Source organism: Mixophyes fleayi, chromosome 1 (assembly GCF_038048845.1).
Source record: "Mixophyes fleayi isolate aMixFle1 chromosome 1, aMixFle1.hap1, whole genome shotgun sequence".
In the NCBI taxonomy this organism is placed as follows: Eukaryota; Metazoa; Chordata; class Amphibia; order Anura; family Limnodynastidae; genus Mixophyes; species Mixophyes fleayi.
Genome location: NC_134402.1, coordinates 221709944 through 221782032, shown reverse-complemented (window position 1 = coordinate 221782032; position 72089 = coordinate 221709944). Strand labels below are relative to the sequence as shown.

Here is a 72089-nt window from a genome sequence, read left to right as displayed (position 1 = left end):
GATTGGCTGGGGGAGTAACAGGAAGAGGATGTGCAGGAAGGAGGAGAAAGAGAGAGCAGCATGGTAGAAGGATCAAGGGGGAGGATGTGCAGCCGAGCAGAGAGAAGATATGCTGCTGCCAGAACTGTGACATTGCCAGCAAAGCGGACGGAGAACAGCTGGGGACACGCAGCGGGTTGCCAAAGACAGTCTCCACTAACTGCAGAAACGTCTCAAGGTAAAACCCTAGCCTGCAGTGTACTGCACACACCCCAGTGTCAGAGGGAAGAGTGATGAGAGAATCTATCCAAAACTGACATTGCATTCTTGTACAAGGAAGGATTGTGAGGGCTTTTCCCCCAGATCATACCTTTGCACAGGCTGCAGGGAACAATTAAGACGGTCGTTTCTATATCCTGTGTGTGTGCTGATATCTGGACATTATACCCTGTTGCAGAGCACATGTGCTGTTAGAGATTCATTGACTGTTGAGAGCGCCATCTTGTGGCTGAAATGAGCAATAGCCCTGCTTTCTACTATAATACTTAACCCTTGATGGAAACCTCTGCAGGACATTGGAACACTACCAAATTCCTGTGCACAGGTCAGCCCAGGACTGAGTGGAAAATATGGTAACGTTACCGGGGATAATATTGGTGCACCAAATGTTTTAGATGATGTTAATGTTATGTGATTTACCTAAGAATTGATTTATTAATATTGAAGGTGTGACATTCAGTGTTAGTGGTACCGCTGCAATTCAAGTTAACTCAGCAGTAGATGCTAAAAGTGGGGCGCCTGACCCATAGGGAATAGCACGGTACCCCAAACACCTGAATAAGAAGTAGCCCTCTAGTGGGCGCGGTAGTGACTGTAAGAGTCTTAATGGGTTATTATTGATGGTTTTTGCATCATCACCAGTCAGATATTGTTAACGTGAAAGTAGTAACTGTGATTACCAGTGGGCCTTATTAGACAATGTGCATTGAAGATGTTATCGTTATTCTGCCTTATACTCACCAGGTGTATGTCATATGTTAAATGCTATTGTGCTCTATGCTGATCAGACGCATTATTTTGTCATTACTATTGAGCTGAAGGGGTCAGTGGCGCTGTGTCTTACCGAAACTATCCTTACCGCATTCTCAATAAACCTGAGTTGTTTGACCAATCCTTGTCCCTTTCATTGAAGTATTTATCTCCTGACCACCGGATATCCGAACAGAAAAGAACCTGACTCGTGTCTGGAGGACAAGGTAAGGGAAGGATTCCCATCAGTACTCGACCACCACAATAGTATCTCTAAGCGGTGCGATCGGACCGCATGGTTGAGTGTGTAACTGTGATTGTGACTTGGGAAGTTGTGGGAGGAAATACGCTGGCAAGGCTGGTATTAGTAAATACTTAGTGCTACCAATTGTAAAATACTCAGCAGGTGTGCTGGAAAGGCAGGGTATAGCAAAGTTGATACTTTTGTTCTCCCAGTTTCTGTGTTAGGGATCCTCGCATGGTACGCTGACAATCATGGGTGTTGTTCAGTTGTACACAGTTGAGAAGAAGTGAGTGGACGCAGCTTGTGTAATTCGTCCACGGCCAATAAAAATCTCTAGTGGTAGTTGTATGCTGCGAAGCATTGGAAAAGTCTGTTTCCACATGGGTGCTAAACAAACGCTAGAGATGGTCGATGAGGTGCTGCTTAAGGAAGGGCCGATTGGTTCGGCAATGTATATTATGTGTAGGAAATATGGTGCGTATGCAATGGCGTACTGCGACAAATGGGTCAAGATGACCAGGGAATGTGTGAGACCTTTTCCCAAGGTTGGCAGTTTAGATTCGGAGGTAATATAGTAACATAGTTGATGAGGTTGAAAAAAGACACCAGTCCATCAAGTTCAACCTATTTTGGATCTCCTGCGATCTTGCAATTATATTTGAAATTGATCCAGAGTAAGCAACCGCCAATCTGTTTCAATTGTGAAAATCCCCCCAGACCCAATATTGCAGTCCTATTTTTACCCTATATCCTCTAATATCCTTCATTTTAATTAACGGTCGTATCCCTGGATACACTTTTCCGCTGAAAATTTGTCTAACCCTTTCCTAAACATATCTATTGACTCTGCCATCACAACCTTCCCTGGCAATGACTTTCATATCTTGACTGCCCTTACAGTAAAGAACCCCTTCCTTTGCTGGTTGTGAAATTTCCTCTCCTCTAACCTTAGGGGGTGACCACTTGTCCTGTGTATAGATAGTCCTTGGGGTAAAAAATTCCCATGAAAGTTCTCTGTATTGATCCTTAATGTATTTGTACATATCTCCTCTTAGACGCCTCTTTTCTAAAATAAACATGACTAAACTGGCTAACCTTTCCTCATAACTTAATGACTCCATACCCTTTATCAATTTTGTCGCCCTTCTCTGAACCCATTCTAGTTCCAAATTATCTTTTTTATAGAGTGGTGCCCAGAACTGTACTGCATATTCAAGATGAGGTTTTACCAACAATTTATACAGTGGCAAAATTACACTGTCTTCCCTTGCATCTATGCCCCTTTTTATGCATGCCAATACTTTATTTGCCCTTGCAGCTGCTGCTTGACATTGAGCACTATTGCTAAGTCTACTGTCTATGAGCACTCCTAAATCCTTTTCCATCATAGATTCTCCTAAATTAATTCCATTTAATTTATAGATTGCATTCCTGTTTTTGATCCCTAAATGCATAACCTTACATTTATCTATGTTAAACCTCATATTCCATTTGGTTGCCCAATCCTCCAGTTTATTTAAGTCCTGTTAGAGCTAAAATGTGTTTGATTAAACTGATGAAAATGAGAATTAAAAACAACGACTGCTTAAAACTGTGGCAACAGGAAGGGAACACGTGGCTAGGTAGTGCGTGCATACTGGAAGGAAGTGTTGCAAAGTGAGGAGAAGGGCGCCCTTCGTGTTCCTGCCGCCATATGCGGTTGGGGGGAAAAGTACAGCCGATACAAAAAAATTTAAAAATTAAACAAGCAATTTATATCCTGTGTTAAGCCATTTTAACGGTAATGTTTCTGAAGAAGATGATGAACCCACCATCATTTCAGCCATTGAACATACTATTAACATGCAAGAGGCACCACACAGACAAGGAAAGGGAACGGTCCCACCAGCAGGGGCAGCGGCTGAAATTGGTGAGAGTAGTGGAGAAAGTAATAGGCATTCATTGTACCGAAACAGTAATTTCAGCAATTAATCCTGAATGTAGCAATTTGGTAGGTTTGCATCCTGTCCACACAATAGCAGTTCCCAATGGGAAAGCGGACAAAGATGGTGTAGTTCCTATAAAACATGTACAGATGCATTGTCCTTGGTCTAGATCTGAGCTACATTCAATTATGTCTGATTTCCCAGATCCAAGAAAAGAGTTGTCCAGATGTCAGAAATTCGTCAAAGATTTAGGTAATGCGCATGAGCCAACTAATAAAGATTGGCGAGTGGTGTTAAGGACCTGTCTTCCTCCCAATATTGATATACAAAAGTTTATTAAGGATTGTGTATTGGAGGAAGATAGATCCTTAATGGATGATGATAAGCAAGAAAATATTAAACAAATAATCTCACAGTTGGCTATATACTTTCCAGTCATAGTGAACTAGAGCAAAATTTTCACTATTAAACAAAAAGATAGTGAGACTGCAGCAGATTTTTTTGCCAGAGCTCTGTCAGCAATGACCCAGTACACAGGGATATCAGACATGAAGGATGATGTGCATCACAGGGAAGTAGCTGTTACGGTGCTAATGGATGGTCTCAAGGAACATTTGAAGACCAGGGTACAAACCTCTTTACATAACTTGAGAGGAATCACGGTAGATGCACTTAGAGAGTCTGCCGTGGAGCATGATAAAAACATATGAAAGAGACGAAAAGTGATAGGCTAATGATGGTAAGTATCCAGGCTTTAGAGGGACTACACACACAACCACAAACTTACAACACATACAGAAAACAATATACGACAGTGAGGTGTTATAATTGCAATAAAGAGGGACACATAAAGAAGTACTGTAGAGAGGGAAGTTACGGGCCACCTAAGATGGAATCACATAGAAACCCACAGAGAAGACATTCGCAAGTTTCAGAAAGTTCCCAACAGTTACCCGCACACGTCATAACAGCAAATGCTTTGTGGGAGAGTGATAGCCAGCACTAGGGATCAGGTCATACCAGTATTCTACAGCCAGTAAGGTTAACTGAGAATCTTAGGGAAGAACCTACAATGACAGTTGATATAACTGGTACAAAACACACCTTTCTTGTAGATACAGGGGCGGCCAGGTTAGTGATAACTTCTCCTTTAAATCTACAGGTCACTAACAAATCCGTTTCAGCTATGGGAGTAACGGAGAGAGTGCTACATTACCCTTTGACTAAACCCGCAGAGGTTACTATCGGGCCTCTGCACACCAAGCATTAATTTCTCTTGGCTGCAATGGCTCCTACTAACTTACTGGGCAGGGATTTGTTGTGCAAAATGGGATGTGTCATTTACTGTACCCCTGATGGTGTATTCCTAGACATACCAGGGAAGGTTGCACATGAGGTACAGAACATATTGAACAACCTACAAAGGTTAATGCTATACTCTGCCGTTCTAGAACAAAGTCCATCTCAGGTAAAGGGGATGTTATTGCAAATAACCCTATGGACCAAAGATGGACAGGACCCTGGATTAATGGTGAATGTAACTCATGTAATGGTTAGTCTGAAAATTGACAAGCAAGCTCCAAAAATCCCACAGTACCCATTAAAACTGGAGGTGGAATTAGGGGTGTATCCTGTAATTGAGAGGCTGCTGCAACAAGGGATCTTAATTCGTACATCCAGCACAGCAAATAGTTCCATTTTCCCAGTGAAGAAGAGTGGGGGGAGGGGCTATAGATTAATCCAGGACTTAAGGAGAGTTAACAAGGTTGTTGAGAGCCAATTCACCGTAGTGCCCAGGCTGCCAAGAGGAATTCAGGGCCTCGGTACAACAAATTCATGGGGCCCCCCTTATAGTCGAGCATGCAAAAAAAATTTGCCCGCCAAACTTTTTTTGGGGTGTGGTCATGCATTTGGGGGCGTGGCAAATGCGCCATTGGGGCGTGGCTAACATCAAAATCACTAGGCTCTCAATTCGCCGGAGCGTCACATATGTCCAAGCACTCCTGACTTTCAGGACATCAAGCACCACAGTGTAGTATAGAAACAATGTAGTGTGTACACAGAGAGTTCAGTCTTGGCCTGCACCTTACATTGGGCACAACATTCACCAAAAATTGGTATTGTTCCTACTAGAATCACAACATTTCACACACTGTGCTGCTCTCTCCTACCTGTTCTTCTCACTTTCTCCACCTGTGGCTTTTTCCACCTGTGGCTGCTGGTTTCTTCAGTTGCGGCTTGTGCGGATCCTGGAATGTTGAAGGACCTATTTGGAAAAAAATATGGCTACATTTAGAAAATTACAGCCAGCCCCGGCGTTAAATCAATAGCACCCACGATTAATAATTAGGCCTTCCTCCAGCCCCAACATTAAAATAATAGCTCCTCACTGACTGACGCGCGTGACTTGATGACATCACGCCCGGCAGTCAGTGTGAATGGAGAAGAGAGGAAGGAGGTACACGGCGCCGATCACGTGAGTATGATTTTTTTATTTTTTTTTCTCGTTCCAGCTCCCCCCACCGACGGACCCCCATGCCCCAGGGGATATTATGTGTGTGTGTGAGGGGCCAGTGTATGTATATTATGTGTGTGTGTGTGAGGGGCAAGTGTATGTACATTATGTGTGTGTGTGAGGGTCTGTTTGTGGGAGGGAAATAGGTTAATTTTTTAAATGGTAACACTATTAATTTAATGTTTGAGCTGGTTGGAGGGAAATAGGTCTATTTATTAAATGTGTATGCTATTAATTTAATGTTTTGGTTGGAGGGAGGCCTACTTATAAAATGTTGGTGCTATATTGATTTAACACTGGGTCTGGTTGGAGTTTACAAAATTTCATGTAGCCATTTTTTTTTCCAAATAGGGCCTCCAACATTCCAGGATCCAGACAAGCAGCAACTGATCTAAAGATACAGCAGCCACAGATGGTGAAAGTGAGGAGAACAGGTAGGAGAGAGCAGGACAGTCTGCCAACCATCCTGAATCTGGTGGAATTTATATTATAAGGAGGTCTGACATGTTTAAAAGTTGCACTATGGGATTCATGCAGAAGACTGACATATTACATTCCAGCACTTTTTCATGTTTCTGTAGGTAGAGGGCTGCAGTCAGTAACTATAGTGGAGGACAGTCTGTGACGTGGTAGTGATAGGAGACTGCTTGCTAACCCTGAACTGCAGCTTCTTGACATGTTAATTATGATTAATACCTAAATTTAGTTAAAGATAAGGTACAATTTGTGTGAATTGAAAGGCAGGCAGTGGTGGAAGTGGGGTGTATATGGTAGTATGCCATACCACTACTTCTCATACTGCCTTCATTGTAAAATAATAAAATTCCATCCACTTGTTTACATTCTCATTACATTTTTCATACCACCACTTCTAAATTTTCACTTCGACCACTGAGCTTAATATTCATCGTATGGATTATATGACCAGTATAATTCAGAATTCTGCTATTCTTCCATGGTCATTATTCTTTAACTGCTGGGACCACAGTGTTATGCAGTGTAATGATAAAGGAGGGCACAGTGTGATGAGAGGGACAGTAATGAGGGGCCACAGTGTGATGCAGTGTAATGATAAAGGAGGGCACAGTGTGATGAGAGGGACAGTAATGAGGGGCCGCATGGTGATGCAGGAGGAGCAGCGTGATGTGCGGTGGCACATAGCTTACCCTTCTACTTGACTATAGGAGTATATGCTATGCTAAAAAAATTATAGTGCTATGGATTGTTTCAGGGAGGGGGTGGCCCAAACCAATATCTTGCCTAGGGTCCCTTGAGGTCTAAATCCGTCTCTGGCTAAGATACTTGACAATAGACATAATCCAGGCAATACAGAACATGACCCTGCCACAGAACCAACAGCAAATCCGTATCTTCTTGGGGATGTGTGGATATTGGAGATCATGGATCCCAGGTTTTTCAATTCTGGCATTACCATTGCAGGAGTTAGTCTCATCCTCAAAACCTGAGCGTGTTACACAGAGGAGTCAGAGCAGGCATTCTTTAATCTTAAAGATAGTCTGTCCTTTGGGGTTGATACCCGCTCGACCTGAGGTCCCCTATACCATACTGCATGGTGTTCTCTGTTAGTTTTGTTTTTAACATTTTTGCTGGGTGTTCCTGTGACACAGCTCCCCCTCATGGAACCCACTTGATTGTCCATGTTGATACTTACCTAGTTACTCTGCATCATTCTCTTACCTGACCTGTTTTGGATGGGGGTTGTTACGCGGGACCACCCGACTACTTATTAATGTTACCTTTATCGCAGTGCCACTTGATACTAATTTATATTGTTTTATTATAAAATGTTTGCTTACATTGTTATGTTTTGCCCCACATTCCTACTTTCCGCTATACCTTTGCCCTCTCTCCCCTACGCCCACTACTCCTCCCAGGGGCGGGCTGGCCCGGGGGGCAGGGGGGCAGATGGCACCAGACAAGCTGCGGCGCCGCGCGGGTCTCCGTCCCTTCAAGTGTCAAGAAGAGATGATGACATCCTGCGCCGATGAACCAGGTGAGCGCCGGGGGGGGGGGGGGGGGATGTATGCAGCGTGTGTGTGTGTAACATATTCTGATAGATCTTGCCCAAAAGTAACTTATTTTTACCTGTATTCACTATCTATACTTTCACCTTCTAATATTATACTTCTATTCAGTTTACAGATATATCTTTATTACATACATACTCATATATGTATATGTGATGTATACATACATATACTGGCCCCCTCTCACATATACATACATACATACATACATACATACATACATATGTATGTATGTATGTGTATGTGTATGTGAGAGGGGGCCAGTATATGTATGTGTATGTGAGAGGGGGCCAGTATATGTATGTATGTATGTATGTATGTGTGTGTATGTGAGAGGGGGCCAGTATATGTATGTATGTGTGTGTATGTGAGAGGGGGCCAGTATATGTATGTATGTGTGTGTATATGTGAGAGGGGGCCAGTATATGTATGTATGTGTGTGTGTGTATGTGAGAGGGGGCCAGTATATGTATGTATGTATGTGTGTGTATGTGAGAGGGGGCCAGTGTATGCATGTATGTATGTGTATGTATGTGAGAGGGGGCCAGTATATGTATGTGTATGTGTATGTGAGAAGGGGCCAGTATATGTATGTATGTATGTATGTATGTATGTATGTATGTGTATGTGAGAGGGGGCCAGTATATGTATGTATGTATGTATGTATGTATGTATGTATGTATGTGTGTGTATGTGAGAGGGGGCCAGTATATGTATGTATGTATGTATGTATGTATATATGTATATGTGAGAGGGGGCCAGTATATGTATGTATGTATGTATGTATGTATGTATGTATGTATGTGTGTGTGTGTGTATGTATGTGAGAGGGGGCCAGAGTGTGTATGTATGTATGTATGTATGTATGTATGTATGTATGTATGTGTGTGTATGTGAGAGGGGGCCAGTATATGTATGTATGTATGTATGTATGTGTATGTGAGAAGTGGCCAGTATATGTATGTGTATGTGAGAGGGGGCCAGTATATGTATGTATGTATGTATGTATGTATGTATGTATGTGTATGTATGTGAGAGGGGGCCAGTGTATGTATGTGTATGTGAGAAGGGGCCAGTATATGTATGTATGTATGTATGTATGTATGTGTGTATGTATGTGAGAGGGGGCCAGTGTATGTATGTATGTATGTATGTATGTATGTATGTATGTATGTATGTATGTATGTGTATGTGAGAGGGGGCCAGTATATGTATGTATGTATGTATGTATGTATGTATGTGTGTGTATGTGAGAAGGGGCCAGTATATGTATGTGTATGTGAGAGGGGGCCAGTATATGTATGTATGTATGTGAGAGGGGGCCAGTGTATGTATGTGTATGTGAGAAGGGGCCAGTATATGTATGTATGTATGTATGTATGTATGTATGTGTGTGTATGTGAGAGGGGGCCAGTATATGTATGTATGTATGTATGTATGTATGTGAGAGGGGGCCAGTGTATGTATGTATGTATGTATGTATGTATGTATGTATGTGTATGTGAGAGGGGGCCAGTATATGTATGTATGTATGTATGTATGTATGTGTATGTGAGAAGGTGCCAGTATATGTATGTGTATGTGAGAGGGGGCCAGTGTATGTATGTATGTATGTATGTATGTATGTATGTGAGAGGGGGCCAGTGTATGTATGTGTATGTGAGAAGGGGCCAGTATATGTATGTATGTATGTATGTATGTATGTGTGTGTATGTGAGAGGGGGCCAGTATATGTATGTATGTGTATGTGAGAAGGGGCCAGTATATGTATGTGTGTATGTGAGAGGGGGCCAGTGTATGTATGTATGTATGTATGTATGTATGTGAGAGGGGGCCAGTATGTGTATGTGAGAAGGGGCCAGTATATGTATGTATGTATGTATGTATGTGTATGTGAGAAGGGGCCAGTATATGTATGTATGTATGTGTACGTATGTGAGAAGGGGCCAGTATTTGTATATATGTGTATATGAGAAGGGGCCAGTATATGTATATATGTGTGTGTGTGAGAGGGATGGGGGTCTTAATATAATGTTGGGGGTAGGCTATTAATTTAATCGAGGAGTGCAGGTGAGGGCTAATTATTGGGTGCAATTTTATTTGTGGGGTGATGATGGGGCTATTTAATTTAATAGTGGGTCCTATGAATTTAAGATGGAGTAATTGGACCTTTAATTTAATGCTGGTGTGTTTTGGGAGCTATTTATTGATTGTGGGCTGTTTGTGGAAAATTAGATCTATTTATTAATATGTGATCATGTTTTATTTAATGCCTGTGATTGTTGTGGGAAATGATAATATTTGTTAAATGTAAATGCTATTTAAATTATTGCTGGGGCTGTTTGGATGGAGGGAAATGGGTTTATATATTAAATGTGTTTGCTATCTAATGTCAGGGTTGGTTGGAAAGAAAGAGATCTATTTAGCAAATGTAAATATTATTATTTTAATGTTGTGGCTGGAGGGAGGCCTAATTATAAAACGTGGGTGCTATTGATTTAACACTGGGACTGGTTGGAGTTTTCTAAATGTAATGTACCCATTTTTTTCCAAATAGTGCCTCCAATATTTCAGGATCCAGACAACCAGCAAATGAGCTAAAGTAACCAGCAGCCACAAGTGGTGACAGTGAAAAGAACAGGTAGGAGAGAGCAGGACAGTCTGCCAACTGTCCTGAATCTGGTGGGGCAGTCCCAAATTTGGGTGACTGTTTTGCTTAGGACAGTTGGCAGGTCTGTCCTGCTTCACCGTGTACTGCTCGTGAAGGCAGAACTGTGTGCACCTAACAGTAGTGCACACAGTATTGCCTGTGTATTTGTCTAAATGGATAACCATTGTCGAAGTCAGCAAATTGGATAAAGTCATTTCAATTAAAGTCTAGCAAACTTGGTTGTCTTTGTCTGAAAAGATGCGTACGGTACGCTACGACGTACAAGGGCACGCTACGGCGTGAAAGGGCGTACGCATCCACTACACGTGGCAGCAACAGTAATCGGTCTTTTACCACATATTCGCACAAACACGCATACTTATAAAATAGTACACATTAATGGTAGTTGCAACACATAGTCAGTTATGTCGAAATATAGTAGTATTTATATGTTATATCAGAGTTACATGCATATTAGTGAAATACACGGAATGGGTTAAAGGAATAACATCATGAGTGGTATCATAATGAACCTTATTACATATCCTACTGTTTGGTTCACTCTGCGAGGGAATCGCAGAGTGCATACGCAAGTTATGAATGATAGGGAATTATGAACTACTTAAGACTAAGGAATCCTGGCGGGAAGAGCAGAGCATACCCCCTGCAGAGATGACCCCCTCCTTTGGATTCCTTAGGATGAACCAGCCAATGATTGACGACCCCTTGGACATTCCTGAGACCCGGACCAATAGATGCAAGCTATACCATCTTCATTGTATTACTGTATTTGATTGTGTATATAAGCAGCAGCTTGTGATCCAGAGTGCAGACATCTTGTCCCCAGACTTCAGGATTGAATGACTGCACTGGATCCAGAGCGCTTGCGATAAGTAACGGCTGTATTTACTATTACTTCGCTTGAGCATATATATATTCTATTATTTGCGTATAAATCTCTGTGCTTTGGAAACACAACTCGAGGTTCGACAATCGTTATTGGTTAGCGACAATACGCACATAACTATTTGGGGGCTCGTGAGCTTTGGAGGTTTCGTTGCCGATGATACGCAAGACCAACGGATTTCGGTTCCTCAACAAAGGGTGGAGATGCGTCATAAACTGGTAAGAACGCATGGTGTTCAAAACCTGAATTTTACTCTGTGTTGCGAAACCGAATGTCCGTTTTGCATTATCTAGGGCACGCTAACTAGAACCTAGGGACAAAAGAGAAAACTGTTTCTTTTTTCTGTCATTGTGCGTTTTAACTGTATTGCATTGCTTAGCGTATGTGTATTTCCTGCTGTGCGTACGCGAACTTCCGGTAGACTTGCCACGTGGTTAAACAATCGTTTTGATAGTTATTGTACATGTATAGTATAATTACTTGTGAAAGCCTCTGAGATATTATTACTGTTGTTGGGAACTTTTGATTTTCTGCGCAGAAAAGGTGTATAGTGTGTGATGTTGTAACGTAGATACACTGTTTTATTGTGGATTGTGCTCAGTTGCTGTCTGACGAGGCGGATTGCCCAACTGAAGGACGGTATACAGGGCAGGTATACCGAATGCGAAAACCGGGTTTTCGCAAAGCGCTACCAATAGATCGCAAGGTTTGCTAATAATTAGTATTGGTAGGCAGTGCGATCCGATCGCACAGTTAGTGCGAATTGGTGAAGCAGTTAGGAGGAATTATACTGGAAAGGCAGGTTGATTGTATTAACTTGCGCTCCCAGCGATAATAAACTCAGCAGATTTTTGTGGTTGAGCCAGGGTATCGAGGAGCTGATAGCCCTTGGGGCCCACAGTGATATTTCTGTATTAGGGATCCTCGCCAGGGGCGAGAAAAGCGAGTGAACGCGACTAAAGGAAATACGTTCACCGAGCATTATAGATCTCTAGCGGTTGGAGTTTAGCAACAGAGTTGAAATTATTAGGTGGAAAGAACAGAGCATTGCGGTGTGTCTGTAGTTCACATTTGGCCGGAAGGAACAGAGCATTGCGGTGTGTCTGTGTTCCGGGTAGAAGGTATATTGTTCAACATGGGTGCTAAGCATACGCTAGAGATGGTCAGTGTACTGCCTAAGGAAGGCCCTATTGGTTCAGCGAAGTTTCTCATGTGTAAGAAATATGGTGCATACGCAACTGTGTATTGTGACACGTGGGTCAAGATGACCAAAACTTGTGATAGGCCTTTCCCAACAATAGGAAGTTTTAATGCAGAGGTACTAAATACCATAAAAGATAAAGTATGGTTGATTACCTCAACGAAAGTGAGGAATAAACATAATGATTGTTTAAAATTGTGGCAAATGGAAAGTAACACGTGGCAGAGCAGCGAATGCAAACCGGAAGTAGGCGTGACGAAAAGCGCGCGCAAGGCGGATGTAACCGTTGCGAAGCGTGGCGAACTCAGCGCAAGCGCGCCCCCGCCACATTTTGTGGCGGGAGGGGTAAGTACAGCCGTTGTTAAAACTGAAAATAGAAAAATTGCTAAGTTGTATCCTGTTTTAAACCAGTTTAAATCAAGTGTATCTGAAAGTGAAGATGAACCCACTGTGATTTCGGCCATTGCCCATGCCGTTAGTGTACTAGAGGCTTAGCGCAAGTATAAGAAAATGGCTGAGATAGGTGAGAGTAGCGTGATCACTAGGAGTGAAAGCGTTCTAAATCTAGGACCAGTAAATCCTGTAGTGTCTCCTGAAGTCAGTGTACCAGAGGGTGCGTTCCCGGTCCGCACAATATCAGTTCCCAATGGGAAACCGGATAAGGATGGTGTAGTTCCTTTAAGAAATGTTACAATGCATTGTCCCTGGACTAGATCAGAATTACGTTCCATTATGACTGAATTCCCAGATCCTAGAAAAGAGTTGGCTAAATGTCAGAAATTTGTTAAAGACTTAGGGAATGCTCACGAACCAACCAGTAAGGATTGGCGGGTAGTGTTGAGGGCGTGTCTTCCTCCCAATACTAACATACAAAAATTTATTGAAGATTGTTTGTTGGAGGAAGATGACACCTTGACTGATGAGATTAACCAACGGAATATAGAACAAATTGTCAAACACTTAGCCATCTGTTTTCCAGTAGTAGTAAATTGGAGTAAGATTTTCACCATTAAACAAAAGGATAGTGAAACTGCCTCAGATTACTTTGCTAGAGCTATAATAGCGATCGCACGATTTACTGGGATATCCAACATAAGTGAGGACCCACACCACAGAGAGGTAGCTGTAGGGGTACTGATGGATGGCCTTAGAGAAAATTTAAAGACGAGAGTACAAACCACATTACCTAATTGGAGAGGCGTCACGGTAGACTCTCTTAGGGAGTCTGCTGTGGAGCATGACAAAAACCTTTTTAGAAAAAGGGAGGAGAAAAGTGATAGGTTAATGATGGTAAGTATACAGGCTCTAGAAGGGGTGCATACACGACCACCAGCATACAACCCATATAACAGGAAACCTAAAGTGATCAGGTGTTTCAACTGTAACAAGGAAGGACATTACGCTAGAGAGTGTAAAAAGGAAAGACTCAATACACAGAAAGGTGGGTCACATAGATATCCTCCAAGGAGGGATTCACATAGACTAGAAGACTCACATCTACCCGCGCATATTACGGCAGAAAATGCTGCGCGGGAAATCAATAGTCAGCGGTAGGGGTCAGGTCATACCTGTAGTCTACAGCCAGTGAGGTTAACTGAGAGTCAGAGTGAAGAACCAACAATGATAGTTGACATAGCTGGTAGGAAACAAAGTTTTCTTGTAGATACGGCCTGATCTGTGATAACCTCTCCTTTCAACCTACAGGTGACCAGTAAAACTATTCCAGCTATGGGGGTAACGGGAAAAGTGTTACATTATCCTCTAACTAAACCCGCCGAAGTTACTATCGGGCCTCTGCATACTAAGCATTCGTTTCTCTTGGCTGCAGCGGCTCCTACTAACTTGCTAGGGAGAGACTTGTTATGTAAAATGGGATGTGTCATATACTGTACTTCTGATGGTGTGTTCTTAGATATGCCGGAGAAGGTCGCACATGAGGTACAGGATATATTGGACACCCCTCAAAGGTTAATGTTACACTCTACTGTTATAGAACAAAGTCCATCTCAAGTAAAGGGGATGTTGCTGGGAATACCAGGTTCCCTATGGACCAGAGATGGACAGGACACTGGACTGATGGCAAACGTAGCCCCTGTCATGGTCAATCTAAAAAGTGGTAGGATAGCTCCAAAAATCCCACAGTATCCATTAAAACCGGAGGTAGAACTAGGGGTATATCCTGTTATTGAGAGGCTGTTACAACAAGGGATTTTAATTCGTACAGCCAGTACAGCAAATAGTCCCATTTTCCCTGTGAAGAAGAGTGGGGGGAGGGGCTATAGATTAGTCCAGGACTTAAGGGGAATTAACAAAGTTGTTGAGAGCCAATTCCCCGTAGTGCCGAATCCAGCTGTCATCCTCATGCAGATTCCACCGTCTGCCAGTCATTTTACTGTCATTGATCTATGTTCTGCTTTCTTTTCAGTCCCTCTTCACCCTGACTGCCATTCTCCTACAGGGGAGTGCAATACACATGGACCAGACTACCCCAGGGGTTCATTGACAGCCCCAGTATTTTCTCCCAAGCCTTACATGACTGTTTGCAATCCTTTCAACCCCACAATGGGTCTGTTCTAATTCAATATGTGGACGATTTGTTGTTGTGCTCTGATTCTTTTATGTCATGTTTGCATGATACTAAATTGTTGTTGCTTCATCTTTCACAAACAGGGCACAAGGTGGCAAAGGATAAATTACAGCCATGTCAGACTAAGGTCAAATACTTAGGACACTGCCTCACTAAGGGGCTAAGACACCTGACAACCGACAGAATGGAGGCCATACAACACATGACCCTGCCGCAGAGCCAGAAGCAGATTCGTACTTTCTTGGGGATGTGTGGATACTGTAGGTCCTGGATCCCAGGTTTTTCTATTCTGGCATTACCAGAGCCGTAACGACGGCGGTGCGGGCGGTGCGACCGCCCAGGGCGCGAGCCCAAGGGGGCGCAGCCGCCCGTTACCTGCCTATGTGCCCAGAAGAAACCACGCTCTAATCCAAGCAACAATTCATTCAGGGCATCAGAAGCAGTTCAGTGGAACGCATGTGCGTTCCACCGAAAGCAGGAAGTTCGGCATTTGGAACGCATTTGCGTTCCAAATGCCGAACTTCCTGTTTTCGGTGGAACGCACATGCGTTCCACTGCTTCTGATGCCCTGAATGAATTGTAACCTCCCGGATACACAACTTACTGACAATTCCCAGATACACAACTTACCAAAGTGTCCCCTGTATATCCTGCACGGTAAGGTTGTGACTTTTGTAGATCTTTGTTACAGATCAGTGATAGGAAACGGAGGGTAGTGGAGGGGGCTGTATGTGCCTGGGATCTCCCCTCCAGACAGGATTTAGTGAGAATAATATGAAGTTGCACTGACTTTCTTATAGAGAATTTATCTCTAATGCTTGCTACTGATAGTAAATGTAGAATTTAGCAGATTATATACATCCAATATGATTCAGATTGTTTTGGTGAAAGGGAAAGTTGATTTCCACCTCTATAAAAATCATGTATTCTCCCCTATAAAATATCCTGTTTTTGCTTCTGTCAGTGCCTTTATGATTAAGATCTCTCATGAGACAATGTCCCTTTGATTTTCCGGCTGTCTTCTAATATCAATAATTTGGTTTGTACTTTAATATAGAACCAGTGCCATATATCTATATAGATATAAATATATATACAAGCATTTAGTTTTCATGCATTTGCAAATATGTGTAACAGAATTTTTTCAGTAAAGTGCTAACCACACCCCCACATTAGGCTGGCCACACCCACTCGGTAAATGTCACGCCCACTTAGATGGGGGCGCCGGTGCCCTGTCTCGCCCAGGGCACTAAAATGTCTAGTTACGGCACTGGGCATTACCATTGCAGGAGCTAGTCTCTTCCTCAAAACCAGAGCGTGTTGTACACACAGAAGAGTCAGAGCAAGTGTTCTTTAACCTTAAAGATAGTCTGACAAGAGCACCTGCATTGGGAATACCTGATTATGAAAAGCCTTTTGAGCTATTTTGTACATAAGCTGATGGCTGTGCAGCAGGTGTCTTCGCACAGAAACATGGTGACACTAGCAGACCGGTAGCATACTACAGTGCACAATTAGACAATGTGGCAAGGTCACTCCCAACATGTCTCAGAAGTGTAGCAGCAACGGCCCTTTTAGTAAGTAAGAGCGAAGATGTACTATTAGGTCATAATTCAACCATCTATACACCCCATGCTGTATCAGCTCTGTTAAATTCAGCCCAAACCAGACATGTTTCTTCAGCTAGATTCACAAAATGGGAACTAGCCCTGATGGCACCCTCAAACATCACCATCAAACGATGTAACACCTTAAATCCAGCTACATACCTTCCGTATGTGTCTCAAGAGACACAAAGTGTGGGAGGTGAGGAGACCCTGGTTGATGATGAGTTAGGCAAGAATACTGACACGCATGACTGTATGGAACACCTGAATCAGACCTTTACTGCAAGGCCCGACATACGTGACACCCCCTTAGAAAATGTAGATTTTACGTTTTATACAGACGGAAGTTGCCATAGACAGACAGAGACAGGAGAGCTATGTACTGGTTACGCTGTTGTAGACGATCAGGATGTGGTAGAAGCTGAACCCCTTGGTCCACCTCACTCAGCCCAGGTGGCGGAACTAGTAGCACTAAGGAGAGCGTGTGAATTGGCAGAGGGTAAATCAGCCAATATATATACTGACTCTAGGTACGCCTTCGGGGTAGTGCACGATTTTGGGGCCCTTTGGCGTCTTAGAAACTTTACGACAGCAGCAGGTACACCAGTGGCACACTCACAACACATAAAAGGACTTCTGACAGCGATACAGTTACCCAGAAAAGTAGCCGTCATAAAGTGCAAAGCCCATACCTTTGAAGAAGACCCAGTGTCATTGGGCAACAACAGGGCAGACAAAGCGGCTAAATGGGCAGCAGGGCAACCTATGACTGTATCGACCGAGACTATGATGGTTTTTCAGACATTAGACATGCAGAAATTAATTGAAATGCAAGATTTGTGTTCCCTGCAGGAGAAGGCGGTCTGGAAGGCGAAGGGATGTGGTCAAGAGTCCTCAGGACTCTGGAGGGATGGACAAGGTAAGCCTGTAGCTCCCCGAACATACTATCCAAGCCTGGCTGAAGCAGCACACGGCCTGACTCACCTGGGTAAAGAAGGTATGTGCAAACTGGTGAGAGCATACTGGTGTGCTCCCGGATTTTCCTCTCAAGCTGGTAAGAAAGCAATGTCATGTCTTACTTGTTTGAGGAAAAATGTTGGGAAAACTATTCCAACTGAGCCATCCCACATCCCTCCTACAGACGGACCTTTTCAGGTAATACAAATTGACTATATCCAATTACCACCGTGCAGGAATCTAAAGTATGTGTTAGTGTGTATTGATGTGTTTTCCGGTTGGGTAGAAGCATATCCGGCAGCCACTAATACTGCTGTGTTCACTGCAAAGAAAATTGTACAAGACTTTGTGTGTAGGTTCGGTATCCCTAGAATCATTGAAAGTGATAGGGGCACCCATTTTACTGGTGATGTCTTCCAAAATATGTGTAAACTCATGGGAATCAGTAGCAGACTTCACACCCCTTACCGACCACAAGCCAGTGGTAAGGTGGAGAGAGTAAATGGTACTATAAAGAACAAACTAGGTAAGATAATGGCTGAAACTGGGTTGGCATGGCCTGAGGCTTTGCCGTTGGTCCTCCACAGCATTCGAACCACTCCTAGACCTCCTCTTAATCTGTCCCCCTTTGAGATACTGTTCGGACGACAACCTCATTTGATCGTGAGTCCACAAGACGACTTAAAGTGTAATAATGAAGTGACTGTACAATATCTTATAAGAATGAGTAGACAGCTGAAACAACAACAACAAAAACTAAAAATGCTGTCACCTGGTATGCCAGAGACGAACTGTCATGATGTTGAACCTGGAGACTATGTTATGATCCGCAATTTCTTACATTCAGGTTGTTTAACAGACCGTTGGGAAGGCCCGTACCAAGTGCTGCTGACCAGTACTACATCACTGAAGGTTGCAGAGAGAGACACTTGGGTCCATTCCACCCACTGCAGGAGAGTCCATAATCCGGAGAAAGTGCAAGACAAAACTCAGACCGACGACATAGAGCTGTCACTTGGGAGCCTGTTCCGGGAGACCTAAAGCCTGCAGTTGAGACACCTGAACCGATGGAGTGGCGGTTTTTGTTTTTCTTTTGTTCCAGGATTTTCCTTGTTTTTACTTTTTCTAGGACATTCTATTTTTGTGAAGGAGGATGGAGGACGGAGGAGAGTTCTGGGAGTGATACGGATGAAATGGAGGCCGAAGAAAAGCTTATAGGATATCCTGAGCAGCCCATTATCAAACTTGGTCCAGGGGTTATGAAAAGGTCTGCTAGCTCAGGAACTCGGAGGCAGTGTGAGGGGCTATTGTCTGATGGGTATTGTATCTGCAAGTTCTGCAACTCCCTAGTTGAAGAGAGATGCATCCAACGATGCCAGTCCCCCAGTACTCTGAGTATAGGCGGGCATCCTTTGGAGGATTATCACTCCCTGGTGGGTAAGGTGCTAAACCAAACCGAGTGTTGGGTGTGCTCTCACGTGCCTCAAGGGCAGCATAACATAGGACTAGTGCCATTCCCTCTAAACATATCCGAAGTACTCGAATTAAGGGGTGGGAGGCCCATCGAAGGGAGGTACAATAACACTAGGTCCCCTAGTCTGACGCTTCGACAATACTCCATAGGCAGATCTTTGCTGTGCCTAAACATATCTCATGCAAAGCGCCTGGAGAATTGGGAGGCTGACCTATCAGATCAGACAATGGCTCGCCACACTTATTTTAGAGAGAGACTCACAAGGTCACTACTAGGCAGGAATGTTGATGGAAGTCACAAGTTAGGGCGTATAACCAAACATAAGAAGGTATCCATTGGAAAAGTCTCTACAGATAAATGTGAAAATGTCATTAATGCCGACACGTGTCTAGAGCAGATGGAGACACTAGGCATGGGTAGTTTTATCAAAACTCTGTGTGATATAATTCATGGGCATACTGTTCCTTATGTTCTCCCTGATGATGTGTACTTTGTTTGTGGAAGGAAAGCTTATTCCTGGGTGACTCCGAGTTCCAAGGGCTTGTGTTTCCTAGCTAAACTGGTTCCTGAAATCATGACTATTACTCATGAAGAAATGGTAGATATTCACAAGACTACATCACCACCATACATACACACACAGTATGAACACCGTGGCAAGAGAAATATGATTCATGATTCCTGGTGAGGAACCCATAGCTACAAAATTGATTAGTGAAACTGCTAGTTTCCAAGTTATGGTTGCTCTAGATCTCACCAGGACCGCTCGGGGAACATTAAACTTTAAATATATCCAAGACCTAGCTAAATTAATAGATAATATCACCGAGATGTATGATGACACTTTCAGGTATACTGGAAGGGAGCTACAAGCGTACAAAAAGGAGTTGGTGCAACATAGACTGGTACTAAATTATCTCACCTCTATTACTGGTGGGTACTGTGTGACACTGGCCACCCAGTTCGGTGTCAAATGTTGCACGTACATTACTAATAATACTGATGACCTTAAAGAGGTTATAGACCGGAAGATGGATGAAATTTTGCAGCTGAAATGGGAATTTCGAAAGAGCCATAATTCTTCGTTATATGAGGTCGGGGAAAAGGTGGCGGGTTGGTTCTCATGGTTGAACCCAGCAAAATGGTTCTCCGGTCTGGGGGAGTGGGTACAGGAAATGATTGTGAGTGTAGGTAAGCTCCTTCTCCTTATACTGGGTGTCATCTTAGCAATTGGTTTAGTTGTCAAATGTGTTCCTACTGTGTTGAAGTGTGGAAAACGGTCTCATGGGAGTAACACTGAGAAAGAGACTGAAAGGGTGGTACCAGATACTGAGATCATGGTCTGTGAAGAAGTATTGTATAATCCTGAACTTGAAACGGTGATTGGGTGATAGTTTATTACACTATCAAAGGGTGTAACTGTCGAAGTCAGCAAATTGGATAAAGTCATTTCAATTAAAGTCTAGCAAACTTGGTTGTCTTTGTCTGAAAAGATGCGTACGGTACGCTACGACGTACAAGGGCACGCTACGGCGTGAAAGGGCGTACGCATCCACTACACGTGGCAGCAACAGTAATCGGTCTTTTACCATACATTCGCACAAACACGCATACTTATAAAATAGTACACATTAATGGTAGTTGCAACACATAGTCAGTTATGTCGAAATATAGTAGTATTTATATGTTATATCAGAGTTACATGCATATTAGTGAAATACACGGAATGGGTTAAAGGAATAACATCATGAGTGGTATCATAATGAACCTTATTACATATCCTACTGTTTGGTTCACTCTGCGAGGGAATCGCAGAGTGCATACGCAAGTTATGAATGATAGGGAATTATGAACTACTTAAGACTAAGGAATCCTGGCGGGAAGAGCAGAGCATACCCCCTGCAGAGATGACCCCCTCCTTTGGATTCCTTAGGATGAACCAGCCAATGATTGACGACCCCTTGGACATTCCTGAGACCCGGACCAATAGATGCAAGCTATACCATCTTCATTGTATTACTGTATTTGATTGTGTATATAAGCAGCAGCTTGTGATACAGAGTGCAGACATCTTGTCCCCAGACTTCAGGATTGAATGACTGCACTGGATCCAGAGCGCCTGCGATAAGTAACGGCTGTATTTACTATTACTTCGCTTGAGCATATATATATTCTATTATTTGCGAATAAATCTCTGTGCTTTGGAAACACAACTCGAGGTTCGACAATCGTTATTGGTTAGCGACAATACGCACATAACACCGTGCTACATCATAGGGGTTACCCCAGAGCCTTAATCCAGCTCTAGGCCAGGACAATATAAAAACAAGCCCTTTTGGTGGCAAAAACATCAGGTTTTTAAAGCAAACAGGCCTTTTACATTTTGATGAATCACATTAAATCCCATTATAATTAGCCAGGTATGTAAAAAAATAAAGAAAAACAAAGATATATATATATATATATATATATGTATATATAATATGGGCCGCTACATATGGGCCAGTGCTGTGTGCTTGCCCCCCGGGCTAAAGTCCGCCAGCCCTCCCCTGACTCCTCCTCTCCTCTATCTCATCTCACCTCAATTCAAACCGTCTACAATATTCCACATTTTCACTGTCCCTGCCTCCCTCCCAGGTTGCTTCGTCCATTACCCGCATATAATCCCACCCTAAAACTCCTAGTTCAGATACCCCAAGGGGACACACCCCCCTGATCCGTCCCTTTGGACCCACGCAATGCGTTTATTGGATGCCTCGCCGCGTTCCCCTGAAGCTGTTAGCTCCTTTGCTGACCTATGTACTCCCCCAGTACATAGTAACCTCTCCCGTTGTCGGCTTCACTGGTCCCGGCCTTTTTTGCCGAGTGACCCACTTCCTGCCCACCCCCCACTTTCCCTACCACTAACTTCTCCCCTTCTCCAACCGACCACATGAAACATTCAGATTTAAGCTCCTCGATCACCTTCCCAAACCCTTCCCCTCCATTAACCGACCACACTTTACCAGGCCCTCTCCTGAGCTCTTTCCTCCTCGCTGCACATGGGGCTTAGAGTTCTCTCATTTAATTTTAAAGGGCTGAATAGCCCTCAGAAAAGAGGTAAGCTTTTTATTACCCTCAAACTCTACTCGGGCGATTTAATGTTCCTACAAGAAACACATTTCCAACACAATTCCCATCCCGAACTCCGCTCAAAAGCATACCCTGATACACACCATGCATGCGATCACTCAACTAAAAAACGGGGAGTCGCAATTTTGTTTCCCCGCCACCTAACCTTCAAACTCATTGATTCCCTAGCATTGATAAGCAGACCTTATCTTAGTAGGCAAAATTAATAATAAACTTTGCACCCTGGTTAATCTTTACACTCCCAACCAAACCCAGAACCGCTTTTTTTCAAAACGAGGTGTCTTAGTGTCCCGCCTGCATCAGGGAGATCTTATCGTAGCGGGAGACTTTAATACTGTCTTGAATCATTCCTTGGACCGTTCCACCCCTGTGGCTGCACCCCCTGCCGCTTCGGACCCAAAGTCGCTCCTCAGTCTCATGAAATCCAAGCTTCTTTACGACTCCTGGAGAGTGAACGAACCGACTGCGCATGGCTATACTTACTACTCTCCACCCCATCATTCTTATTCACACATAGACATGATCCTGCTCAGCCATAATTTGGCACTGAGCCTCCAGGCGGCTCAAATTCACCCGATGATTTGGTCTGATCACACTCCCATTTCTATAGACCTCTGTGGCTTTTCAAACCGCCCCCGCCCCATGACGTGACGCCTCAATGACTCTCTAATTCACAACGCAGATATACTCTCTCAGCTCGGGGCTCGTCTCGAAGAATTCTTCAAACTCAACGACAGCCCAGAGATCTCTAGAACTACTCTTTGGACGGCTCATAAGGCGGTCCTGAGGGGACACTTACTCAGCATCGCCTCTAAGAAGAAAAAAGAAACTCTCACCTTGACTAACGATCTATCCTTTAAACTGCAATCCCTGGAAGCCCAACACAAGGCTACTCCAGTCCCTGCCACTATTCTAGCCCTCCGCGAGACCAAAGCCCAACTTGATCTCCTTCTTTCCAAACAGGTAACCAAGCACCTTAAATGGCTCCGACAATCCTTTTAGGAAAAAGGAGACAAGGCGGACAAAATCCTAGCGGCACGGCTTCGATCAGCCAGGATCCACAAAAATATTATATCAATCCGAGATTCCAACAACCAACTCCTACACGACCCCGCTGCTATCAGAGAAGCTTTCCAACAATACTATTCCGCCCTTTACAACCTTCCAGCCCCCCCCCCCTCCTCACAGCAATCCAACGTCACACTGATTTCAGATTTCATTGCTACATCTAAACTCCCTAAGCTATCTCCTCAAGCCCTCCAACATCTTAATGAAGAAATCTCATTAGATGAAATCCAACTCGCTATAATATCACAAAAAAGTGGCAAATCCCTAGGCCCCGACGGCTATACAGCAGTCTATGATAAAAACTTTTTGAGCTTGCTTGCTCCCCACCTGCACTCTCTGTACAGTGGTGCCCTTTGGGGGACCCCCTTCCCACCTGAAATGCTCAAAGCCAGAATCGTAGTGATCCCAAAAGATGAAAAGGACCCACTTCATTGCGCCAGCTACAGACCCATCTCCCTCCTTAACCTGGACCTAAAGATATACGCAAAAATCCTAGCAAATCGCCTGAATTAATTCCTCCCATCATTGATCCACTATGACCAGGTGGGATTCCTTCCGGGACGCCAGGCAAGGGATAACACCAGGAGAGCCATTGATGTCATCCATATTGCAAACACCAGGAGATCCCCTACTATACTCCTCTCTCTGGATGCTGAAAAAGCATTTGATAGGATCTCCTGGGGTTTTATGAGAGCAGCTCTCGAGGCCTTTGGCTTCACTGGTGATTTTCTCACTGGCGTCCTGGCACTGTACTCCTCACCCTCGGCTAAAGTCCTGATCAACTGCACACCTTCAAATTCGATATACATCCGAAATGGTCCAAGACAAGGTTGCCCTCTCTCTCCCCTCATTTTCGCTCTAGTAATTGAGCCATTGGCCTCTCAAATCCGATCTAACCCCAACATTTGGGGCGTGCAGGTGGGGGGCATCAACTCTAAAGTGTCACTTTTTGCGGATGATGTCCTGCTTTTGCTTTCTCAGCCGGCCATCTCCCTCCCCAACCTCTATAAGATTCTCCAGTCTTACAGTGTGGTATCGAGCTACAAAATAAACGACACAAAATCAGAGGCCATGCTGATTTATGTCCCCCCTCGGGAGGCCGAGGTGTTACGATCCTCTTTCAAATTCAAATGGCAGACCAGGAAAATAAAATATTTGGGAGTCTATCTTACATCTTGATATGACCTCCTTTATCAGGAAAACTTCCCACCTCTATTTTCCAAAACACTATCTGATTTGGCTTCCTGGAACCGTCTTATCATCTCATGGCTGGGCAGGATCATAGCAGTTAAAATGAATATCATACCCAAATGGTTATATCTCTTCCAAACTCTACCAGTTGCTGTCCCCGCCACCCTCCTATCTAATATCCAGAAAGCTCTGACTCGTTTTATTTGGAATCACAGCCCCCAAGGGTCTCGCTCAATGTTCTGAAAAAGCCCATCTCTGGTGGTGGTAGGGGACTACCCAATATCAAGCTATATTATCTGGCTTTCCATTTCTCCCAAATTGCTGCATCATATGCCCCCTCGGGTTCCCCCTCTTGGCTTGATCTAGAGGTGGCATATATAGCTCTCCCTGATTCCACCCCGCTATGGGGTCTACCACCTATACACCGTCCCCCCCATCCAAATTGCATCCTACCACTAAATTTGACACCAAGATTTGGGATTCTTACTCTTTTAAACTAAAACTCACATCTGCCCTTTCCCCCCTGACTCCCATTTGGTTTAATCCTATATTTCCTCCTGGCATCTTCAAGGTGAGACACCACCATTGGACTCAAGCTGGCCTCAAATTCCCATCAGATTTCTCGAAACAAGGCCAATGGCTCCCACTAGCAGAACTCCAGCCTCGCCCCCAACTCGAATGCTTAACCCTTTTGAGTTCTTTCAAATCACCCATTATTTATGATCCCTACCACCCAAATATTTACTACGTCCCCTCACCCCATTCGAAAACCTTTGCAAACTTCACCCCATGGATAAGGGTATGATATCACAACTTTATAATATCTTTCTTCAATCCACTATTCATCCACAACTCAAGCATGAAGCTGACTGGGAGATGGATCTTGCCCCCCTCCATAGGCAAACCGAGGGGGGGGTTTCCTAGTGCCTGGAAACCCCCCTCTCAGCCTGGGGCACTGTATAATTGAGGTGGCTGGACCCTGCTCCCGCTTCACACGACTCTGCTTGAAAAGGGAGAGCTGCGTGCACCTAACAGTAGTGCATGCAGCATTGCCCATGTATGTTATAGGGATAGGAAGAGTTGGAGAGCAGCCAAGCACTGTCTACAATTATAGCCACGCCCCCATGCATGCTGGTCACGCCCACTGGCGAGTGGTGTGGAAACCCCCCTCTACAAATCCTGCGTTTGCCCCTGCCCTCCCTGTATGAGGAGGCCTGGGAGGACATGAGACTGGGGATAGCCAAAAGCTCCATATCGACTAGACTAAAGAAACATCCTATAAAATGTATTATTGCTTGTATTATACCCCCACCCATCTTCATACAATGTTTCCCTCCTCATCACCTGACTGTTGGCGGGGTTGTGGCCACAGGGGATTAATGCTACACATCTGGTGGACTTGTCCAGTTATTGCTCCCTTCTTGGACACGATCCATGGCTTTATCAACACTCTATTTGAGGCTCCCGTAGCGAAGGACCCTTGGATTTTTCTCCCTTGTTACCCTCCTCCAGACGTTTATAAATTTTCTAGCAAACTGACCGCACACATCCTTACAGCCGCCAAATCCCTTTTAGCCCTTAATTGGAAACTCGGCTCTTCTCCATCTCTCTCTGCCCTTAAAAAGCAAAGTTGGCATGTGGCAGCCATGAAAGAGATTACTTACTACTTACACGATAGAGGTTACGCTTTCAACCAAGTGTGGACTCCTTGGCAGTTCGCAGAACGTTCATTCCCCTCTGGCCTTTAATGATTCCGTTGTGACCCATGTGCGGCGAGCAGGACTCTGCTCCTGTACCGCCATCTCCTGATCCTCTAACATTTACATTTTTACCTTCTTTCTGATCACACTCCTGCACCAACCTTTGTGGTCTTCCCTTCCTTTTCCCTCCTTTTACCCCCCCCCCCCATTATACTTTTGCATTTTTGTCTCTAACAATTACACGAAAGCAAAAAAAGAAAATAGGGTCAATATATGTTTCAAGTTGTTGAAGGACACTTTCTCTGGACTCGATTACAATGTTAATGTCCTTCCATGTATACATTGTAAACTCTTGACTTCGTATTGTATACACCTTTTGTTGACTGACCATTAAAAATAAAGAATTTAAATAAAAAAAAAAAGATAGCCTGACTAGAGCATCGAACTTGGGAATGCCTGATTATGAAAAGCACTCTGAGTTATACTGTACAGAAGCTGATGGTTGTGCAGCAGGTGTCCTAACACAAAAACATGGTGACGCTAGCAGACCGGTAGCATACTACAGTGCACAATTGGAAACTGTGGCAAGATCACTCCCAATGTGTTTAAGAAGTGTAGCAGCAACTGCTCTTCTGCTAAGTAAGAGCGAGGACGTAGTATTGGGACATGATTCAACTGTCTATACACCACATGCGGTATCTGCTCTGTTGAAATCAGCTCAAACCAGACATGTCTCTTCAGCAAAGTTCACAAAGTGGGAACTAGCTCTGATGGCACCTACAAACATCTACATCAAACGGTACAATAGTTTAAATCCAGCTACATACCTACCATATGTGCCTCGAGATGCACAGAAGGTGGGAGGAGAAGAGATTCTGGTTGGGGATGAGTTTTGCAGGTAGTAGTTCATGAGGGTAGTACATGATTTCGGGGCCCTTTGGCGTCTTAGGAACTTTATGACAGCAGCAGGCACACCGTAGCACATTCACATCACATAAAAGGACTCTTGACAGCGATACAGTTATCTAAGGCAGTAGCTGTCATAAAATGCAAAGCCCACACAAACGAGGAAGACCCGGTGTCAGTGGGCAATAGCAGGGTGGATTAAGCTGCCATATGGGCAGCAGGGTTACCTGTAAATGTATCAACGGACAAAATGATGGTTTTTCAGACAACAGACACACAGAAATTAATTGAAATGCAAAATTTGTGTTCCCTACAGGAAAAGGCGGTCTGAAAGGCGAAGGAATGTGGTCAAGAGTTCTCTAGACTCTGGAGAGATGGACAAGGTCCGTGGCTCCCAGGGCATATTACCCAGGCCTTCCTGAGGCAGCACATGGTCTGACTCATCTGGGTAAAGAAGGTATGTGTAAGCTGGTTAGAGCATAATGGTGTGCACCAGGCTTTTCTTCTCAAGCCGGTAAGAAGGCAATGTCTCTTCTTACTTGTTGGAGGAAAAATGTCGGGAAGACAATACCAACTGAACCATCCCATATCTCTCCTACAGATGTGCCTTTTCAGGTAATACAAATTGACTATATTCAATTATCACCTTGCAGGAATTTCAAATATATATTAGTTTGTACTGATGTGTTTTCTAATTGGGTAGAGGCATTTCCAACTGCCACTAATACTACTGTTTTTGCTGCTAAGAAAATTGTTCAGGAATTTGTATGCAGATATGGTATCCCTAGAATCATGGAAAGTGATAGGGGTACCTACCAGTGATATCTTTCAGAACATGTGTAAACTTATGGGAATCAATAGCAGACTTCATACTCCTTACCAACCACAAGCCAGTGGTAAGGTGGAAAGGTTAAACGCTACCATTAAGAACAAAATGAGTACGATAATGGCTGAAACTGGGTTGGCGTGGCCAGAAGCTTTGCCACTAGTCCTCCATAGCATCACCAGTGCAATGAATGCAGCATTGTCAGACAGGCCGAGTTGAAACAAGAGAAGCGCAGTACCACGGGGAGAAGACAAAGAGTAATCAGGAACGGTCCAAGGGTCAGTATCAGCATGGGCAGTGAAGTACAAAGGGAGATCCGGAAGAGTAGTCAAACAAGCCAAGGTAATTCAAACACAGGAAACAATCAGGAGCAAAGATATGCTGGAGCAGGGTAGAACCAATACTCTGGCACCAGAGTGTGGTTTAAATAGATAGCAGGAAATGGGCAGAAGGAGGATTTCCGGCGATCAGACTCAGCTGATCGCCGGGTAGCATCTCCGTTGCCTAGGCAACCAGGCGGCGCATCGCGCATGCGCCGCGATCACGTGAATGCGTCCCGCTGCCTAGCAACGGGACGTGAATTGCGGGCAGAGGGCGTCTGTCTCCGGCACCCATAGGAGGTTCCTGACACCATAATTCTTCACTGTACGAGACAAGAGAAAAGGTAGCAGGATGGTTCTCGTGGTTGAATCCTGCAAAATGGTTCTCAGGTCTAGGGGAGTGGGTACAGGAAATGGTTGCTAGTATAGATAAGCTCCTTATTCTTATATTTGGTGTCATTTTAGTAATTTGCTTATGTGTCAGATGTGTTCCTACTGTGTTAAAGTGTGGAAAACATTCTACTGAGGTAAACACTGAAAATTATACTGTAATGGTGATGAGAAGTACAGGTATCATGGTTGACGAAGAACTGCTTTATAATCCTGAACTAGAAAGCATAATTAGGTGATAGTTTTGTGCACTATCAAGGGTGGAGCTGTTGAAGTCAAATTATTGGATGTCGTCGTTTCAAATTAATAACCATCAATCTGATTGTCTGTCTGAAAATATGCAAATAGCACGCAATGGCGTGAAAGGGCGTATTTAACCACAACACGTACGAACACTTCTCCACACATTTACACTTATACATTCACTTGTAATTAGTTCACCTTAAAATAGTTCCAACATAAAGCCATTTATAATCAAATGTAATAGAGTTTATAGTTAAATATAATAATGTTAAATACACTTTAGAGAGATCTAAGGTTCAGGATACAGGAAACATATCATGTCTAGTATCATTCTAATTCCCTATTTATCCTCAGACACCCGTTTCTATCGCCTAAGAGATCTCACCCTGCGTATGTGAGTTATGCATTATAGGGAATAAATTAACAGAATGTTATTGTGTGTGTAATGCAAATAGACCAGTTTGAACCAGCTGTTCGGCGGAAAGATTAGTATGCATCTGTTGGAGAGCTGACCCCCACTTTTGGAGGGCATCGTTTGAACTGACCAAGGACCTGCATTTTACTGGACTGTCCTGAAGCTTGAACCAATGGAAACATGCCAAATCACCTCAATTGTTTTCAATGTAACACCAACTGTATATAAGCAGGAGCTCTGGGACCAACAGACAGTCTTCTTAACCATAGACTTCAGGATTGAATGACTGTATTCTGGATTCAGGGTGGCTGCGTATGTAATCGGCTGTACTTATTTTATTGAACTGTTATTCTGTTACTTTTTGCTTTTAAATCACATTGTGAGTTGGAACCACACTATTCAAAGTGGACAATTTTCATTGAATAGCGACTAGACGAACATAACAAGTGCCTCTGAAGCATTGGACATGCCTGTGACACATGACTATACCTCCTTATCACTGTGGGGTGTGCAGGCTTGTCCTGAGTCTCCAACTTAAACAATTGGGAATTATGCAAATATGTACTGTACACTGGGCAAATCATCTCTCTATACTTACAATATTGCATCATGCAAATAGTAGTGACAAGATAGTCACTGTAATACAAGACATTAGAGAAGAATGTGCAAATAATACATTACATACACTTTCTGCAAAGCCATTTAGTAGACCTGTCTAAGAAGAGGTTAGTAAATATTTGAGTATTTTTCTGTAGGCTGGTATTTGTAAACATTCCTTTGACTTTGTATGTGGTATCCAAGAGCAGACAACATGTACATACGTAGGTTTAGGGATTATCTCTGGATTCTTATGAGCATATTTAACAAATACCATTTTTTTGCCACAGTCATTTTCATTCCTTATCACAATGTAGTGTCCTGTTGGCACAGCAGTCACGATAAACAGCTGTCCAGGTGACAACCTATCTCTTCTATGGTCACTATCGCAAAGTAGCAGAGGCGGTACTTAAATTTGCAATGGTCCAACAAAAACGATAGATTACAGAGGGATTAGGGGTTTGTTAAATAGGTCCCTTAATTTAAAGAGCAATATTTCTTGAAAACAATTTTGTGTCTGATGGAAGTGACATCACTGCCATCCAGTTGCCAGCCAGGAAGTGCTGGCTGACAGGAAATACCTGGCAGTCATTTTCATTTCTCAGTATATACCACATAGTAAAGACATGTTTCACAGCTCTCTTCTTCTTGATTTGAACTCAGACAGTTCTATATGGTGTCAGAAGGTTGGCTCTGATTGCACAAGGTCTCCTACGCGTAGATCCACTTGTTTTTGACTATGCCATTGTGGGAAAACTAGTTTCATAACACCTTAACCAGTCTGTCCCTCGTTTCTCACAATATGTAGATTATAGCATGTACTTTTTATAGCCCTTGCTTTTGTTCCCCAGCTCAACAGAGTACAACTGTAGTGTCTAATTACATGTGGATAAGGTGACATTGTAGCTCATTGTAAATATGTATATTGTTTATTGTATGTTGTTGATATTGCATGGAAGCTGTTAGCCATTGTCCTTAAAGTGAAGCCAGGTGGGATATGGGTAGGGATCAGGTTGCAAGATACTTGTGACGGGGAAGGATAATTAGTATCCATTGTTTTCACAAGACTACTCCAGACATTTGGTCTACAATCTACAATCTAGCAGGGGAGTGCCTGTTGAAGTACAGCTTATCTCCACTCCCCTCTCTAACCCCCTAGTCCAGGACCCATCAATGTTTAACAAGGAGAGACCCAGGGGTTTGCTCAGGGAGGGGAAAACACTGTGGAAATTAGACCCTAGATATAAGGAGCCACTCCAGGGGGAGGGAGGTGATGTACATTCTGGGAATGGATGGCTGGAAGCTGCAGGGTGGCTGGTAGCTCTACCAGTGAAATACACCAGCAGATCCATGGGTCGTCAAGTCTGGACAGCCAAGTGACTGTAACTCCTTAAGCTAGTGGGGCAAGGGACAAATGATGTGGTGAACCTGCCGGACATTTATTTACTGTGTGTACATAATATTCTAGTGACTGTTTTTGTTACAATAAATGTACTGTTGTACTTTTCTAACTGCATTTGCCTGAGTGACTAATAAGAACTTTAGAAGGTACTAGGTAGGCTTCCCTGGCCTAGAAAGGCACCCTTGTGTGGCTAGCCAGAGTGAAGTTGGTAGCACTGGGCCAGAAAACCCAGTATCTTCACAGCCTTCGCGGACGCATGGCTCAAATCCAAGATAGAATGGCATGTATACTGCTGTGATGGACTATCAGACAAATTAAAAAAGGTACAGATATACACCCAGCTCAATTTAGCTGGTGCTGAAGCTGTAGAGGGGGAGTGTTTAGGAGGATCCAGACACACTAATAAAAAAAATTGATGAGATATGCTTACCGGTGAAAAATGTCATAATGGACAGGCATGCATTTAACATTGCTGTGCAGAGCCCCTCTGAAAGCATCCAGTCATATGCTGCCAGACTGAAACTATAAGTGAATTAATGTGAATATGGTTACTTATCAAGTGAGTTTATCAGGGACAGAATTGTGTGTGGGACTTATGATGTTGTCACTCGTACACATCTCCTGTGGGAGAAGACACTGACACTGGACACTGCTATACACATATGCATGTTACATGAGCAGTCCCACAAAGTGCAATCGAGTTGAAAAAAGAGCCTGTTATATGTCACCTCCGGTAACACAAGTAGCAACAAACACGCTGTGTGAATTGCGGCGGTCGCGATTCCTATGAACATCACAAATGTCCTGCTTTCAATAAACACTGCAATGCCTGCGGTAAACAAAATCACTTTGCTCGCTGGTGCAGGTCCAAGCCCAAAGCTGATGACAGACAACACTAGAGTGCACGTTCCAGCAGCCTGTCGCGCCGAGTCCATATGGTAGATACACCGCAAGAAAACAATCCTGACACCAGTCTTCACTGTGAGAGGGCTGAAAAGGGTGAAATATTTACCACCATAGTTGAGAAGGAGACAAATAACGGCATCAAAATTAAAATTGACACTGGCGCCAAATGTAATGTCATATCACGTGAACTCCTCCAACACACAAACCCCAAGACACCTATTGTCACGGGCACTAGGAGTCTTTACCCAGGGATCACCAGATGATAGGCTTACCAGAGCAGTATAGGTGGTAATATGGTACTCTGGTAGCAGGGTGATCACGGAACAGGAAATAGCAGATGATGAGATGCTCAGGAAAGTCTATGACTAGCAGCACTGGCAATATGGAGGTAATAATACACGAGGAACTGTATGGACAAAGGACACGTGAAGGTAGTCAGTGGTCTGCGATAGCAAGTTGTACCACTGCTATAGTGAGGAGGAATGTCCAACAGAAACAAGGAGGTGATGAGAGTCAGCGGTCTGCGGATAGCAAGTTGTACCGCTGTCTGAGTGAAGGAATGGAATCCAAGTGGAGGTATCCGGGGAGTCAGTGGTCTGCGTTAGCAAGTTGTACCACTGAATATATATGTGAGGAGGTGCACGGGGAGAGACTGCAACACAAGATATACACGGGCACCTTAAACTTGATCCACAGTAATATGCACAATATATATATATATGACTGAACAGCACTGCAATAATAGAAAGTCTCTTTAAGTAATCCGGCACGAGATAACACAGTCAAAGATGGCAATAGACTCAGCAGATAGCAAACTCCAGAGGAGAACCAACACAGTCCAGCAAGATATGCAATACACCAGCACAGTCAATGAGAAGTATGCATACCGTGGTTCAGAAGCAGGCAGTCAGACAGGAGTGCAGAGATACCTGAGCGGCAGGAGGCCGGCAGGATACAAAGTCCCTGGATGGGTGAAGCGGTGGTCTAGTAGGTGCAGCGCACAGGTAGGTAGACCAGCAGGGAAACAAGTATACAGGAATCAGTAGAGCGTGGAACTGGACTCCTGGAGGACCCTGGAGAATGGCGATGGTCTAGCAGAGGGGTAAGTAGAGAGACACGAATCCAAATGCTGACAGGCGGGTAGAGACCAGCGGGAACACAGTAAAGCGTGGAGAGCGGATCAGCAGTAGATGGACGAGTAGAGCTGAGGAGTAGCAGCAGCAGGTCTCTGCGGACACACGGAGGTAGCCAATAGCAACCAGCAGGTGCAGTAACGATGGGACTCGAGAGAGCAGAGTAGAACTGGAACTGTTGATCACGGAGAGTAGCGGATAGCAATAGTGGCAGCAGTCTCAAGGAAACACGGGAGAGTTGAGATGAACTGAAGACTGAAGCGCCCAGAGGCAGCGGATAGGAATCAGCCAAACAGTCACGATGAAACACAGACGAGTTGCAGGTTGAAGACTGTAGTGCACGGAGGCAGCGGATAGGAATCAGCTAACAGTCACGATGAAACACAGACGAGTTGCAGGTTGAAGACTGTAGTGCACGGAGGCAGCGGATAGGAATCAGCTAACAGTCACGATGAAACACAGACGAGTTGCAGGTTGAAGACTGTAGTGCACGGAGGCAGCGGATAGGAATCAGCTAACAGTCACGATGATGAACAGGTGAGTGGATGTGGATTGAAGACTGTAGTGCACGGAGGCAGCGATAGGAATCAGCTAACAGTCACAATAATATATGGTAGAGTTGAAGTGGTTAGAAGACTGTAGTGCACGGAGGCAGCGGATAGGAATCAGCTAACAGTCACGATGATACACAGGAGGGTAGAAGTGGTATGGGAACCACAGTAGTAGAAGTGGTTTGGAAACCACAGAGGTAGAAGTGGTTTGGAAACCACAGGAATCAGCAGCGCTGAATACACGAGGAAACACAGGAACACCTTCAGAGACTCATGGGGAATGAGACTCCAAGATCAGGCAACGTGGTGATGACCACAGGTGCTTAATATAGGGAGTGTTGCCTGATCTGCCAATTAAGTTAAAGGAACATACACTGAAGGATTAGAAAGGGCTGCGCATGCGCAGTCCCCTCAGGATGGAGGACGACCACGGTTCCTAAATGTCCGGGAAGAAGCACTCACAGTCCGGTGAGTGACAGTACCCCCCCTTTTAAAGGTGGGCACAGAACGCCTCGAACCGGGCTTGTCCGGATTTTTGGAATAAAACTTCTTCAGAAGGGCAGGAGCATTAAGATCTTCAGCTTTGATCCATGAGCGCTCTTCAGGACCAAAGCCCTTCCAATGGACGAGGAAATGAAGAACTCCTCGCGAAATTTTTGCATCCAATACCTCAGTAATCCTGAAATCCTCCTCCTGATGAACTTGAACTGGCTGCGGTGCTGAGGGAGGAGTCGAGAAATGGTTGATGATGAGAGGTTTGAGCAAGGACACATGGAAGGCATTGGAAATCCGAAGATTCTTAGGAAGAAGAAGTTTAACACATACTGGATTGATAACTTGAATGATCCTATATGGACCAATAAAACGAGGGACGAATTTCATAGATGGGACCTTCAACCGAATATTTTTGGTAGATAACCAGACACGATCTCCAATTTTTAGTGGTGGAATAGCCCGCCTCTTCTTATCTGCGAAAGACTTATATTTGTTAGATGTCTTCTTTAAACAGGTTTTGACCTGAGACCAGATATTTTTGAAGGTCTGACAAGCAGTCTCCACCGCAGGAACTTGGGTGGGCGGGAGGGCAGGAAATTCCGGAAAAGACGGATGGTGACCGTAGACCACAAAGAATGGAGTTTTGGATGATGACTCATGGTACATGTTGTTATGGGCGAATTCAGCCCAAGGAAGCAATTCTACCCAATTGTCTTGATTGGCTGAAGAGAACATCCTTATAAAAGTCTCAAGATCTTGATTGACTCGTTCCGTTTGTCCGTTAGATTGCGGATGGTAAGAAGATGAGAGTGCTAATCGTATGCCCAAGGTTTTACAAAGGGCCCGCCAGAATCTGGAAACGAATTGTACTCCTCTATCTGACACAATCTCAGACGGACATCCATGGATGCGGAAGATTTCTTTAATGAAATGTTCAGCCAGGGTAGACGAGGAAGGTAAACCAGACAGAGGGACGAAATGAGCCATCTTCGAAAATCTGTCTACCACTACCCAAATAGTATTGTGATTCTTACTTGGTGGCAAATCAGTAACGAAATCCATACTAATATGGGTCCAAGGCTTGGACGGAATGGGTAGTGGTCGCAGCAACCCTGCTGGAGTTCTGCGGGAGGATTTGAACTGAGAACATAACTCACAGGAAGCAATAAACTCTTTGACGTCTCTCCTCATTGAAGGCCACCAGTAACTTCGAGAGAGAATCTCAAAGGTCTTGTGTTCACCGGCGTGTCCAGAAAAACGAGAGGCATGGAACCACGAAAGGATTTTCCTCCTCAGAGTAGGAGGCACGAGGGTCTTCCCAAATGGTAGCATTTTGGTGGATGAAGCAGCCAGTGAAATACATTTGGGGTCTAGAATAGCATGGTTAGGAACCTCTTCTACATCAGAGGACGTCACAAAAGCTCGAGATAGAGCGTCAGCTTTCTTGTTCTTAGCGGCTGGTTTGAAGGTTATAATTAATTCAAAATGGGAAAAGAAAAGAGACCATCTTGCTTGACGAGGGTTCAAGCATTGGGCAGATTGCAGATATGACAAGTTCTTATGATCCGTGAAGATCGTCACCGGATGGCGAGCTCCTTCCAACAAGTATCTCCATTCCTCTAATGCAGCTTTGATGGCCAGCAACTCCTTGTCCCCGATTGTATAATTTTTCTCTGCGGGCAGAAGACCCCGAGAGTAGAAGGCACAAGGATGTAATTTTTGTTGCTCCGAGCGTTGGGAGAGAATGGCTCCTAAGCCCACATTAGAGGCATCTACTTCTAGGAAGAAGGGGAGTGTCACATCAGGCTGTCGAAGAATGGGAGCAGACGAGAAGGACTCTTTGAGAATTTGAAAGGCTTGGAGAGCCTCAGATGACCATTGCTTAGTATTAGCCCCTTTCCGAGTCAGGGCCACAATAGGAGATGCAATGGATGAAAAGTCTTGAATGAAGCGTCTATAGTAATTGGCAAAACCTAAAAAACGCTGGATAGCACGAAGAGTAGTTGGCTGGGGCCAATGTAATACAGCATTTACTTTGTCTGGATCCATCTTCAGGCCAACTCCGGAAACTATATACCCCAAGAATGGAATCTGGGGAAACTCGAATGAACATTTTTCTAATTTACAGAACAATGAATTTTTCCGTAGTCTGGAGAGGACCTCTGCCACATGTTGGTGATGAGAAGGCAGGTCCTGTGAAAAGATCAATATGTCGTCCAGGTAGACAACGACACATACATATAATAAGTCCCGAAAGATCTCATTGATGAAGCCTTGGAAAACAGCGGGGGCATTACACAGCCCGAAAGGCATTACTAGATATTCGTAATGCCCATCTCTGGTGTTGAACGCTGTCTTCCATTCGTCACCGGAACGGATTCTAATTAAATTGTAGGCACCACGAAGATCCAACTTAGTAAAGATTCGAGCTCCCTTGATGCGATCGAATAGCTCAGTGATCAGCGGAATGGGATACCGATTCTTGATAGTAATGGCGTTGAGTCCACGAAAATCTATGCAAGGGCGTAGTGATCCATCCTTCTTTTTGACGAAGAAGAACCCAGCTCCAGCGGGAGAGGTGGAAGGTCGAATAAACCCACGCTGGAGATTCTCCTGTATGTACTCAGATGTAGCTTGAGTTTCAGGTAACGAGAGTGGATAGACCCGACCCCTGGGAGGAGTCTTGCCAGGTAGAAGGTCGATCGGACAATCCCAAGAACGATGAGGAGGAAGACGTTCAGACTGAGCTTTATCAAACACATCGGCAAATGAAGCATACTGAGGAGGGAGTCCCGGGGAGGAAGATGAGATGGAAGATTGCTGTACTTTAAGAGGAATAACTTGGGAAAGGCAACGATGGTGACATTCAGACCCCCAAGACGTAACTTGAGGGGTGCGCCAGTCAATCTGGGGAGAGTGACACTGAAGCCATGGAAGGCCTAAGACAATCGGACTTGTCGTAACTGGAAGAATTAAAAACGAAATTTCTTCATGGTGTAGTGCACCAATCTGAAGTGTTACTGGAGACGTACTCTGGGTGATGAGACCATTGATGAGACGTGATCCATCTATAGCCGTCACAGTAATGGGTGTTTTTAAAGTAATCACTGGTAGAGACCATTGATTCACTAGTGATTTAGAAATGAAATTTCCTGCTGCTCCGGAATCAATCAATGACTGTGACTCAAAGGATTTGGTAGCAAAGGAAATCGTAACATCAAAAGCGCAGACTTTAGATTTCATAGACGATGGAGAGGACTCCAGGGACCCTAACTTCACCTCTCCAGAACTAGTTAGGGCCTGGCATTTCCCGATTTCTTAGGGCAAGAGCTGAGCATATGCGTGGAATCAGCACAATAGATACAGAGTCTATTCTTTACTCTCCGTTTCCTCTCTTCTGAAGATAATTTGGAACGTCCTAACTCCATGGGAATCACAGAGGGTGAAGCTGGACGAAATTGAGGGGTTGAACGAAGAGGTGCTTTAACAGAAGTTATTTTCTCAGACTCTCTTTCACGAAATCTCATATCTACACGATGGCAAAGAGAGATCAAATCTTCTAGTGACGAAGGAAGCTCTTGGGTAGTCAGTGCATCTTTAATTTTATCGGAGAGCCCCTGCCAGAAGGCGGCAACTAATGCTTCAGTGTTCCACTGAAGTTCAGAGGCTAAGATCCTAAATTGAATGACATACTGGCCTACAGTATGGGAGCCTTGTCGCAAACGAAGAATGCTGGAAGCAGCGGAGGTCACACGACCTGGTTCATCGAACACACTTCGGAACGTGGAAATGAATTTGGCACTATCTTGTAGTATTGGATCGTTTCTCTCCCACAGAGGGGAGGCCCAAGCCAGGGCTTGTCCAGAAAACAATGAGATAAGATAGGCCACTCTGGAACGATGGGTAGAAAAATTTTGAGGTTGGAGCTCAAAATGGACTGAACATTGGTTAAGGAAACCCCTACAAGTTTTGGGGTCCCCGTCGTACTTTGACGGAGTAGGCAGGTGAAGCGTGGGAGCTGTAGACACCTGGGATGGCACTGGGGAAACGGAGGAAAGCACAGGAGCTTCATTATTAGCTGTAACAGTCTGTCCAGATGTTCCTTGGGAGGTTAACGATTGGTAACATTGAAGTAACAGCTGTTGGCGAGCATCCTGTTGCTCTACACGGCTGACCAGATGCTGCAGCATCTCTTTAGCGGTAGGTTCCGTATCTGGGTCTGTCATGGCCTGATCTTACTGTCACGGGCACTAGGAGTCTTTACCCAGGGATCACCAGATGATAGGCTTACCAGAGCAGTATAGGTGGTAATATGGTACTCTGGTAGCAGGGTGATCACGGAACAGGAAATAGCAGATGATGAGATGCTCAGGAAAGTCTATGACTAGCAGCACTGGCAATATGGAGGTAATAATACACGAGGAACTGTATGGACAAAGGACACGTGAAGGTAGTCAGTGGTCTGCGATAGCAAGTTGTACCACTGCTATAGTGAGGAGGAATGTCCAACAGAAACAAGGAGGTGATGAGAGTCAGCGGTCTGCGGATAGCAAGTTGTACCGCTGTCTGAGTGAAGGAATGGAATCCAAGTGGAGGTATCCGGGGAGTCAGTGGTCTGCGTTAGCAAGTTGTACCACTGAATATATATGTGAGGAGGTGCACGGGGAGAGACTGCAACACAAGATATACACGGGCACCTTAAACTTGATCCACAGTAATATGCACAATATATATATATATGACTGAACAGCACTGCAATAATAGAAAGTCTCTTGAAGTAATCCGGCACGAGATAACACAGTCAAAGATGACAATAGACTCAGCAGATAGCAAACTCCAGAGGAGAACCAACACAGTCCAGCAAGATATGCAATATACCAGCACAGTCAATGAGAAGTATGCATACCGTGGTTCAGAAGCACGCAGTCAGACAGGAGTGCAGAGATACCTGAACGGCAGGAGGCCGGCAGGATACAAAGTCCCTGGATGGGTGAAGCGGTGGTCTAGTAGGTGCAGCGCACAGGTAGGTAGACCAGCAGGGAAACAAGTATACAGGAATCAGTAGAGCGTGGAACTGGACTCCTGGAGGACCCTGGAGAATGGCGATGGTCTAGCAGAGGGGTAAGTAGAGAGACACGAATCCAAATGCTGACAGGCGGGTAGAGACCAGCGGGAACACAGGAAAGCGTGGAGAGCGGATCAGCAGTAGATGGACGAGTAGAGCTGAGGAGTAGCAGCAGCAGGTCTCTGCGGACACACGGAGGTAGCCAATAGCAACCAGCAGGTGCAGTAACGATGGGACTCGAGAGAGCAGAGTAGAACTGGAACTGTTGATCACGGAGAGTAGCGGATAGCAATAGTGGCAGCAGTCTCAAGGAAACACGGGAGAGTTGAGATGAACTGAAGACTGAAGCGCCCAGAGGCAGCGGATAGGAATCAGCCAAACAGTCACGATGAAACACAGACGAGTTGCAGGTTGAAGACTGTAGTGCACGGAGGCAGCGGATAGGAATCAGCTAACAGTCACGATGAAACACAGACGAGTTGCAGGTTGAAGACTGTAGTGCACGGAGGCAGCGGATAGGAATCAGCTAACAGTCACGATGAAACACAGACGAGTTGCAGGTTGAAGACTGTAGTGCACGGAGGCAGCGGATAGGAATCAGCTAACAGTCACGATGATGAACAGGTGAGTGGATGTGGATTGAAGACTGTAGTGCACGGAGGCAGCGATAGGAATCAGCTAACAGTCACAATAATATATGGTAGAGTTGAAGTGGTTAGAAGACTGTAGTGCACGGAGGCAGCGGATAGGAATCAGCTAACAGTCACGATGATACAGAGGAGGGTAGAAGTGGTATGGGAACCACAGTAGTAGAAGTGGTTTGGAAACCACAGAGGTAGAAGTGGTTTGGAAACCACAGGAATCAGCAGCGCTGAATACACGAGGAAACACAGGAACACCTTCAGAGACTCATGGGGAATGAGACTCCAAGATCAGGCAACGTGGTGATGACCACAGGTGCTTAATATAGGGAGTGTTGCCTGATCTGCCAATTAAGTTAAAGGAACATACACTGAAGGATTAGAAAGGGCTGCGCATGCGCAGTCCCTCAGGATGGAGGACGACCACGGTTCCTAAATGTCCGGGAAGAAGCACTCACAGTCCGGTGAGTGACACCTATTGACTGTTCTCACACAGTGAATCTAATTGCTTACGGTGGCCAGATAATCAAGACTGTTTCACTCCACAGGTGTCCCGCTGCAGATTCATATTGTGGATAGTAATGTCAAACCTTTGATAGGTCTGCCGAACAGTATAAAACTGGGGTTAATAACATTAAGTGCTGACATGCACGTGCTGCAACAGGATTCCAGAATAAAGAGACTTTGATGATCTGTTCGATTGCGAGACCATTGAAAAACTCCCTGTCTTATATCATATGCATGTTGATGAGAATGTTCCTCCTACAGTGTGTGCTCCCAGAAGGGTGCCTTTGGCCATGAAAGATAAGGTAAGAGCGGAAATAATTTGTATGAATTTATTAGGTGTCATTGCCCCAGTGGTAGAATGGAAAAGGTGACCCCAGGGTGTCGGCCATGGTTGCTGCAGTTAAAAAGGATGGTTCAGTACGTATCTGCATTGACCCTGTGCATCTGAATAAAGCTCTGATGAGACCGCATCACCCCCTCAACACCGTGGAGCAAGTCATTGCCAACATGTCAAATGCAAAGATATTCACCACTCTGGATGCCAAGTGCGGGTTCTGGCAGATCACATTGGACAAGGAGTCATCCTTACTCACTACATTTATGACACCTCTGGGTAGACATGCATTCCTCCGAATGCCCTATGGCATCTGTACTGGCAGTGAAGTGTTCCAACGCAGCATGGAACACCTCTTTGAGGGATAGCCTTGTAAAATCATCATTGCTGACATCCTCGTGTGGGGTTGCACCATGGAGGAACATGACATGCACCTCTGCAATTTCCTCTACAGGATGTGTGACATCAACATGCAGTTAAGCCCTGACAAGTGTCATTTCAGAGTTACTGAGGTCCCATATGTTGACCACCTTCTAACCTCAGAGGGTGTCAAGCCAGATCCAGCCAAGATATGGGCCATCCAGCAAATGCCCAACCCCATAGACAAGCTAATTTTGCACCGATATCTAGGTATGACAAATTACCTTACAAAATTTCTGCCTCACTACAGTGACGTCACAGCTCCGCTCCACCAGCTTTTACACAATGACATTGAATGGTGTTGGTTGGACTGTCATGCTGATGCTAATGCTTTACTCAAGGTAATGATCACTTCTAGCCCAGTGCTCCAGTTCTTTGATGTATATGTTCCTGTGGTCATCTCTGCTGATGCTTCCCAGCATGGTCTTGGTGCTGTCTGTTTGCAGCGCAACAAACCCATAAGTTTTGCGTCTAGACCCCTTACAGACACTGGGGCATATTCAATTAGGTTTCCGGTCCGTGGTAATGCGCCGCAACAGGCAGTGAAGTCTATCCATGGTACCGCAATAACGTGGATTTTTGTGCGCACTACATAGGGTTGCGTAGGTAAATCTGCGTTATTGCAGTACCGTATTACCGTCAATACTGCGCACTTTCCACGGTAACGTGCGTTACCGCGGACCGGAAACCTAATTAAATATGCCTGTCACGCGCCGCTCTCCAGCGGCTGCCACCCGGTAACCTGAGCATGTACTCATTCCTGATTGCCTGCTTTCTTCCCGACTATCAGGTCGGCAAATGGCTCTGCGCATGCGCAAGTGATCATCTCACCTGTGCTCACCTGTTCCGCTCATCCTTTGGTTGCCTCTCATTTATAAGGTCCCTCCCAGCACCTCTTAGTGCTGGTTCTTCTCGTCAGGCTTCTGGCCTGGAAGCAGCTCATGCACCCTTGCTTGAACCTCAGCTCTCCTAGCTTGCTGCCGTGGATCATCGTTTACCTGCGCCACTCGCTAGTGGTAACTACTGCAGATCATCACTCTCATCTCTCCAAGTATACTGCTGCAAATCACCTATTACCTGCTCCACTCGTTAGTGGTAACTACTGCAGATCACCACTCTCATCTCTCCAAGTGTGCTGCTGCAAACCACCTATTACCTGCTCCACTCGTTAGTGGTAACTACAGTAGATCATCGCTACAAGTGTGCTGCCGCAGATTATCACTTATTTGCTCCACCCACTTAGTGGAACTACCGCAGACCATCTCATCTATCTCTCTATGGACTATCACAGAGCATCGCTCGGCACTCCCACTCATTAGTGGCTAACTAGTGCCTACCTTCTTCTCTGTACTCGGTTCTCTATCACTGCTCATTGGGAACTCCCCTAGGGGACCGTAACCTGCAGTGTGGAAGCTGCAAAGCCCAAATTCCCTTGCAGGAATCCCTGGTGAAAACCTTCTCGCTTTGTTAGTTTCTGCGCCTCTGGGTGGAGTACCGCCAATCTCATTTGAGACCAGAAGTATCCCAGTCATCCTACTGAATCCTGACAATGCCCCACTGAGTCACGATACACTCAAATTGAAAAGGAACTGCTTGCCCTTGTCTTTGCCTGTCAAAAGTTCCATGAGTTCATCTATGGACGTCCAGTCATGGTTGAAACAGATCACCAACCACTGATCACTATTCTCCACAAACCTATACACATTGCTTCGGCATATATTAAACGATTCTTGCTCAAGCTCCAAAGGTACTTTAATGTTCGTTTTGTTGCTACCAATAAATATTGTCCGCTGCGATCAATGTGGTTCCAACGCACAAAAGAGATTTGGTAGCAAGATGTAACAAATCACAATAATAAAGTAAAGTACAACCGATACATACACTGTGCAGCCCTGGATAGAGAAGCAGCCCGTCAGTCCTGATGTTTGTTGGCAAACAAAGACCGTTCCTGAAACCAAAGCTACTTTTATATTGTAAAGTTTAGAAAAAGCAGTGATGATGTCACAGAATATACACAGATAACACTAAGAAAATTCTTCATTGATCCAGGGTTAAAGATGTTCCAGTAGACAGCTGGTCATAGGTCAGTTCATTTGATCCTCTCCAAAAGGAGGGGGCTGCTCATTTCAACTGTTGCCTACTTGTCTTCCCGTCGAAAAATCAGTTTAAACTGTCCCATAAACAAAGTGCTTTTGAATATTAATCTCATACCATTCATAACTTGCGATTGCATTATGCAATCACTTACCTATTGACACCGGATTTCAGCTAGCAAAATATAGATTAATACGAGGCCAAACTCCACACATTTCTGTGGACCTGAACCATAGTTACCTTTACCGTAGTATTATCTATGTATAAATAATCTCAAAATACATTTACTGATAAATGAATGTCAATAGGAACTTTAAGAAATGTGTACTATTTACAAAATGTAAGTGTGAATGTAAGTGTGTTGTTCAGCCGTGCGTAACGTACTAATCGAAATCGCACGATAAAACACTATTAATCAATTTAACCTACTTCATCTAATTATTTGTCTTCCACAGTACCATCTTGATGTAGTGTACAAGCGTGGAAAGGACATCCACAAAGCTGACGCTTTATCACGTCCTCACCTTCCAGACTCAGGTGTCCCTGATGCTGACAATGACATGGATGTTATGGAGTTTGATGTCTTCTCCACACGGCGCATGGAAGAGCTGCGTGATGTTACACTCAAGTGTGACCTTTGCCAACGGTTGTCGTATGTTGTCCTGCATGGTTGGCTGTCTTCCTCCAGGGAATTGCCTCGTGACCTCAAGTCATTCTTTGCTTTCCGAGACAAGTTGAATATCTCAGAGGGCATCCTCTTGCATAATCAGCGGGTTTGTAATCCCATATGCTCTCCAAGGATTTTATGCCCAGCAGGCCCATCAGGGGCTCTCTGGCCAGGAGGCCACCTTGTGATGGGCTAAGGATGCATTGTATTGGCCCTATATGACTGCTGACATTGAGTGGGTAATCTCTGCTTGTGCAGCCTACAATGCTCTATGGCCCCATCATGGCAAAGAACTGCTCACTCTCCATGAGGTACCTGACCTTCCTTGGTCTATCGTTGCTGCAGATCTTTTTGTGTGGAGGGGGAAAGAGCACATTGTGTTAGTGGACTCATATTCTAGTTGGTTCGAGATAGACTATCTTCCTAAACTATATACAACAAAGCAGTGAACTGCGTAGATGGTACCTTATAAAATTACACATTCTGAAAATCACCATAAATGCTAAGAATTATATGCCACATAAAGAGTTAATTATGCATAGAAAAGATATTTTAATCATATACTAATGAAATCATACAAATTAGTACAAAACAGCAACATAAAAACACATCACAAGGAGAGTTTGTTCCTCTAATGACCAACTGAATAATATATTCATGAATTGGGGACTTCCTCAAAAGGATTAATAATATTGTTGATTTATCTTCCTAAACTAACAAGTGCCACAGTCATTAATAAAATGAAAAAACACTTCTCTACCCATGGTATACCACGCAAGCTGCTCACTGACAACGCCATGCAGTTCATGAGTGGCGAGTTCCAGTCCTTCACCAATGAATGGGACATCTCACATGTCACTAGCAGTCCGTGCTATCCACAATATAATGGAAAGGGCAGTACATTCTGCAAAGCACCTGTTAGACAAATGCTACAGAGAAAGTTCAGACATATTCATGGAGAAATACCCCAAGGGATGAGCTCCCTTCTCCCTCTCAACGCCTTCTGTCCAGATGCACTCGCACTATCATTCCTACCACCATAGCCAAGCTTACACCAGCCATTGAGACTACTGTGCCGAGTGCTCTGTAGAACTCCAGGTTACGGCTCAAAGCCAATCATGCAAAACCTCTCATCAGTTGAGACCACTGTCCCCAGGGCAGACATTCCGCATTCATACCCCAGTCAGGTTTGACAAAGTTGGGACTGTGCAAGAATCCTCTAATAGGCCCAACAGCTATGTGGTGCAATCCGACAGTACTTTGTATAAGCGTAACAGGCGTTACCTCTTAGGGGTGTGTGAGTCAGCACCCCCATCCCACAGAAAATTGCATAAAGGTATCAGAACACCTATCAATCATACTTGCCAACTCTCCCGGAATGTCCGGGAGACTCCCGCATTTTGCAAGAGTCTCCCGGACTCCCGGGTCAGTGTGGCAATCTCCCGAATTCTGCCCACTTCACTAGGATTCCCGGTGAATCACGGCGTTTGGCCCCGTCCCACCGCTGTCAAATGATGCGTTTGTGGCATGACGTCACAGGGGGCGGGGCCAAAATGACACAATTTTGGGCGCCCCGCCCCCCCCTCACCTGGCAGGCTCCCGGAAGAGAGCTGAAGAAAGTGGGTAAGTATGCTATCAATGTGGACAATGGGTCCTCTGAAGAAGCATCTTATGCAATGCAGGACAGTCCTATACCCCTGACCAATAGTGAGCCCTGTTCAACACAGAACACATCACTACCCCCTTTTTCATCACAAGGTCCGGTAGAATCTCCAGGCCTAATCCTAGGACTTTGTTATGTAACTTTCGGCATTACCAGTTCATGTGTATTTTCATATGCACGCTGTTCCCACATCCAACACCTGTCACAATGTCTTGCACCCACACACCTAATGATTGTTGTTCTTAAAAATAAAAAAAAATAAAAAAGTGAATGTAGATGTATGCTACATGTGTATGATGGAAGTGACATCACTGCCATCCACTTTCCAACCAGGAAGTGCGGGCTGACAGGAAGTACCTGGCAGCCATTTTCAGTTCTCAGTATATACCACATAGTGAAGACATGTTTTCACAGTTCTCCAGCCTCTTCTTGATTTGAACTCAGTTCTCCAGGCACTTTGCAGGTTATGAGACAGATCATGTATCACATGAATCAATTAAAGTGGTCCTTATACTGCTATAATGTCTAGTTTACTGAATTTAAGGTCAATATACTTCTTGCATTTTAAATAGTAATGTTTAATAAATATTAACTTGTAAAGTCCAGAGAATATGGATAAAAATAAATGCTTTGGAGCAGGCAGGAAAAATATATTTTATTGTGAGGTTAATCAGTGTTGAAAATAAGATAATTTCAGGAACATTTTACAGGGGCAAAAGCGTATATGTTTTGTTCAATAATCGTAGGGAAGCAGAAACCCGATCATTACCGCAGTACATAATTTACTCCAGTAAAATGGTTTATTTTCTGAGCACTAGAGACTGACCTATTTGTCCTCTAGTGTAGAAAAACTATCGGCAGTGTGTGCTTTACGTGTGCGTGATGACGCTGACGTCGCCCCCTGTCTGGAAACCCCGTAGCCTCGCGCTGTGTTACCGTTGGTTCGAGCTGGTGACTGAAAGAAGCGGCAGAGACACAAGAGCGGCCGCGGAGAAATGAACAACCAAGGCGGGGATGAGATTGGGTGAGAGACCAGACGCTGGTATAAGGGAGCTGGGGCGTTTGCATTTGGGGTTTAGGCGGGAGCTACTACGGGAAAGGAAGTCCTGTGACCCTGGGAAAGTGAGAGTGGATGCGAGGCCTGTGCGTGCAGGAAACGCCGAGCATTGGCAGGCAGACCTGGGTAGGAGGCCTTGGGCAGTATCTCCGTGGCGGCATGTGCACCAGCTGGTCGTCGATATGAGAACAGGGGGGAGGGGTGAGTGCGGTGCTGACATGAGGAGAGCCAGGCATCCCCTCACCGACCCGGCACGTTCGCCCGGCTCCAGGCAGGGTTGTAGCACGGGTTCCTTGGAGCCATGCGGTGGGTGGGTGGGTGATTGAGAGGGAAAGGTTTGTGGAGCATGGTCAGAGAGGATGTTCCTCTGCCGCCAGACTGGTCTGACCGTCAAGTACAAGCGATAACGCTGAGCAGCCCAGGGCTCCATCCACCCCTGTAAATCAAGATTCTTTCGGGAGACTTGGTCTGTGGTTTGGTCTTAGGAACCGGTCTGACTGGTTCATTCTTTGTTTGGTAATTGCCATTTACAGCACCTGTGTATTATTCTGATTAAGCAGTAGGTGTAGTAACTGCACATCTGATGTACAGAAAGCCCCACAGGGAGTATAGGGTTCTGCGAAGATGGCTATCCCACAGGGCTCATTCTCCATTTGCCAGCACTAGTATTTATGTAATTTGCCTTGGCTTCCCTAAAGATTCACAAAGTGCATATGATTGTTACTTGTATGTCTTTCTATTTTGGGTTTGTTTTCTTTGTCCTCTCCCGTTTCTGCATCTGGTACATAATGTAAGTGTACAAAATATCCTATCGGTAGCTTACTACAGGTAGAAGGCAGATAGCTGTAAAGAAATATCTGATATATTTTGCATTATTATATGCAAGTGTCTTAATGTTTATTTTTTTCTGTGTGTTCTATTAAATCTACAAAATGTTCTATTCCTTGTAATGGCTGCTTATGTAAGCAATGCACAATTCTGCATTCATTTAGTAGTTCTAAAAATGTTCTCTTTTTAAAACAAATATCTAAACTGTTTTTAAATGTTTTCCAATTCACAATTTAAACTTTCACACACAGAAATAAATGTAACATGCTACAGGGTAATTCCACCTAAAACTAATTTAAGATGAGATCTCCTCTACTCCTTGGAGTGTGCTTTTTACTTTAAACTGCTAGAGGGGTTGTCAAGGTCCCTTTTGAGCTTTCCAATTCAGCACCAAACAGGAGAAGGGCACTGACAAATCACTGTTCTCTGATCCTGTCTGTAGGGCAGACAAAGCCTTCATGGGGCCCACAGGTAAATGCCATTTTTATTTGCTTAACATCTCACTAATGTCTTGGTTAAAATAATACGTTGTGTATTTAAAATACGTTTGTGCTTTTTTTTAGTCCCCATTTAAAAGCCATGGGTAGTAACTTAATTCATAGCCTATTTAGAAACTTTGGGTTTTCACAATCCAATATTTGTAATTTGAGCTACCCACACAAATTTACCCATCTTTCATGTGTATGTACCCCTGAAGGTTTTCAAGCCAGGATGGGGGAGATCTCTGCCCTTGCACGTGCTTGGACTTCTTGATTCCTTTCTATAGTGTAGGGGTTAAGGGGCCACATCATATGAAAGAGTGAATTTCCCTGTTTCAAACGTGAATGCCCCTTGGTCTGTAGGTGGCAGTTTGGGACGATTGGGCATTTTAGTGCCCTCCCTATTCCCTGCACTACATATTTTTTTTTCTGTAGAGTTGAGAGCCGGCACACTCAGAGATTTCATTTCACAACAGCGCTATGTCATCAACAGGCACCTCTTTTTAGGTATATGTGCAGGATGAGTCCCACTGGTCATTAGTACTGCAAAGGTTGAAGTTCATGTAATTTTCATGACCAGTTTAATTTTGTGGTTCAGAACATTGTGCTCACTTGTTGAACACCATCTTAGTACTGCTCTATGCATTCTAAAGGAAAATGAGTTACAGAATAAGATTTGATGACAAGTTTTAGTTTGCAACTAGAAATGCTTCCATCACCTTTGGGATTACATACATTTCCTTAAAAACTGACAGCTGGTTTTAACCTGACTTTGCTATGATAAGGATGCTTATCTGATCTACAAACCATAACCTTCCCATCATCTTCCAAAAAATGTGACTAATTCTAGTAATCTTCATTGCATACAAAAGTTATCAACCAATTGCAGCTGCTAGTGTAAAACTTAAATCCCATGGAAAAAAAATAGTTTTTTGCTTTCTCAAACACAAATCACTCTAGCAGGCTATAAGAAGGTTGGTATTTACTATTTTTTCTTTGTTTGTTCAGACTGCTATTAATCTATAAATCAGCACAATGTCCTTGGTAAACACAATATAGTGAGCAGAGAGGCTTTGGAACACCCCTCTGCTCTGCCTCTGCTGTGTACTATAACATTTCTCCCACCTTCACCCGTCATGCTGAGATCTGACACTACCAGCTTTAATTAAAAATAATTTTTACATTGATGTAACTTTTGGAATTGGAGCAGTTGTATATCTTTGTTTGGCAAGATGGACACATGGCATTTTATTTGCCTTTGTCTATGTGGATGCATTTAAATAATCAGTATGCCACTTATTGCCTTATTTGCCTTATACAATTTAATTAAAATGATACTTTTATAAGAATATCAATTTGGTATTCACACTTGTATGTCTGAAAATGTTGCACAGACTAAAATGCATTAAGTAGCTGCATGCTCATCATATAGGAGTAAAATATTTATGTATTTTTTTTTTTTTGTCTTGTCCTTAAATATGTCAAACCATTCATTGGTGTGTTTTAGATTCATGTGAGGTAAGACATTTTAATGTTAGATAGAAAAATAAGCTATAAGTTGATTAATTACCTTTTTGTTTTTTTTAACAGAAAACTTTTTGTTGGAGGTCTTGATTGGAGTACAACGCAAGGTGAGGTAGACCTGTTTTTCACACTTTTGTTGTGAAATGCATAGTGTAGCTGCTGGTGTTTATGTACCAAATTGTCTTCTAATAGCAGGTGATTTTGTTAATTGTCTGTGTCGTTGCATTGTGTCAAGCGTGTTTCCCAAAGTGGTATTGAAATTTCCTGCAATATATTTTCCGCCACCAGATGGCACTTTGAAAGTATTGTGCTACACGTCATATAAATGAAAATTATGCAACACATGTGTACTGTGCTTTGTTACAAATAACTATGTTCGCATTAGATTAAATTAATGAGTCGGCAGCATCTGTGTTCTGAGCAGAAATAAAAACAAATGTGTCTGATTAACGGAGAACTGTAAGTGACTGACTGTTATCTGTGCTCAGACTGCAGGTGCTACAGTGGGTAATTAGAAAAATGAATGTAAAATTGGCAGTGTGTCACGTACCCAAATAGTTTATCAGCCCCAGCACTTCTCAGCTTGCGTTGGCTCCCATTATAACAGGGAGGCAGTGTGAGGGTTCACTGCTAAATTAAAACTAGCACATGGATGATCAGCGCAGAGTTTGTTCCTCTGTGGAGAAATGAAAAGTGCTTGGGCTATTCCCTGGAAGTTAGTGTAATTAGTAAAATTGCCTGTGAGGCCTTAGTTTATACCTGATGACTTTTGCTACATCAAAGTGTCTTGTGTGACCTAGCACATCTCTGAAAAGTATGTGCACAGGTCAGACATCCATTTCTCTCCCTGCATGTATCTGTTTATCTGATATAAGATTTCTATGTATGTAGGCTACAATGGAAATACTATAGCAGTTTATCTGGCTTTATTTTTTTTTACATATTTGTTTATTCAAATGTTTTATTTGTTGCCGTAACAATTCTAGGACCTTAAGAGCTTTTTTGCTAATTGATGTTTAATTAAGTGTTTTGGATAAAACTGGGTGTGTGTAGTTTACATGGTATAAGTTACATGGTAAATGTCATGCAGATTGATCCACAAACCGTTACACACTTAGTGGTGTATGTAGGCCCGCATCTGTAGTTCTCCAACCTTCCTAGGGGCCGCACAGAGAGCACACTGTACTTCCTCATCTGTTACGCAGCCTGACCTCCCTATGTTGTGCAGAGGAGGTCATGTGACGTGGAAGTTGGCTTCCCCCAGTCTGCCTAAAGCTGGGTACACACTACAAAAAATGACTGCAGATATAATTTCTGTAACAATGTCACCAACTACTGAAAGTCCAGATGAGCATGCAGATTTTTGTGTACACACTTACACAATTTACCTTGAGATCTGTGCTCTTCATCTGTCATAACCATTTACTTAAAAGATTTTGACTCTGCACACACTACAGAGATCTTCCTAAACTTGTGATTGTGAGTGCATACACACTTCCACATTTGCCTGATATCGTTGATTGTGATTTTTTTAGGAAGTTTCAAAAATCAAATCAAAAGATACAATGTGCTTTGATACGGTAAAACATCACTGGGATTGTACACACTAATGCAATATCTTGCCAAACAGATGCCGATCATGGGATCGGCACAATAACTGGATGAAAAACCTGTAGTTTGCATCCAGCTTTAGTCTCTGTTTTATCTGTTTTAACAAAGCAGAGAATAAGATTTTGAGCAGTGGTCTAAGGTGCCACGGGTGAAGTTCCGACAGGTCGTCGGCAACCTGTTGCACACTGCTGATTTAAAGTATCCTTACCTTGAAAGAGCAAAGGCATTTCAAGTTGGGAGTGGTTTAGGCCAGTGTCCTTTAATAGTCCCCATAAGTTCAGTTTCGTCACTTATAGTCAGTTCCCATAAACTCTTCAGATGTTTACTTACATTAATGTATGTTACAATTATCTGTTATATAGGGCAACTTGTATTTTAGGTTTAGTAGTCTTTTAATAATGGATGACCTTCCATGGCAACCTATACTGTCTATGTTAAGAATACAGAATACTAGCTTTGTTAAAATTCATCATCGTAAATTGACTTTGTTTTTGTCACCTTTCCTATCCACTATACACATACTTGCTTTGTACAGAAACCTTGCGCAGTTATTTCTCCCAGTATGGGGAAGTCGTAGATTGTGTGATAATGAAAGACAAAACAACAAATCAGTCAAGGGGCTTTGGATTCGTAAAGTTTAAAGATCCGAACTGTGTTGGCACTGTCTTAGCCAGTAGACCTCACACATTGGATGGCAGGAATGTAAGTACATATGACAAGTTTTTTTTGTGTGTTTTAAAGCTACGATTATTTTGTTTATCTGTTGTGTTGCATCAGTCAAGTCATATTTACGAGTTCCCTATTAGATTTAGATCATTCAAATAGGGTATGTGTGTTTCTATTGAGATCATTGTACTGTTTTACAGATTGATCCAAAGCCATGCACACCTCGTGGAATGCAGCCTGAGAGATCACGGCCAAGAGAAGGAGGATGGGTAAGGAGAGCATAGTCTGAAATGTTTTATGATTATTGCTGAGCATGGAAGATGAAATGGAATAAAATATTTTGAATAACTGAGGAATTCAATCCTTGAGGTTGAAATATAAAAAATACTTAGTGAGCTGTGGACTAAAATCAAGCTCAATTGGTATATTGTGTGAATTAGAAATGTGTTTGTTTACTTGTACAGCAACAAAAAAGCCCCAGGACTGAAAACAGTAGGGGAAACAAGATTTTTGTTGGTGGAATACCACACAACTGTGGCGAAACTGAACTTAGAGATTACTTCAAGCGATTCGGAGTGGTAAGTCCTGACACTATCATAATAATATGATCATTTGTATAAAGTCATAACAATGCAACCTGTTTCTAGATGACAGTGGTGTGTTGCCTGTGAGGCAGATATTGCTACTTGATGATGCCAACCTCACATACCACAAGTTATATTCTTAGCAAAATTACATACAAATGTACAAATTCAATAACATGCTACTCGTTACAACAGTACCATGTCTATATCATAAAATTTGGCCTTCATTTTAAAATGACAGTGGACACTGCTAGTCAGTTGGTTAATATGTGAATTGGTTAGATACTTGTTCATTAAACTAGCAGGCTAGGTCTAATCCTATTTAAAGTATACCTATATGGCAGTGTAAAAAATGCCTGTTTTGCAAGGGTTCACCACATGCTTACTTTGCCGTTCTTACTTTCTGCAGTTAAGGTGAATGCAATCTTAAAAAGAAACTGTTTCTTTCCTGTGTGTTAACATTTCTGAATTGTGAAGGTATTGTCAAGATTGATGCAAAACACACTTGTTAAAGTGTAACTGTACAGCATGCGTTAGCCAATCGGGTCAACCGAGTGCCGATTTTATGGGTAATGCAGGGTTTCACAAAGCTGCAGGTTTAGTGCTGGTGGGGAAAGTCAAGTCCATTTTTTTTTTTATTTTCTTTTCTTAGAGTATTGTTAGGCTTCTTGCATCTTATCAATAATCTATCATTATGAAAGAGGGGTATCACTTCTAATCTGTAATTTTCTGATCTGCACTCCCAATTCTTCCTGCCATCACATGATGCAGTACACTGCGGATATTGAATGTAAAGCGGTGGCGGGGGGGGGGGGGGGCAACAGATGAGAGGTTGCCAGGCCGCAGACATTATAAACAATATACTTTCAGCATGCCCTGGTTAGCAACTTAACAGGAGACTTTTATATTTGAAATATTGCAAGTTTCAGGTTAAGTCCATAAGAGTTTCCCGTTATAAAAATAATGTTAAATAAGTCTGGTCAAATGAGGAAAAAAGTAATTATATCTGGCAGTAGAAAAATGCATTGATGGGAGTGGTCTGAACAGTGAACTTTTATATTTTAAACATTGTGTGTTCCATTAAACAATAAATTTGTTACAGCAGTTAACTATGTTTTCCTCAAGTTATATTGTAGTTTTGTATTTGAAAATGACCACTTATTGCTTTTACAGGTTACTGAAGTTGTGATGATTTATGATGCTGAAAAACAGAGGCCAAGAGGTAAATAAAGGCTGATCCATCTTGCTTTCCAATTTCTTTCATCATTCTCTTCATTTAGATGGCAAACAATTTTACAATTATTAGAGCTTTACACATTACTTGTCTGCACATTCCCAGCGGTTTAATCCTTGCTCCATTCTGCATTGGAGATGTTTTAGTATTTTGTACAAACTGACAGCATTTGTAAATTGAACTGGAAATTAAGACATTTTATTTTCAGCATTATAATAAGCAGCCATATTTCTGCTGCAGGATGTATTTTGGGTCATTTGCAAGCTGTGATGTTTGTGTCTCAGACATCTGACATTTTTCATTTTACATAAATTGTTTTGGTTTTTTTCGTTATACTAGCTGCCATCTTTGCTTTTCCTTTGTTACACATGGATGGTCCTTCTGAAATACCAGCACACCAATCAGAATCATGGGTATTCTGTATTGTGTATAAGGACCAATGTGCAATTGTCCTGTTGGTTTTACAATTTAGTCGTCTTCCCTCCTGAGCACAGGTCACATGCTGGTGCTGGCCACAGAACATCCATTGCCTGTTCCATGCATCCTGTCAAAATTGTTTGCCTTCTGAATGCCCTCCTATTCCTTTTATCATCAAGATAAATTATATTGTAGAGTGCTACTTACATTTTAAGCTAAGTTATAGTTTGTTATTCATTTTACATTCTTACTCATGTAGGTTACAGTAAAGTATTGTTAAGTTGTTTGTTTTGTTTGACTGTGATTAATGTTATCTCTCTAGCTTTTTTCTCTCTAGGTGTTTAAGCTCTATCACTCAGGTACAGGCCAGTTCAGTTAAATAAGGCGTGGGCGTGATGAGTTTGGGGTGTAAACGAAGTGTCACCACTTTGAGATTCTCCTTATTTTATTTTTGTGTATGTGTTTGTTTAGCTGATTTGGACTGTTTAAGGACCTATAGTTATTGCCCTGATTCTGTGACTTCAAATCCACACACTTTGTTTAACAATGGCCCTGTTAACTTGTGTATATAAGAGCAGAGCTTTGAAATACAAACAAGTCTAATCCAGATTCCTATTCACAGTAGTATACGTGACATAAACCGGATTGTCTCTGGTTTCCATCTTGTTTCTAAATGAATCTCATCCCCTTTTGTAAGAATCTTCTGAGCTTTTTTACCTGAAATATTTGGTGGAAGGAAATTGCCACACTTGTATCTCTCAAATGGCAAGGAAGTGTTCCATCAATTTTTTTTTTGTTTTTCCTTTTAGAATCCAGCAAAATATTGTTACTTAGCATCTCATGTTGCAGGTTAAAGAAAATCTCCACCTATACATACCTTTGTAGATCTAAAATAGTTATGTTGTGAATTATACTGGTGGTTATCGTTATTTACCATACTTCACTTGGCCACCAAGACCAGTTAATCAGTATTAGAGAACATTGATGAACCATTTAAGAGCTTGACTTTTAAACTGATTAGATGATAACACAGATTTTCTACTTCATTCAGTGCAAGGTGTTTGTTTAGGTTCCACACTCCTGATGCTTCGTTTACACTTCACTCCCTGTAGTGTGGGAAATGCAAACTTCTCTCCTTTTGAGTATTCTTTTCATGTCTTGCTCTTGCTGCTGATTGCAGGTTATGTCCTGCTGGATCTCAGCTTGGCCTGTATCTTTGTGTATTCATATAGCTTTCTCTCCAGTACAGACTCTGGGCTTTCCCAACATTGTTGGAAAAGCTTTGACAGTCCTTAGCTGTTATAGATATTGTAGCTCTGTTTAACGCTTTAGAACAATATATGGCTGCTGTCAGCACTAGCTGCAAAGCAAAATGCCACCAAGGAGGAAGCAGCAGGACTGCAAAGTGACTTCACAGCACATATTCTTCACTGAGGGAAAAAAACTGATTAAATAAAAGCATTTTGTAATGTTCTTTCTTCATCAGTCACTAGCTTAACACTTTGCTTCCTGTGACTAGAACAATTCATTCCACCTCTACAATTCTTCCCACAACTCTGTATACGAGAAAGCTGTGCCTGGAATTACTACAGTCTGTTCCTGCTGCTGATGCCTTGGTTCTGCTCCTAATACTGTTCATCATCCTGTTTTGTGTCACAACACCCTGCTACCTTGATTCACTCTTCGTCGTTGGCTAGGTTTTGGATTTATAACTTTCGAGGACGAACAATCAGTGGACCAGGCTGTCAACATGCATTTTCACGACATCATGGGCAAAAAAGTGTGTAGTTGTAGTTTTATTTTACCTTAAGACTGAACTAAGTCTTGGGTAGCAGTCGGTGTCCTTGGAGAGTGGCCGACAGTGTAGTTTGCAATAGGGAGGGGTGGGGTGGAAGCATAGGTGGGGATATTCACGATCTTTCAAAAGAAAGAAGCGAAATTACCTTGATTTATTCAAAATCCAGTGACTGCTCATTTTACATATGTGACTGTGATATGTCAATATGCATGGCCCTCAAGGACATCTCTTCTACCTAAGGCTTGGTTTGATGCCACTCCTTCTGACGTCATGTATACTTCAAATTTTGAATAGGGGCGGGGGTGTAATAACTGAATTTTTTCCCCCGTTATTGTTATTTTCAATTTCTTAGACCTCAGGAAGGACTGGTTGCTGTTATTGTTTCATTACTGGGTCACTTACTGTTAATCTTTGGTACAAAAACAATGTTCTCAGTAGTTTAACCATTCTGCAGTAAAGTGATCTATTCATACTGTGTTGTCAGGACTTTGACAAATCGTAGTTCCACCCCGTACGTTGAGGCTTTAGTGATGGAATATTGGCATACATAATGAAGAGTTCCCAAAAGGGCTGTAGCTGATCGCTAAAATAGGCAGTTACCTATTGTTAGCCCATCTTTGAGTATAGAAAAGAGTGGGTGCAGCTTACATTGGTATAATGATCTGTTATATTTTAGCCAAAACATTACTTACCGGATTAAAACCTAATGTTGACAGTTAGATTGAGGGTTTAGGAAATAAGTAGATTGCAAATTGGTGCTTTAAAGGGATGTTATCAAAATTCGACAATTTAGAGAGCAGAATTAAACTGAAAGTGGAAAATGAGCTTTGTGTTGTCTATCCCAAGTAAAAACAAGTCCCTGTATTCTGGTGTTCAGGCTATTTAGCAAGCTTCCACTTGGAAATCTTGGGCCCATAGGTGCTCTGCTCACTACTGTACAGTTTTGTCTACAGTGTTTTGTCAGTAGATGAAAAGACGGGGTCAGCAGGATGGAGGCGAGTATGATATCTCTATGAACTATTCTAGGTCCTGCTGCCTGGGGTTGTTTTTTGTTTTGTTTTTGAGAAACAGAACGTGTTATCCATCAAAAACATTGAGCGAGCGGAGCAGTTGAGGGTAGTACACAAGCATTGGGGAACTTGCCATTTAGCCTGAATGCCAGACCCCCAGTAAGTAAGCCTTTGGGACTCGGTTTAATTTTTCATTTTGGGTGGAGTTTTGCTTTTAAACATAATTGCCTCTTTGATTCAACTGCAGATTTTTGGTTTGTTTTTTACTACTGCACTTTGTTTCAGTGGCCTGAGACTTTGCACCATGCTGCAAACGATATGTATTTATTAATGTATAAAAGTTACATTTACAAAGGAAGTCACTTATTAGGCTCATCGACTAATACCAAGGGCTAAGAATAATCTGGGTAAATGTTACTTAACAACACAGTATGAAGAATATGCTTCTTATTGATAAAACTGTCCATTTTGTATTACTTGCATGTTTTGTTTACTTTTTTTTGTTAGATATAGTGTAAGATTCTCTTACCACATCCATTCCCTCTGACATTATTTGCGAGTTAATTAAATTGAGATTCTTAAAGCGTTAGCCTGGGGAAGGTAAGTCTTTATCTTCCATTAGCTATTTCTGATGCAGCCAATCAACAGTCTCCCTAGCAGCATTCCAGCCCCATCCTTTGGGGGATTCTCAAGTGTGAGCAGAGTTTAGACTACTTTTCACATGAAGTACACATGTATCTTGCTCTGGTGAATGCCAATAGAAAGCCCTGCCTGGACAACCACAGGGCTCTGCCATCTGATTAAGAGTTCTGCTTTCTTGCTTTTTTTTTTCTTATTTTAAGAGCCATATAAGGAATCCCTTCCCCTCTACCCAATTATGACTGTTTACAAAGCCATATACTGTACATGTTAAGTATTTCACTGACCCGCATACAGTCCTTCATTTATATAATTAAAGTGATAAAATGCTAAGTTTAGTTATAAGCCTAATTTGTGGGTATAGTGGGAGGGGAGAGGGCAAGAACTGTTGAGCTATTCTTTGACCAGTTTCTGTCTTTGTTTAGGTGGAAGTGAAACGCGCCGAGCCTCGTGACAGTAAAAGCCAACCTCCTGGCTCTCCAGTATCCAACCAGTGGGGAAGTAGAGCCATGCAAGGTGCAGCCAATGGATGGACAGGGCAGCCTCCTGCCACGTGGCAGCAGAGTTACAGTCCTCAAGGTGAGACTGTTAGCGCATTATTTTAGTTACATATAATTCCCTAAAGTTAAGTGTCATAGTTGCCCTCATTCTTTTAAAATAGACATGTCTTTATCTGCATTGCTAACTTTAAAACTTCAAATATGAGCTTGTGTAATTGACTTTACAAAAACAGAATGGTAACACTGTATTTACCCCTTTCATTATACTCTTCAAAGCAAACTGCACATGTATTCTCAAGAAATATATCCTCTGACAATGTTCACTTTTTAACCACTTTAAGACTCTAGGGTAGAACGATGACATACATCATACAAACATTAGGATTGATGATCCTTTTAAATTATCGGCTTGTTTTGGAAAGTACAAGATATTAAAAGAGGAGAGCAAACCTTTTGAGATGGACCTTTTGGTCACATAAACTAAAATTGTCTTAGCCTCACTTAATAACTATTTCTAGAAACCAAAACATGTTGAATATATAAATAGAATCATAGATGTAGTGTTTGTAACCCATAAAAGGAAGCAGTTTGCATGTGGAATAGTTAAGTAAATTCTAACAATGAAATGGTCCTTTGTTTCCAACTCATACAAATTGGTGGTTGCTATTACAGTGTTGTATTAAGTCTATGGTATTACCTGTGCAGAGTAAGAGTGTTGAGGTGGCACAAGAGTATAGGTCTTCACATTTGACTCTCTGGAATATTACACAATTCAGAGCCCTTTATATGCCAGTTATGCTGTCAGATTATAATTCTATTTTTATTAAGTATGAAGTTCAAGTCATTAGGTAATGGTTGATATGGAAGGACTTCCATATGTACTTAATGAAACTTATTACATTTAGTTTTAATTATATGGTTTTAATTACTGGTGTAAGAAGGATTGTCTCCTTAGCTTGTTTCCCACGATTTTGTGGCAATATCTTTTTGCTTGTACTGCTAGCAAACTAATGTTCTTAACATTTAAAGTAGATGGACAGGGGCTGAAGGCCCTGGCTGATCCATCCTACAAAGCTTAAAAAGGATATTGGAGAGAAAGAGACTGTGAAGGTATTGAACACACGTTACTTTTCTGTTATGTAACTTGGATGCACGCAGATCACAATCTCTTCGCATTGCTGTGTTTTTCGTACATATAGATGCATATGCTAGTCGTGCTTTTATGCTATTGAGGTATACAAGTTAGATGCAGACTTAGCTGTGGACATGTTTGGAAACTGGTGCACAGTGAAAAAATGTGATGTCTGTGGCAGTTGGGTATTCATGTTTTAAACTGCACCAGTAAAATGACAATTTTATATCTATGCATAACTTCCACAAATATATCCTAATGAACTGTGTTCTCCATAATGTTTTCTCCGCTATATACCCATGATTACCCCTTTGAGAGGACAATATCGCACACACATAAGATTGACGGGATAGCTTTAGGAGGAGAGTGCAATGTTAAGAGGCAAACCTAATAAGAGTGTCAAAATGGGGAAAATAAAAAAATAGGATTAAGGTGCCTTTAAAATGGAGACATAGAAACAATTTATGGTAATCTGACCACACACTGCAATATTGTGCACTTTGCCTCAATACAAACCTTAGAATTATCCCATCAATCTCAAATTAAGCATGTTGGTAAATGTGGTCCATAGGTGACCATTATCTGCCTGTGCATGCACTCCTCTTCCAAATTACCCCAGTGAAGCCAGAAGAGATCTGGTTGCTGGTCCTTTTGTCAGACTTCCTAATATTGTTCAGTTTGGCTTTCTACTAGTCACAGGTCTAAATCCTTGCCAATATTTTTACACTTGCTTTATAAACATTTACTGACAGATTATATTTCTTACTGATACCTTGTTGGATTTATACCAAAACGTTTCAAAAGTGAGAGGTTACAGCACCTAGGGTGGATGCAAGGTGAGAGGGGACTTTCAAGCTTCACGTTTCCAAAATTATTGGTTAGGTCCGTGGTTCCCAAACTGCGCCACTGGGGTGCCGCAGCGAACTCAAAGGGGTGCCAGGGCCATTGGTAAGCATGGCAGGGGACTACTTGGTAATTATTTTGGCTTAGGGGTGCCTTGAAAAAATTATGGAGACCCTAAGGGTGCCTTGACCCGAGAAAGTTTGGATTCCACTGGGTTAAGTACTTCTACATGCAGTTTGGCTGTTACAGGATGTCTCAGTTTTACTAGATCACTAGTTTTATAACAGACTGATGAGTCACTACTTTTATTTACAGTTTGTAAATGTATTGATGGTTGACACCCTGCTACCCATGTGGCCATATTTTTTATTTTTTTTTAAACAAAATATTAAAAAAATTTTTACAAATCAACATAAAATACGTATTATACAATATATGTTATTGACAATAAACAAGGAAATAAACATTGACGGAAGCTCTGATTTGTTGCAAGAAAGTATATATGTTACTACAGCAGAGACATGTATATTAAGGGAGACAAAAGGGTAAAAAAGGGTTGGGGAGGAATGACCGGGAGATGTGGGAGGCTTTTTATATTTGGAATGATAAAGTAATAATGAGGAACGAATGCAGTGATTTTCAGGAATGCAGGAGGGTATGTAGGTAATGTGTATTCCTGGAGGGGTGAGCTATTAGTCACCAAATCTGATGTGAATTGGGAGTTACAGCAAGAAGAGGGTGTCAAACGGTTGTTAGTGAAGGTTCGACTTCATAATGACACGTCCAGAGAGACCATGTGTTTTGGAATTTTCTATGGCCATATTAAACAACAGTCATTTTGTTCTAAGCTTTGTTCTTTGTGGCCAACAGTAGAGGCACAACAGTTTTATTTTCTGCAGTTGTTACTGCAGAGGTGAACAAAATAATACATAAATCGGAAGCATCTGTTCACATCAATAAAGTTGACTTCCTAAATGTAAGCGTCAAATGTAAAGGGGTTTTTTTGTTCTTTGTTTTTGGGTTACCCTGGCTCTGCAATATTTATAAAATCAAATGCCAAATCTCTTCTGGCTTACATTGTGTGCTGTAGTCAGAAGACTACAGAAGATAACCATACACACGATTCAATAGATGCCATCTTCCCTTTTTTTTTTTCTTTTTAATAAGATGCTGAATGAATTAGTGTTGGGCATTACTCTTATTGGGACTAGACACTGAGATATTGAAGCATGTGTGCCCAGCTCAACTCTTTTCTTTTTAATATAGAAAATATACTGTTTTCATTACATAATGGAAACTTTCATTCTCGAGTTTTATATTTGTTGGTTGTAAATGTAGTAACGGAGATTTTGACTGTGCATTATTTGGGGACCACCATTTACAGACTTTGTTTCTAAACTGTTTAGGTATGTGGATGCCAGCAGGACAGACAATTGGTAAGTAATTAGCCATACGTTTTTAAAATTATTGTATCACTCGGGCAATTCACTTCATCCTCTCCTACCTTTTTGGTTCTTCCTAATGTAGTCTTCTCCACAGGCGGGTATGGGCCTACAGCGGGCCGGGGTGCTCCTCCTCCACCTCCGCCTTTTACTCCCTTCCTAGTGTCATCACCTCCAGGAGGTTATGCTGCACCACAGGGCTTTGCACCAGGATATGCAACACCACCTCCATTTGGTAAGTGCTAAGTTTATTTACTTTTATTTTTGTCAGACCCTCCTGTAAGGGAAACTAATCCCCAGCCATCCCTGTATATCTTTCGCTGTGTTATTGCAGGCTTTGGCTATGGCCAACCCCCTCCCCCTCCTGATCAATTCGTCCCATCAGGAGTTCCACCACCGCCTGGTACTCCTGGAGCAGCGCCATTGGCGTTCCCTCCACCCCCAGGGCAGTCAGCTCAGGATCTCAGTAAACCCCCTGGTGGTCAGCAAGACTTTGCTTTTAGCCAATTTGGTAAGTGGTGTCCTTGTACAAGTTCTGTCCCTGTTTGTCATTTGGGGTTGGCTGGGTGGCTGAAAGTCTCTCGAAACACAACCTGCTGGCCAGAAAGCTTGCTTGGAGCCTTCCTTGTGTTTTTGTAAGAATGTGTGATTTACATTAGAGACTCTTGCTGCCCTTACATCATTATAGAAAACACCCATGTCCCATCCATTGCTGTAAAATCAGAGTGCACCACTCCATGTCTGACCTTGCCATGCACAATGCCCATTGCCTGGCTGGGTGGGATAACAGGTTGGGGTTGTAGTGCATGCCTTAACCATCCCACGTAAAAAGCCTGAAGAAATCACTCTTTCCAGGAAATGCCTGCTTTGTGAAATTGTCCGAGTGGATTTGAGCTCTCTGAAGGACATAAAAGGTAAGAGATGGTAGGTAGTGTTAGAACATCCATCCTGATTTGGAGGCTTGTGGGAATCACACACATTGAAAAAGCAGTCTGACCACCAGCTCAAGTGACACAAGCAGGTTCCAAACAATTCATGATATGCGTATCTTTAGTACTTCTAAAGTTTTGTTTTCTGCTTGTTAATATTTCCACATTGCAGTATAGGAATAATAATGGACATTATCAGCTTTGTCTACAGTGCGGACTCTTTTACACAGCCTAAACACAGAATTTCTTGTACAGCAGTTATCGTAATCATTAATGAGCTTTTGAAGGTCCCTATTCTCTGCAGCACAGAGAAGATATTCTGCTGAGAGAAATCAAGATTTTTTACACTTTTCTGTGACCTTGTCTAACAGTCATTGCTCCAATATATCATATTAGTCAAAGAAATATAAAATATAAAACTGATTCTCTCTCAACCGAAATTTTAAGCTGCATGGTACTGGATGTGGATGTGGTTCTGGGTGTATTGTGGGTAGTGTACTCCTCTGCCGGACTGAACTAAGATGTAGGATGAGAGGGAATGAAGTAGAGAAGCTCAAACAAATAGTATAAATAAGTGTTTGTAATTCTCAGACACTGATGAGGCATGTTGTAAAATTAATATATTTCAGTGTTGTGTATACAAGTATTCATGTTGCTCCTGCTTATTCTGAACTGACCTTAATCAAAAGATAATTATGTGCAAAACTGAAAAAACCTGAGTGAAGCCTAGACCCCAAAGGTTACTTTCAGTGGTTGGGTGTTGAGGTTCTCAGGCTGGTACTCTGTTAAACATACCCGCTCCCCCTCACTCCTGCATGGTCACGTAGGTACCTCAATGTCCTGTTTGTGCCAGTCCTTCCAGGCAGCTTATTGTCATGACCCATGCATATGGGCTGGTGGAAGCAAGATGTTGGGCGATCTGCCGCAGATGGCCTCAACACCAGACCCAAGCGAAGTTACTTTTGTGGACCTGGCTTCTTTTTGGATATTCCATCCAAACCTGAATTTCAAGTGAATTAAAAATTTAGCATCTGTTTATCAAAGATCTAATTGTGCTATAAATATATATATTTTTTTTTTGTATAAAAGTACAGATAAGTTCATATCAATTTAGCTTGTTACAATTGCCGATAATGGATATTGACAGATGTTTAAACCTTTAACCATGTTAGCTTTAATGTAGGCCAGGGTTTTCCAAACCCAGTCCTCAGGGCTCCCTAACAGTGCAGGTTTTCCAGATCACATGTGACATAATTAGGACCACCTGTGGATCTGTTACAATGTGTCAGTCAGTAATGAGTACACCTGTGCTCCAGCAAGTAGATATGGAAAACCTGCACTGTTGGGGAACCCTGAGGACTGGGTTTGGGAAACCCTGATGTAGGCTATATATTTTTTTTTCTCTCTACTGAGATCTGAGCTTTAGTAAATATCGTTTTTTTGTTTTTTTTTTTGTTTTTTTTTTGTTTTTGGTTTTTTAGTATTTTATTTTAAGTCTCAGTAGAATAGTATGTACACTAGTAAAGGTGCCATATTATCTTTGTAGAACTTACACTAGACTTTCTTTATGTAGGTTATGCCAGTAGGCATTTCCAATCTTTGCTAAATAGATTGACTGAGTCTTGAATTTGTCTTCATTTTTTAAAGAATAAAATAAAATAGCTAGATTCCAGATGTAGTGATATTTTACACGAGCAGAAACTAAACAGATATGACTTGTGAATGTATAGTCAATTAACAATCAGTTTTATTTTGTTTTTTACTTGCTCTTATTGCCTTCAGCAGCCCTCTTTTATTAATTGCCTGCATTTTCCATAGCATATTAGAACACACTATTTGCCTAAATACGTTAATGATAACTGGGCACTCATTAATTCCTAATGAATTGGGATGAGCTCCATACCCACTAAATAGCTTACTCTGCAGTTCATGGGCAGCAGGTGTACTTTAAGCGCTGAAAGTAGTTTGTGTGTCTTGACAGAAGTAAAAAGTAATTGTAAGCAAATATTTTTAATGGATTTCACATGAAATGAATGTGAATTTCATATCCCACCTGTGGCCATAGATTCATCATGTACAACTGCGTAAAATTGTCTGTCATAAAGGACAAATCATAGATTGACACTTGGTTTGCTGCTCAGGGTTGTCTTTAATATTGTCTAGCCTACTAATGAAGAGTGACCGGACATGATAGCGTCCTGGGGGTGGGTGGCTGTTAGCAGTGCTCCCCCTTCCTCTATGTCCTTCCAACAATGGGTCTGATTTGCAGAGAGAGATTTTTAGATTAAAATACAAAGTGAATATTTTTAAGGCTTTAGTGTATTGTATAACCTTTACAGTAGTTTGGATTGCCTGAGATTTTTATTGTTCAGAGTGGAGCTTTGATATACCTGACCTTTTGTATTAAACTGCCAGAAATGTAGTAGTTGCATAATGCACTTTCCTGGTTTAAAGCTAAACACATTGGGATCAGAACAAGATGTAATACAACTTGTTGACCTTTGTTCCTAACATGCAATGTATTTAGGACAACATTAAACCAGTTCTCACCCAGAAAGGAAAGTTGTAATCTGCCAGGCAGTACCTATAGCACCATTATCATGGGGAAAAATGTGTGTAGAGTCATTGGTGTTTGACACTTTGCTGCTGCATTACAAAACTGCAGTTTGGGATGGAATGAAAAGTTATTTTTCATAGTGGAGCATGGCTACTAGGAAGCCAGTTTGTACAGTACCAAAAAGCCAGAAGTGGGTCAGTTAATATTAATTTTCCTGTGTTCTGGACAGCACTTATATAAAAGCCCCATGGGGGGGTAAAAGGTGTGTTTGTTAGTGGGTCTGAAGGTCCCAGAGTACACTGACTCTGCTCTATTGAAATGGCACACTAAAGGTTATTGGCTCCCTCTTCATGATTACAGGCTGCACTTTGCAATAACATACTAGGTTTGAGTATGACACCAACTATATTGAATGGTTGCAAAGCAACCTGAAGGTTTCTGAGTGTGATGGTGTAATTTGACAAAAAAAAAGTGAGGGGGTAAAGGAGTGAAGGGGAAACGAGTCTAAAAGCAATGGAGGGTGATTTAATGTGAGTGAAGCAAACGAAGTATGCCTGTAAAGTCATATTGTTTTTTTAATGGTTAAATGCTTAAAATTTGCCTCATTATAGACTGGTAAAAGGGGTGCATAGAGTGTGAATGCAGGTACCTAAAATAAGTCTGTTTTAGCACACATTTCCCAACTTACATCTTGTTACAGCTAGAGGTAAACTACTTAAATTCATGCTACAGTCTCAAATCTTAACTTTTATTGCTCAAGGCAGTTATTTTATTTTTTTTGAGTCGCTGGTCTAGGTGCTACAAAAACCTCATGCTTGGCTTTTAATTTTTAGCACCTCCATCTTTTGCTGGTTTGCAATCGCTCCTTTCACTCCATAGTTTCATACTTAAACTATGTGAAGAAATCGAATATATGAATACCTAATCTCCATTTATTTGCTGTAGGATATGGACAGGACATGAGTGGGTTTGGACAGAGTTTCTCTGACCTCAGCCAACAGCCCCCCTCTTACACGACAGGACCCACTACACCAGCATCGGCAGGCCCGGCCGCTGGAGGGAGTGGCTTGGGACGAGGGCAGAATCACAATGTGCAAGGATTCCACCCTTATAGACGTTAACATCAGGGAAGCGTGAGCACAGTGAAGACTAGGACACATCCACCTCTGAACTTGTGACAATCGCCTGGTGAAGACACATCCTGCTAGTAGAGACTTGTGGAGGTTGTATTGTTTGAAGGAAAAGCTGTGGGTGTTTGGACAACAGTTTTTACATCAATTTTTGACCCATCAGCACAAATAAAGCCAATGAGTCACTGGTTCCAAACAGGGTTTTGAAAACATCTGCAGCTTTAATGGAACTCTTCAGGTTTATTGGTTCGTGTTTGTTTTCCATTTTTTGGGAGGGGGGGGTTATTTTTTTCTGAGCCTTTGTTTTACCAGAAATTGTAAACTTTTATGTTTAAAGATATGAAATATATACATTTAAAGATTGTGAATTTTTTAAAAGAAAATTTTCTACTATGTATGCAGGTTTATTTTTTAATTTAATTGCAGGGTTTCCGGTGACACTGGAGTTCAAGACATTTTAACTCCTTGCTTCTAAATATATTTTTTTTCCTTTTAATTTTATTTTACGTTGTGGGTCGTTGAGTGCAAAAAGTCAGCATCTCCGAATTACCCAACTAATTCCTACTGAGTGTAGTTCTTGATTTTGTTACTTGACATGAGGCAGAATGCAGGGAACAGCCACCTGCTCCGAAGTCACCAATGCAGAGACTTGATTTGTGCCCCATGCCTGTTGCATCTCTTTTGCAGATTTTCCAGGGTAATGGAGCCATCTCTAGATGTAAATTCCTCAGGCTGAAGGTGTGCAGTGCATTTTGCACTAACTGGTGAATACCTCCTGGTTTGAATAAAGAAAATAAATCCTTTTGGATTATAACTTATGATGTCCTCCTTCCTTGAGTATCTCTCTATCTTTTTACAAAATACCATTTCATTCAAATTTTTAAACAGCTGAGTCCTGTAAATAGTTTACTAGTTGGCAACAAAACCCATTTACAACAGTAATAGTTTGAGAATACATACAATAGCAGAAGAAAGTGACTTGAACACTGCTTAAAAGGAGGTTTATATCTTTCTCTATCAATCACATTGTGAGATATATTGACAAAAAAAATATATATTCTAAAAAAAAGTGTACTTATGTTTTCAGTTAGTAGATTTTGCTTCTAATACTGTACTTTATCATCCTTGCTAGCTGCACAGCACTGTTTCTTGTTTAGTTCATAATCACAATGGTCCCATATGTTTACATTTGGTAAGTGCAAGAAGATGGAGGACAATAAATGCCATGTCACTGTTTCTATTGATAAGTCCAAGGGAACCAGCCAGAGAGAGCTCCCACATGGCATTTTGCTGCATGCTCACTGGCTGCTGTAAAATGGACAGGATCTATACCCAACACCTTTAAAATTGTGTTCACGGGATCACTTATGGTTATCAGGTTGCAATGAGGAGGGGGGTGGGAGCACCATATGAAAAGGCACCTTGGCTTAAATGCAGAGGGGGTAAATTTATCAAGCTGTGGGTTTGAAAAGTGGAGATGTTATCTATAGCAACCAATCACATTCTAGTTATCATTTATTTTAGTACATTTTACAAAATGATTGGAATCTGATTGGTTTCTATATGCAACATCTTTACTATTTCAAACGCGCAGCTTGATAAATTTATCCCCGGGTCTGTATAGGTGCTGAGAGCAGAGTAATCATGCACCAGTGAGGCCTCTAGCACTATGTCTTTAATCTGGACCACTGAACGTCACTCAAATTATCAGATCTGCATGTTGAAGGTCATGAATGTAAAACACACTTTTAGAGCTAACCTAAAACTCCACTGTAGCTTCTTAATTCATTAGATAGGTACAGCTTCTACCAAATCTTGAGGGCCGTGTCTTGGGATCTTGTATAGATCATAATGCTAAGTCTACAGCATTTCATTTGCTGCGACATCACTTGCCCTGCTCTTGAAGTATTAATCAAACTTTATACCTGTAAAGTAAGTCTGCTTAGCTGTCAATCAGTCTCCTCTGTTAGTTAAGTATCTCCCTCTTAAGATGCCAACTTGCTAAAGAGGAGTGCAACAGTATTGTGGACACATTTAGATGTCAATAAACATCACCATTTGTTTATATAGCGCCACTGATTCCGCAGTGCTGTACAGAGAACTCATTCACATCAGTTCCTGCTACCATTAGAGCTTACAGTCTAAATCCACACACGCTTCAATTTTGATAGCAGCCATTTGACATACTAGTATGTTTTTGGAGTGTGGGAGGAAACCCACGCAACTACAGGGAGAACATACAAACGGCGATTATTTGTTACTCAAATATACATAATGTAAACAATAAACTCAAATTATCAAATTGACCAGGTATTGCACAGAACTCGTCTTGAAGCAATTGAATAATTATACAAACATAAAGTTTATCTTGCTCCACTAGTCAAATGGCTGGGGTTTTATGGGGATTAGGTAAAAGCTGGGACTCTAATAATTCTGCTTCCTGCAGTGCCCCTTGCCTCTAGAACAGAGTTGTTCTCTAAAGTTGAATGCTGATTATTAAAATGTTTCTTCCTCTCCATTTTGTCTAGTGCAAAGAATCCTTAGAGAATATTTGTTTTTGGTAAAAAATTTGCATACATTTAATACATTAGACTTCAAAAAAAAAAATATCACATGTTGTTTATATAATGTGAAAGAAAATTTAAGTTATGAGAGGAAACAATATAAGCAGAGGTGATGCACTTCACAAAACAGTGCATTGCAACACTACTAAAGTTATTGATGCCAGAATGCAGCTCTGACCACCTTAACTCATTCTGGGTGCTGAAATGGATGGCTAAAGGTGCTCAGAGCCCTATTCTGGCACCCGGAATGGATGACTAAGATACTTAGAGGTCTCTCCCCTGCACCGCATTGGACAGCTGTTTCAGAAGGCTGTTCTTGCTCTGGATTAGAGCAAGAACAGCCTTCTGGAACAGCTCTGGTCTCCCTCCTGCAGCTGAGACGGAGCTTTTTGCGGTCAGCTCTGGACGGAGAAAGAAGACCGCTACAATGGTCAGGTGGGTGCTCCTACTGCAGCAGCCTAGGAATGGACAAGGGAATGGGGAGGGGGGGGGGGGGGCGCGACAATTCTCTTTTCAACCTAGATTGTATATATAATATATATATAAATAATTTTATTATAGTACAAGTGCTTTTCCCTACCCAAATTGTGCTACACATTATTTACAGTTTTCTACCCTATGGAATATATACTCTCTAGATTGCACTGTAAACTACAATTTTCCAAGGTATTGCATGTGTATTTAAACAGTGCTTTCCCCTACTGTATGTTGTATACATTTTTCTACAGTAGTGTCAGGGCCTGACATTAGCCTTCTTATGCTAATACACACAGTGCCTGATCCCCTGTTTACATTCATATTCAGCAACACACACACAAAATATGCTGCACATGTGCACATGCATGGCAACCAATAAATGCACAGTGAGAGCTATGTTGACATTGAGCATATAAATATATATATATATATATATATATATATATATAGATAGATAGATAGATAGATAGAGAGAACATATTATAGTTATACATATAATTTTATACACCTGAATATAAGTATTCAGGATTATTCTCCAGCATTCAAATTTAGACTATGCTATTCACCCTTACCTGTTCTTGCAGCTTAGACTACCTGCTGTTCTCTATTGCTTGTTCTTTCAACATACTTGTCATTTGTCTGGCTTCTAGAAAGTTGGGATGCTGTTTTGAAAATATGCAACAAATTTATCCTAATGTAAAAAATCTGATTAGGCTCTTTAGTTCAAACACAACATGCCATTATGGACAGAAAAAAAACACCCTATAGCACAGGCATATACAGACAATACAATTTATGAATAAAGGTTTTGTTTTGGGGGTTTTTTATTAAAAAAAAAACAACTAAAAATTAATAAAATACAATCTACCAGTCCCATCTGACTAGTATTTAGCATTCTAGTGTCAACTGAGAACACATAGAGCATCACTGTAACTTTTTTTTCTTTCTTTTTCTTTTTTTTTAAATGCACTCTCTCAGCCATTTCATCAGCCCTCTTCAGCCACTTAATCAGAATTCAGCATCCTAGGCTGCAGCCTGATTAGCCTATTGGTTGATCATGTTCAGTATATGTATTGCACCAGTACTCTCCTGTACCTAGATTGCGCTGTACATTTTCTGCATTGTTCTATGGTACTGTATATGTTTTGCACCAGCGTTCTACATTACCTAGATTGTGCAGTACATACCTACACATTTTCTACTTCTCTGCATGTATGGTACAGCACCCTCCTACCTAGATTGCTCTGTACATTTTCTACCCATTTTGTTAATAGTTGCGCTGGGGAACTGCAGCGATTCACCTTCCCCTAGACTACTAGCATTGAGCGACTAGGTATCAATTGCGCTCCCTAGGAGGCGACTCGGATAACTTAGGGGACACCGCACACGCTGCCTTGGCACTGTAATTACAGCATGGATGCGATACACGCTGACAGCCATACTAAGTATGCGCTGATCGGCATTTTAAAGAGGTGGCTATATTGGGGGTGGATCCGGAGGAGGAAATTTCTTCCACCCCCCTTTTTGCTTCCTGGCACGGAAGTGGCCATATTGGAACACAGAGATCGTTGTGCTGCACGCTGCACCTCTTCTCTGCCTCTCCATCTACTGGTATCGTTCCTTCTGCTTTATATTATACTCCATAGAGACATATTGAATGCCTGTTTAAGCTGTTCACTATCACACTATTGTTCAGTGTACGGGGATTGGTGTTTTTACAAGATTTGTGACCTAGTATAGAGACTTGGTAAACAATCTTGCTGTGCTGTGTACAGACGCTACTGCTCAGACAATTTTTCATTGCTGATTGTGTTATTAGTTTTTTTAACCTGCAATACATTTCAAGTATGTCTGAGAAGGGGACCACCAATAGTAAGCAGACCCAGAACCCTCAGCCCCCTCGGGGTTCACTTTGTTTAAGAAAGCCAAGGCGCAGGTGGCGGCCTTTCCACCACCCCCTCAGATGATGGAAATGGTAGCTGATGCTTGGCTAAGGCCAAATAAACAATGTATGATGCCGGACAGATTTAAGTCACCTTATCCTCTCCCGGCAGAAGATTTGGTTAAATGGGAGGCTTCTCCTAGGGTTGAAACCCCTGTAGCCTGCATTTCTCTTCAGCGATCCCCACCCAGGAGCGGGTTTCTCTGAGGGATCCCACAGATAAAAAGTGCGATCACGCCCTCCGTTCAGCTTACATAGCATCATGCAGTATGTTTAGACCCACCATGGCAGTGGCCTGGGCCAACACAGCTATCCAGTTATGGGCTGAGCAGTTAGAGACATTCAGGATAACACTCCACACGCTGATCTCCTCCCCTTGGCCTAACATATTCAGGAGACTTCTGATTATGTAGGACAGGCAGCCATGGATGCGGTGTCCGTCAGTTCTAGACACTCTGGTCTCATTATTGCATCTCGTCATACCGTATGGCTACGCTCGTGGATGACGGATGCCGATTCAAAACAAGCTCTAGAGATCTTGCTATTTGATGGGGATACTCTGTTCGGATCAGAGCTAGAGAAAGTCATTCAGGTGGCCACAGGAGGTAAAAGTAACGCGGGATGAAGGGGAAAGAGAGTGAGGTAACCGACTAGGTGAAGTAGTTAAGCAGATGACTGATAGGCTTGTAAGAATAGGTGGGCTCTTGAAACTGAAAAACTAGGGGATATTCTGATAGAAAAGGGAGAATCGATCCCTGTTCTTGGATACGTGAGTGACGTGTGGTTATCAGAGGAGAGGCGACAGTTATTGGCCGATTGCAGAGGATGGGATGTTGTGCTCTACACTATCAACAATTTTATTTTTATTGTTTTAAAAACTTGAAGGAGAAACAGCACATAGAGAAAAAAAATCCAACATAATAAACAATATAACATT

General features: G+C 42.6%; 1 protein-coding gene across 7 annotated transcripts; it reads left to right on the top strand.

The window, feature by feature from the left end:
• Positions 1-46666: 46666 nt before the first annotated feature.
• DAZAP1 (DAZ associated protein 1) lies at positions 46667-66983 on the top strand. Of its 7 annotated transcripts, none has more exons than XM_075205599.1 (13): positions 46667-46813; positions 49744-49784; positions 51824-51990; positions 52155-52223; positions 52419-52532; positions 53712-53760; positions 55887-55969; positions 58062-58215; positions 61518-61547; positions 61639-61788; positions 61888-62064; positions 62409-62467; positions 65985-66075. In XM_075205599.1, the coding sequence occupies exons 1-12, from the start codon at positions 46785-46787 to the stop codon at positions 62444-62446; spliced, it is 1101 nt and encodes a 366-aa protein (XP_075061700.1). In that variant the 5' UTR covers positions 46667-46784; the 3' UTR covers positions 62447-62467; positions 65985-66075. The 7 variants fall into 7 exon arrangements, with proteins under 7 accessions (XP_075061700.1, XP_075061705.1, XP_075061692.1 ...); XM_075205604.1 differs by having other exon boundaries at positions 46671-46813; positions 61651-61788; XM_075205591.1 differs by lacking the exon at positions 62409-62467 and having other exon boundaries at positions 46672-46813; positions 61651-61788; positions 65985-66983.
• The last annotated feature ends 5106 nt before the right edge of the window (positions 66984-72089 follow it).

Bases quoted from the DNA above. Each gene is read 5' to 3' on its own strand.
- DAZAP1 (XM_075205583.1), top strand. From the start codon at position 46,785: ATGAACAACCAAGGCGGGGATGAGATTGG. The intron at 58,216-61,517 runs GTGAGACTGTTA...TAAACTGTTTAG, and splicing joins GCAGAGTTACAGTCCTCAAG to GTATGTGGATGCCAGCAGGA. The intron at 61,548-61,638 runs GTAAGTAATTAG...TTCCTAATGTAG, and splicing joins GCCAGCAGGACAGACAATTG to TCTTCTCCACAGGCGGGTAT.